Genomic DNA, 72,089 nt, shown 5'->3' on the forward strand with positions numbered 1-72,089 from the left:
TTTTAATAAAGTCTGGGATCTCTGGAATTCATTATCTAAGATTAATTTTGCTGGTTCATTTTCCTCCTCAGGTGAAGTACCCATAGATACACCCATATTCTTAGCTCTTGCAATAATATTAGCACATGTAAAAGATAACAATGATTCTTTGTTTGTAGTCGATGTACCAGGTGCATGCTAATCTGACCTATGCTGCATAGAGCTCATTGCCTGCTTCAGATGAGTATCATCTGCATTCGGTTGAGCTCCGATCCTAGCACTTGATCGAATCCCCCGTCCGCTTGTCTCCTTAATACCTCCAAACGCTATCACCTCATCACGAGAAAATTGTTTTTCCTCTTGAACACGAGGGTCTGAAATAATGTCAACATGAGGCGCATTTGAACCTTTCGTGGATAAATTTAAAATTTGTAGACCGCATACATCATATTTACAACCAGCGCCGATCGACGTACCTCTTTGCGCATGCATAGCGGGCTACCCATGCAAAATGGGCTTTGGGCTGCCGGGGACAAATATGTGCTTGGCGGACTGCACTTGTCCACCAGCAGCGTTAGGCGATCCGAAGCCCAGAACCGGCTCGCTGGCCATCACCGCATGCCGCTGTGCAACTTGATCCGCATGCAGCACCGTTCCTTGCAGAGATGGACGTGCTGCCGCGTCCGAAGACAAAATGGAAACAACAGCGTGACCAGCCAACAGGGCAACCTCAACCGCACCCCTTGGGGCAGTATCCGCGTCCATGATCACAGATGATACAGCGACATCCGCGACCAAAGAAGTAGCCTGCAGTGTGGAAAAATTCTCCGGGAAACGAACAGCGGGCACTTGCTGTTCGCTGTCCAAAGAAGCAGCAGATATAAATAACGGTTCTAACAACTTAGGACTAGGATAGGAATCAACAAAATTTGAAACCGAATACCTTGACTCATTTGAATTATTATCCGCTTTACTTGTCACTAGATAACCAGACCATGTTGTCTTTAATTTGTTCACATCAACCGAGCCAAGGTGTACTGGTGAAGTTGCTAATTTATTAGCATTAATATCCGACGCCATAAACTTATTGTTTGTGTTCTCATTGATTCCCTTGCTAGCACCACCCTTGGACCTCTTTGCATCACGATTCTTTGCATTATCCTCAGACTGACCAGACCCATCGCCATTGGGATCATCATCATTCCCCTCTATCGTGGTCATGGTAACATCCGGGGAGGTATTAGGCCGCTGCCCCTCCACCTCAAATCGAAGGCGATAGAAATCATTCTTGATCTTCAAGTCCCAAGTTGCTGGTATAAGTGTAGGATCAAGACAAGTTATAAACATACGCAACACATTATTAGCACGAGTGAATACAATGTCGATATCTTTAGTTTTTCCAAACACATCACCAAGTGCCCACATAGCCAGAAAATCATCAAGAGCAAATGGAGGTAACTGGTGTACTCGTACCCAAATATCTTCTGGAGATCAAACAGATTCAACTTCATTTTTCCAAAAGTCGAAGGACATGGATATAGCTTAATCTGGAATAAGAAAACGACCAAAATGCTGCACACGCACTAGGTCGATTTTACTGGGAAAATTCACTCTATAGACATTAGATTCCACTTCTTGCACCTCCCACTGATACTGATCCTCTGGTACAATCCATTGTAAATGAGAGATCACCTCTGCCACAGTTAAAGTACCCCCGGGGACAGTAAACCACCCAAGCCTAGTGTTCTCAATTCTGGGCTTAACCGAATCGGACAAGGGAAGCTCCCAAAAGAACAAATCAGCATGTCCCAATCCATACATAACCAACCGAGGTCTTGGAGCTTTCAAGAAGGGACAGTCAATAGTATTATGACCAGACCTCTGACAACAATCACATAATACAACCTCACATTCATTCAGACAATGACTGGGTTTTTCACACCTATAGCAAGTTGGCCCCTTTTTCTTCACACCTGTCACATTATCACCTGTGCTAGGAACAACTTCAGCAGGTGTTTGAGATGCTTGCTTGGTAATGCCGGCAACAGCCAAAAGAGCAGTTTCAGCATTCATATTTGAGCCCGAATTTTGCTGTGTAGTGACCTGAGAACGCTGCACCAAAGCTGCCCTAGGCACAGCATCATTTCCCTGGTATTCTGCATAGTATTGAGGTGCATTTGGCAACACAAGACCAGCTGCTGCCCCAACTGGAATTATCCGCCAATTGGCGTGCTAACGCCTCTGCAATATCCTTCACCAACTGTTGTTGAATCGCATTCAAACTACTGGAACTCAGAGGATTCCGATTAGTGCCATACCTCTCATTGAACGGAGCATTATTGAAGCGACGCTGATTGTATGCATTACCGCCAAAATACCGACGACCATCACCTCCATAATTGTTCCTCTGGTACCCCATGTTACGGTACCCACCACCATAGTCATTTGATCTACCATTGCCTGACAAGGTATCGACTTGTCAATGCCTACGGATTGTAGACTAGGGTTTTCATAGGAAGTAGAGGGCAAGTAGATCTCAAAAGTTCAGCCGGAAAAGTACTCGACTGCTAGAAAACTAGGGTTGTGTTGACAATGAAATCGATCCTCTCTTTCTTCCTCGACCCCCCCCCCCCCCCTTATATAGGAGGCGGAGCCGAGGGTTTTGTGATGTACAAATTACAAAGTCCGGGAGACTCTTTGAGTTCGTCCCGTAATAGTTACAAGTCATTATTCCTAGTACAACTCTACCTTTCCAAACTATCTTTTAATTGGGCTTCCGGGCTTCATAAACTTCGGGTTGTGGGCCTTCAGTAAACCCCGAGTACCATCTTCGGCAGGCCCATTGGGGATGCCTATGTCAGTAGCCCACGAGATTTTGCTTGAATCGAAGAATCAGGGAAAATCTCCATCATTACAATTAACACCTGAGTTCTTCGAGTTATCAAATGAATTTCATAAATCAATCATATTGTACAGGGATAACGGTAATTGGGGCTGGTTCATCTGACGGACCAGGTACCAGTTAACTGCTCGCGTGGCAATCCCACAAATACCTACTTCAAGATCAATTCTCTAGACATGATCTCGGTATACTGGCGTAGTTTCGACATGTGCCGCTTAAGGTCTTACCATATGCCGAACTCCAGTCGCGTTTTATCGGGTACCTAACACGTCTGTTAGGCTTTTTCTTCGCATATGTTGATACGGAAAAAATTAGCAGAGCGCATTCGGGTGCGATGCGACGCCGCGCAGGACAGATCCTGGGGTCTTACCTTCGCAAAGTATTGCGGCATTCAAAGATTAAATCGCGACTGATGCGCTCTGAGAATATATTGTCGAGTGCCTTTTTCGGCTGCTGGAATAGCACATTTCTTCGAGTCATACGATGACTTTTATATTTTTCACTTTGTCCTCCCGATGGGAGTATATGAAGAGTTATATCATAACTCGAAATATGATCGCCAAGTTTTCTTCAATTTCATGGGGTACGCGAACAGCGTTCCCGATGGGAGTAGCCCCCGAGGCTACAGCCAAGTGCTTTTACTTGGTTGTAGGCTCACCTTTTTAGTATCTTTGTCACTATATTGTCAACTTTTTCCAGTATTTCCATCTTTATCAGGTGCGCGACCAGCGCTCCCGATGGGAGTAGCCCCCGAGGCTACAGTCGAGTATTTATACTTGGCTGTAGGCTCAATGTTTTGTCTTTTTTGAATCATCTTCCTATCAAACTTCTTATAAAAGTATCCCCTGAGCATTTGAGCAAAAACTTGTATTTGATTAAAAGCTCCCGAAATTCCAAATAATATTTCTCTGTCGCCAAACCTCCAAGCACTGCAGCCGAAATTTTCTTTATTGTGACATCAGCACTAACGATAGCCACGATCGCTGTATTGGGAAGGTGTGGGTTCTGTCCTGTCACTGACCCGTGGGCCCTTATTACTGCGTTGCGTGACATATTACACAAGTGGGGACACACGTCCTCCGCTTTCTCTGGCATGCGCGCTGTAGCGCCTATCAAGTTACTTCGTAGTAAAATGTCCTTTTTACCCCTGGAGACACGTGTAAGGCGTTAGATCCATTTTTCTTCATCCAACGGCGCAGCGGTTCGATGGCTCGCTATAAGTAACCATCGTCTTCCTCAATAATCCCCTGCGCTGCGCCGCGCTCCTATCCTCTCTCTCTCCAAAAGCTTCCATTGCAATCAAACAAGCTAATGCGCCCGTGTTGTTCCTCAATCTCTCCAGCGCTTACGTTGATGCCACCGCGGGCGAGGCTCACAAGGCACACCACTCCAGAAACTAGCATGGCGATGGAGAATCTGGAAATCTCCGAGTGGGAGAGATCTAAGATCTCGAACCAGGACATGAACCTGCTGAAGAAGCTCAGGTTGACGAAGAAGGAAGAATCACTGATCTTTCCCAGTGAAGAAAGCTTCCCGACGCCCCGCATCGGATACCGGGTAACTTTCGTTGACCACCACATCCGCGGCCTTTCCACTCCTATCCACGAATTCCTTCATGGATTACTCTTTGTTTACGGGCTGCAGCTACATCGGCTAACTCCCAACTCCATCCTCCACATCTCCATCTTCGTAACCCTCTGCGAGTGCTTTCTCGGGACCCATCCGAATTGGGCCCTGTGGAAACGCATTTTCTACATTCGCCGCAACAGCTCCCACAACATCACCTACAATATAGGTGGTGTTGTTATCTGTGTCCGTCCTGACGTCGATTATTTCGACGTCAAATTCCCCGACTCCGTCCAAGGGTGGCGCAGGAGGTGGCTATATGTCCGCGAGGAGTATCTTGACTCGCAGGATTCCAACATTGCGCTCTTTGATGGTGGCGCAAAAATCCTTCGGCGCCGATCATGGGATGCAGAAGCTACCGAAGAAGAGAAGATGGCGACAGATGCGCTGATGATGCGCATCCATGAGCTTCAGAACACCCGCGGTAAGGAACTGTCGGGTGTTCAAATTACTGCGCATTTCCTTAGGATTAGGGTGCAGCCTCTTTAGGCTCGCAAAAGCCCTTTGTGGCTGTATGCTGGCGAGAAATATGTTGACCGCATATCCAATGATCTCCCTGTGAAGGATTTGGAGAAGCTTGTCCGACGTTTTTCGTCGCTAAGAAAAAATGATTCAGTTCCAACCTCCTGCCGCGTGGAGCCATACAACGGCACCAACGCTCTCCCCGAAGTAAGTAACTTGTCTCTCGAGTTTCTTGACTGCTATCTTGGTTAACTTGCTTTCTCGACTTTGATTAAATTTTTGACTGCTATCTTGCTATCTTACTGTCTTTCTATCGACCTCGGTCCTTCTTAACTGTCCCTTTCTGTTGATTTTTTTTGCAGAACCACCAAGTCATCTCTTCTCTGCCTCCCTTACCTGAAGGTGGGGAGGTCGACGAACGATCCGTCGTAGCCGACGATTCTCAGGGCACTTCTCGCCCTGAGAGTGAAGTCGCGGGATCTCACAAATCCGCGGCTTCCTCTGATAAAGAAATAGAATCGGAAGCTTCCGACTCTGCACGCTCACCTCCTTCCGCTGCTTCTCCAAAGAACAAAAGGAAGAGAGGTGAAGTTGAAGATTCCGGCACCTCCAAACCCAGCGGGTCACCTACCGAGGAAGCTTCCCCCGAGGAGGAGGGTGCCTTCAATCCTTACGAGGATGCCCTCATTAGCTCGTAAGCTATCTTGCCTTCTTTTTCTTTTTATATGTTGTTTGTGAATATTCTCATACTATATTTTGTGGACAGTGGCGAAGAAGAGGAAGAACCCGCTGCCAATGTGAATGCTCCAACGAGAACGTCGCAAACTTTGGTTCTTTCGGAAACTCGCCGTGCAACGGAGGAAGCCTCGCCTCCTCAGCAAGACTTGGAAATGTCGACTCCTGTCGCCACCCCCCGAGCCCCCTCGCCGAAGAGAGCGAGGATTGACCTTGGCGAGGAACAAGGCTTCTTGGACGGGAGTTCAACGACTCCTTCCTTGGATGATGTAAGGACCCTTACAGCTATTTTGTCTTCTGTCGAGTTTTTTCCCTCTTAACCTTTCTACAGCCTCTGATGAAGGAATTCATCCGTCTTGGTACTCAATTTATTGGGTACCGTGACACTATTGAAAGTTTGAAAGGTACACCTTTCTACCGTCTTTTTTATCGAGTAGACTATATTGCTATCTTTATCTTAACACCTGCCATGTTTCCTTCTGCTAGAGGCTCTCGCCAAAGCTAACAAGCGTGCCGATGATCTCTGATACGTCTCCAACGTATCGATAATTTCTTATGTTCCATGATACTTTATTGATGATACACACATGTTTTATACATACTTTATGTCATATTTATGCATTTTCCGGCACTAACCTATTAACGAGATGCCGAAGAGCCAGTTGCCGTTTTCTGCTGTTTTTGGTTTCAGAAATCCTAGTAAGGAAATATTATCGGAATTGGACGAAATCAACGCCCAGGGTCTTATTTTTCCACGAAGCTTCCAGAAGTCCGAAAGGGAAACGAAGTGGGGCGACGAGGCGGTGACACGCCAGGGCGGCGCGGCCCAGGCCCTGGCCGCGCAGCCCTAGTGTGTGGGCCCCTCGCATCGCCCCTGACCTACCCTTCCGCCTACATATAGCCTTCATCGAGAATATCCCAGTACCGAGAGCCACGATACGGAAAACCTTCCAGAGACGCCGCCGCCGCCAATCCCATCTCGGGGGATTCAGGAGATCGCCTCCGGCACCCTACCAGAGAGGGGAATCATCTCCCGAAGGACACTTCACCGCCATGGTCACCTCCGGAGTGATGTGTGAGTAGTTCACCCCTGGACTATGGGTCCATAGCAGTAGCTAGATGGTTGTCTTCTCCTCATGTGCTATCATTGTTTGATCTTGTGAGCTGCCTAACATCATCAAGATCATCTATTTGTAATGCTACATGTTGCGTTTGTTGGGATCCGATGAATATGGAATACTATGTTATGTTGATTATCAATCTATCATCTATGTGTTGTTTATGATCTTGCATGCTCTCCGTTATTAGTAGAGGCTCTGGCCAAGTCGTTACTTGTAACTCCAAGAGGGAGTATTTATGCTCGATAGTGGGTTCATGCCTCCATTAAATCTAGGACAGTGACAGAAAGTTCTAAGGTTGTGGATGTGCTGTTGCCACTAGGGATAAAACATCAATGCTATGTCTAAGGATATTTGTGTATATTACATTATGCACCATACTTAATGCAATTGTCTGTTGTTTGCAACTTAATACTGGAAGGGGTGCGGACGCTAACCCGAAGGTGGACTTTTTAGGCATAGATGCATGCTGGATAGCGGTCTATGTACTTTGTCGTAATGCCCAATTAAATCTCACACTACTCATCATAATATGTATGTGCATTGTCATGCCATCTTTATTTGTCAATTCCCAACTGTAATTTGTTCACCCAACATGCTATTTCTTATGGGAGAGACACCACTAGTGAACTGTGGACCCCGGTCCATTCTTTACATCGAATACAATCTACTGCAATACTTGTTCTACTGTTCTCTGCAAACATCATCTTCCACACTATACATCTAATCATTTGTTACAGCAAGCCGGTGAGATTGACAACCTCACTGTCACGTTGGGGCAAAGTATTTTGGTTGTGTTGTGCAGGTTCCACGTTGGCGCCGGAATCCCTGGTGTTGCGCCGCACTAGACTCTGCCACCATCAACCTTCAACGTGCTTCTTGGCTCCTACTGGTTCGATAAACCTTGGTTTCTTACTGAGGGAAACTTGCCGATGTACGCATCACACCTTCCTCTTGGGGTTCCCAACGGACGCGTGTTGTACGCGTATCAATCTCGCCATCAAGCTAGAGCGAAGTGAAAAAGCTCGCGAGAAGGCCGAACAAGACGCTACCTCTGTTGGAGATCTTCGAGGGAGACTCCACCAAGCTGAAAATGCTTTGAGGGAGAAGACAACTCAATAGATTGCTCGTGAAGAGGATGTCATTGGCCGCCTGGAATCGCAGAATCGGCGTTTTCTCAGTAAGTTCATTGATCACTTTGCTCGAGTTTCTTCCAAGATTAGCTCTCCTTATACTTGTTGATAACCCGAACTTTGTTTCAACAGGAAAAATGGGTTAGGATTTTGAACTTCAGGAGCCTGAAGGGGATCGTCTACTTGACGCCCTTTCCCTCCTTGAAATTCATGGGGATCTGGCGCGCCGCAGTATTGCTTATGCACGGACCACATTCACGCGCCTCTTCCCCTACTTCTTCCCGAAGAAAAACCAAACAGATACCTTATCTGATCTTGCCAAGAGCTTCATTCCTAAAGAGGATCTTGGATTGGCTTTCCAGCAGGAAAACTTGAAGATTGGCTTTGAAGGTACCATAGCTATGGTTGCCGAAAGCCAGCAGAGCATCGACTGAGCGAAAGCTGGTGAAACGAAGAGGATAAACAAGGAGAAGTGGCAGTCCTTGATTAAGGCTGCCAAGCCACACTCGAAGAAGATTCTTTCCTTCCTCGGATACAAGCCAGCTGCGTCCTCTAGTACCACCAACCCGGAGGTCAAGTAGACTATCCCACTCCTTCATTTTTCTCTTTCTTTTGGTAGACGTCGATATCCTTATGATATACGACTGCCCCTGCTGACTCACTAGGAGCCGATATTTTGTAATGGATCTTCCCCTGTGTAAATATTTCAACTTATGAATGGAAAGAGAGAAACTCTCGTTTAGTAATCGATGTCGACTTTTCCTTTCTTCCAGTTGGTGTTTGACAATTATTTTGAGACTGCTGGTCCACGATCTGCTTCCCCTGCTATGTCTCGGTTGAAACGGACCCCTGACGATGTTCTCTTGGACTATTCTTCATGTGTTTACCTGGATCAGTCAGAATTGATTGAACTACGACAACAGCTCCAAACCATGAAGAAACAATCCCTTATTGTGATGGAACAGTCCTGCAAATCTTCTGAGTGGGAAAAAAAGACTCTCCAGCAAGCTCAAGAGTCTTTAAAGTTGAAAGAGTCTGCGGTTGCCGAAGCCTTACAGGCTACTGCTCGAGAAAATTATATGCTTGACTTGCTGACTGACGCTAGTCAAGATATGGCGGGTAAGTTCCTTCTTTTGTGTTCTCCCTTTCTTTTTCCGTGTATAAATCATTCCATTCTCATTATAGTTCTTGCCATGGGTAGGCTCCTTCTTGGATGCTACTACCGAAGATCATCGTGTTGATGCAAAATCTGGAGTTCTTCTTCGCCTTGCTCGTGAAAACAACTCCAGCTTCTGGGCTTCTCCAGACCGGACCCGACAAATTGTCCGATTCCAAGATCAAGCTGGTCAGGTGCGGGAGTACCTTGAGTTTTGCGCCAGGACTCTGGCCAGAGTTTATAATGCCATGTTTCCTCGGAATCCTCAACCAAAAAAAACTTCCTGAACTGATGAATAAATTCAAAGATGTGGATCAAATCCATGGTTTTGTGAAGGCGCAATTGCTTGCTGGTGCTAGATTTGCCATGATCATGCGACAGATCTGCCACCCAAAGTTGGACATATCCAACACTATTGAGCTTTGTCATGCCAGATTGAAGAAGCGAAAGAGAAGCGTCGACAAGATCAACGACGAGGTGACACCTGTAGCCGAGAAAATGATTGCAGATCTTCTTCGTATGGATACTGAGTATTTCTCCGAGGGCCATTATGCTGATTCATTGGATGCACCTGCGGAAGGCGAAAGGGTATGAATAGATGATCTTATATGAGGTGAAATATCTTCTACCGATTTTCCTGTAACAAAAGCATATCTTATATATTGCGAGAAGTATGTATATTGCGAGAACTGTATGTATTTGTTTTTCTTCCTTCTTTAGCCCCCAAGTATTTTGATAGGCGTATGTACACTTATTACTCGATAGGTGTTGTAATCAAGGCAAATAATTGGTGTTTAATATATTGTCAGATCGAGTTTATGTTGTCTGTTTTTTGAATTATAAGCCTCCAAACTTGTCGAACAAAAAGATGTATATCACCAATATCTTTACTATATTGTAGCATTGCGAGCCCGCCTCATTAAAAACCTTTCAGCCCCACTCGGTGCCCTGAAAGGAAAAGAGTGCGTCTGAAAACTCGCGAGCTTTTCAGTACAATGTATGTTTACATGTATGTTTCTATTTTGACTTCTACGCGTAAAAACGCCGAAGGTGCGCCACGTTCCATGGATTTTTCTCTGCGACTCCTGTCTTCTTGTCCTTTATCCTGTACGCTCCTCCTGTGATCACTTATGTGACGATGTAGGGTCCTACCCATGGTGAATCGAACTTTTTATGGCTGTCTTGGGTAAGCCGATGAACTAAGTCGCCGACTTGAAAAGACCTTGGACGCAGACATCGACTATGGTAAATTTTCAAGTCTTGCTAGTACTTAGTGACTCTTGACAGCACCTCATCCCTAGCCTCATCAAGTGCATCGACATCGTCTTCTAGTGCTTTTCTCGATGTTTCTTCATCATATTCCGCCACTCTCGGAGAATTGTGTTCTATTTCTATCGGTAGTACTGCCTCGGCTCCATGGACCAGGAAAAACGGGGTTTCCTGTGTTGCTGTATTGGGTGTTGTTCGTATGCTCCATAAGACACTGGGTAACTCTTCTGGCCAAGTGTGTCGAGCTTTCTCCAGAGGTGTTATCAATCGTTTCTTGATACCATTGCAGATGATACAGTTTGCTTTCTCGACTTGACCATTGGTTTGCGGATGTGCCACCGACACAAAATGTAGTTTGATGCCTACTTCTGCACAATATGCCTTGAATTACTTGGAGGTGAAGTTGTTGCCGTTGTCCGTGACAATACTATGGGGGACACCGAATCGAAAAACGATACCTTTGACGAAGCTTACCACCGATGCTGCATCTGGCGAGTTTATTGGTTTTGCCTCAATCCACTTGGTAAACTTGTCGACAGCCACAAGCATATATTCGTATCCTCCTGGCCATGCCTTATGTAGTTTGCCTACCATATCAAGGCCCCACTGAGCGAAAGGCCACGATAAGGGTATTGGAATCAGCTCTGCTGCCGGAGAATGAGGTTTTGCCGCAATTCTTTGGCACGCATCGCAAGTGCGCACTACGTCCTTTGCATCTTCTATTGTTGTTAGCCAATGAAATCCTGCTCTGAAAACCTTGGCTGCTATTGCTCGGCTGCTTGCGTGGTGTCCGCACACCCCCTCGTGTACATATTTCAGAATAACTCTTCCTTCTTCGGGTGTAACACATCTCTGCAATACTCCCGATATACTTCGCTTATAGAGCTCTCCTTTTACCACAGTAAATTTTTTAGATCGTCTAATAAGTCGCCTTACTTCTACTAGGTTTTCAGGTAATTCTTTCCTTAGAATATATGCTACATAAGCCTGCATCCAAGGAATTTGCACCATCATTATCTCATGTGATTCCTCCTCATCTCCCAATGTGTTTGCCTCTGATTCTGCTAGAGCCCCCGAGTCTTTCTCAACCTTCTCCTTCTTCTTCTGCTGTTTCTTCACCTTGGTTGACCTTTTAGTTATCTCTTCCCAAAATACGCCGGGGGGTATTGCTAAACATTGCGACCCGATGTTTGCCAGAACATCGGCCTCATCATTGCCGAGTCTGCTAATATGATTTACTTCGCACCCGTCAAAAAGTTTCTCGAGTTCATTGTATACCTCTTTGTATGCTATCATACTGTCATTGACCGCATGGCACTGATTCATCACCTGTTGAGCCACCAGTTGCGAATCACCGAATTTTTTTAATCGGGTTGCTCCGCAGGCCTTCGCCATCTTCATCCCATGTATGAGTGCTTCATACTACGCATCATTATTGGATGCATTGGGAAACGTCATCCGTAGCACGTATTTCAACTTGTCTCCTTGAGGTGATACTAATATCACGCCTACTCCAGCTCCTTCTAGCCTCTTGGACCCGTCAAATTTCATGGTCCAGGTTCTCGACAAATCTGGGGGTCCCGTATTTTGTAGCTCCATCCACTCTGCAACGAAGTCTGGTAAGATCTGCGACTTTATTGCTTTTCTTTTCTCATATGTGATGTCCCGAGGGGAAAGCTCTAATCCCCAGAGGGAGACACGACCCGTAGCCTCTGGGTTGTTAATATATTGGATAAAGGCGCCTCGTTGACCACTATTATCGGATGCGCCGAAAAATAGTGTCGCAATTTTCTTGCGGTTGTAAACACTCCATATGCTAACTTCTGGTACTGCGGGTATCGCTGTTTTGAAGGTGATAAAACTTCACTGATGAAGTATACCGGCCGATGGACTCCATGGAGTTTTCCTTCTTCTCTTTCGACCACAAGTACTGTACTAACCACCTGAGGCGTGGCTGCGATATATAACAGGAGAGGTTCCTTTTCCTTGGGCGCCACCAGTATTGGTGGTGTCGAGATTGTGCGCTTGAGGTTCTCAAAAGCTCTATCTGCTTCTCCGTTCCACTCGAATTTTTCTCCTTGCTTGATCAAGGCGTAAAATGGCAACGCCTTTTCTCCCAGTCTGGCGACGAATCTGCTTAAAGCCGCGACTCGCCCAGTTAGCTGTTGTATTTCCTTTAGCTTGGTTGGCTTCTGCATTGTTACGATGGCTTGAATTTTCTGTGGATTAGCCTCGATTCCTCTTGCTGACACCAGAAACCCGAGAAGTTCTCCTGCAGGGACGCCAAAAGAGCACTTCGCCGGGTTCAGCTTGAGGCAGAATTTGTCGAGGTTGTCGAAAGTTTCCTTCAAATCCTCGATCAAGGTTGATCTCTGCTTTGTTGTTATGACGACATCGTCGATGTACACTTGAACGTTCTTGCCAATTTGTGTGGCAAGGCGCTTCTGCATCATCTGCTGATATGTTGCTCCCGCGTTTTTTAGCCCAAAAGGCATTGTTCTGTAACAAAACACGTCATATGGTGTTATGAAAGCTGTTTTGATCTCATCCTCTTCTTTTAGTCGAATCTGGTTGTAACCAGAGTACGCGTCCAGGAAGGAAAGATGTTCATAGCCTGTCGTGGAGTCGATAATTTGATTGATCCTTGGGAAGGGAAAGTGATCCTTTGGACAGTGTTTATTGAGACATGTGAAGTCGACGCACATGCGAAGGACCTCTGTGTTTTTCTTCGGGACCAGCAGGGTTTGCTACCCATGTGGCTTCTGTGTGTAACTCTTTGATAAACCCTACTTCTCTGAGTTGATTAATTTCTGACAGCATAGTTTTGAGGTTGGGTTCCGAAAAATGCCGCAAAGGTTGTTTGATTGGTCTAGCCATTGGATCCAAGTTAAGAGGGTGCTCGGCAAGTTCCCTGGGTACTCCTGGCATGTCTGCTGGACACCATGCGAAGATTTCCCAGCGCTCACGGAGGAACTCGATGAGCGCGCTTTCCTATGCGAGGTCCATGTTTGTTGCGATAGCTGTCGTCTTCTTGGGATCTGTCGGGTGAATCTGCACTTCCTTTGAGTTTTTGGTGGTATCAAATGTTGGCTCCTTGAGCGGCCTCCCTCCATCTGGAAACACGTCGTAATCAGTTGTTAGCCTTGACGCCATGTACTCTGCTTGCATCCCGAAAATTTCTGACAGCCGATGAAAATCCTTGTCGCACTTATCAGCTAGCGCAAAACTGCATTTCACTGTGATTGGGCCCTTGGGTCCAGGGAGTCTCCACAACAGATATGTGTAGTGTGGCACTGCCATAAACCTGGCATAGGCGGGTCGCCCTAATAAAGCATGATACTGTGACGGACAAAGCATGATACTATGACGGGAAATCCATGACTTCAAACTCCAACTTCTCTCTTCTGTAGTTTTCTCGGGTTACAAACTGAACGTCAAGATTGATCTTTCCTAATGGGTAACTCGGCTTCTCCGGTGTGATACCGTGGAAACGCGTGTCAGTTGGTAATAGGTTTGCCAAAGATATGTTCATCTTCCTCAATGTGTCTGCATACATGAGGTTTAAACTGCTGCCTCCATCCATGAACACCCGCGAAACGTCGAATCCCGCGATTACCGTTGGTAAGATCAAGGCAGATTGTCCTGGTTGTGGAACTTACTACGGGTGGTCAGCTATGGTGAAGCCGATGTCCTGCCCCGACCAGTTCAGGCACTCGATTGTTGGTGGAGGCATCTTCTCTGAAATAAAGACTTGTCGCGAGATTACTTTCTGAGTTCTGTTAGAGGGCCTGCCCTTCTGAATCATCGAGACCGCACCATTGGTGTCGATATAAGGACCATTGCTTGGAGGTGCCGCCAATTGCAAATGATGTCAATTTTCGTCTGTAATTGTGGGTGGAGGTGGAAGGTGAATCTCACTCCTTGGCCCATGGTGGTTTCTGTTTATTGCCTGCGTGCTGGTATGCCCTGCATATCTATGTAGTGCTAGGAAAGTTCGGCAATCTTTCTGCAGATGCCCTGACTGCATCTTCCCATTATTATCAAGGAAAAAGTTCATTTGGCATGGTCCGTTTAAGAGATCCTCGGGTGATACATATGGCCTCTGAAACCTAGGCCCATTATTTTGTCTATTTGGATGGGGACCGTCCCGTTGATCGCTCCGCTGCTCGTTACTTCTCTGGTAATCATCTCGATTGTTATTTCCGCCAGTTGCTCGGAAGCCAGCCGATACTTGGCCAGGACCGTCGTAGTCGGAAAACTATCGAGAGAACCGACGTCTATTTTGATTATTTCGAATGCGGTCGTCCTCAGGCGACCTATGTTGCTTGTTGTGAACATCATCTTCTCCATCTGCCCAGCGATTCGCTATCTCCATAATGCTGCTATTGTCTTCGGATTAGTCCTTCCTAAATCCTCGACTAAGTCCTTTCTTCAGATTCCAGCAACAAACGCATCTATTGCTCTTTCGTCAGATATGTTTTCTGCCGAGTTTTTGATGATGTTCCACCTCTGGATATACGTCCTCATTGGTTCATCATACTTTTGTCTGCAGGCCCTTAATTGCTCCAATGACGCAGGTTTCTTACACGAGGATAGGAAATTCTTCACAAATATATCCTCAAAATTTTCCTAGCTGTCGATGGAACCAGGCGGCAGCTTTTTTATCCATGACCGTGCTGCTCCATTCAAGTGCACCTGGATGCTTTGCATGGCCATTGCTTTAGTTCCACCCGTCATTTCACCGTCTCCAGGTAGTCGGCCGCCGATGATCCCGACGAAACCGGAATCTCGAGACGATGTGATCCCTCTTTTCCGACGCGGAAGTGGAACCTCCCGAACGTCATCTCCATAGGCTCCTCTAGATACGCATATGCACCCAAACGGGAGGGCGGGTGAGGAACAAAATCGACTAGACCAATTTCGATCTGTTTACCTCTGTCCATCGTGTTGCTTGCCACCGAAGATGTCGACGATGTTGAGCATGCCATCGAGATCAGCTCCTTTTCGCCTCTAATTCCCACAGACGGCGCCAATTGACAAGGTATCGACTTGTCAATGCCTACGGATTGTAGACCAGGGTTTTCGTAGGAAGTAGAGGGCAAGTAGATCTCGAAAGTTCACCCGGAAAAGTACTCGACTGCTAGAAAACTAGGGTTGTGTTGACAATGAAATCGATCCTCTCTTTCCCCCTCGACTCCCCCTTATATAGGAGGCAGAGCCGAGGGTTTCGTGATGTACAAGTTACAAAGTCCGGGAGACTCTTTGAGTTCGTCCCGTAATAGTTACAAGTCATTATTCCTAGTACAACTCTATCTTTCCAAACTATCTCTTAATTGGCCTTCCGGGCTTCATAAACTTCGGGTCGTGGGCCTTCAGTAAACCCCGGGTACCATCTTCGGCATGCCCATTGGTGATGCCTATGTCATTGCCTGCCCGAAACACGCCATCGGAAAAAACATTATGCCGATTATCCTGACCTTCCTGTGCATTGCCTTCCTCTCCCGCTGTTCCGCTCGGCCCTCCCTCGACGAATTTGCTGTGGCCGCCGTTGGGACCTTCCTATGCATTATGCAGATTTGCAACCATAAAATGTGTATATTTATTTTATTATCACCGCTGTATCAATCAGAAGTTCTCTTATTAAGAACTAAAATTAAACATTCATTGATTTCTTTATAGCTTGTGTTCTTGTTTCCTCAGTGTTGTCTTTCAATTTGTGCCGTGTCATTCCTCGCGCTGGTTATCTTTTTCATAATAATAATTAGGAATTTTTTTTTGTAGTTTTTGCTAGCGTGTGTATAGTAATAAGACGGGGAACATACTGCTTCATAAATAAGACATGCACATTGCTCGAGGAATTATCGATGTCACCAAAGGATTTTGCATGCGACAGATTATCACGTCTTAGCTCTTCAGCTAAATGCCTACTACATATTGGCCATCGCTATCTACGTGCTACATCTATCCCTAACTCTGAAGTGTGTTGTATAATATTGGGCAGCAGTTCAAAGACACACATATATATCAGCATCGGTCATCCATAAGTCCAAGTAAGTCATTGATGGTTTTACCGCTCAGACCAACCATGCTTATTCCTATCCGTACGAAATGGCTGATATGTTGCGACAGAAACAGCTGATTCATCGTTTAGGTGTTGATACTTGCATGGATAGACGTACAAACTAATTACACGCTTCTTGCTAGCATAGGCACCCGGCGCCGCTGATGCTTTGATCAACCGCACTGCCATAACCTCATGAGATGGTGTGGCCTCCCAACACCTTCCTTCTGCAGATTGATCATCTTGTCGTAGTGTCCCATTTTCTTGAGTTTATTGGTGGATCTGCCAGTGTGGATGGTGCATGATCTTGCCTAGAGCTGTCGAGGTGACGCGACATACGTGAATGGAGGCATGTGTGCAACAATAGCCATGACGAAACCTGCATTGTACTTAGACAATTCCAATTTATTCGCGGAGCTATTCCTGCAAGGCTATTATTCTCAAGGGTATAGTTAGCCTAGAGTCAGATGAAGTTATACTAATGAGGGTTGGCTCTTTGTTTCTCGAACACTAAATTCATGGTATAGCCAAGTGTTTGTGCTACTCCAGATGAATATTACTTGAGAATCTCTCATTTTTCAATCCGACAAGAACTCATATACGACATCAAATACACATGTAGTTGGTGAGGATATTACCTTAAGTTTGTCGGTGCTGATGCTATGCCTCTTTTGATCCGTTGGGTGTGATGACGCCGTGGCGTGTATTGGCTGTGATGATGTGGAGCCTTGGGTTAGCCCGGCGTTCAAGCGACCTGGGCTTGTACCATACACACCGCCTCCGTGTCGTTCCGCGTCCATCGGGCATGTACATGATGTATTTCTTGTTGTCAGACGTGTGGACCTCTGTAGGGATGTGGATTTCGCGCATCTTTTACGGTACACTTTACTAGTCCTATGGACTAGTAGTATTCTGGTTCATTTACATGGTAATAAAATCATGACGGAGATTTGAGTGCATTTGTTACCATCTAAGTGCAATTATGCTACCTCCCACGCATGCAGGTGACACGATTGAGCCATCATTATTTTCTTGTTCACTAGATTTTAGGTGCTAGGTTATTCCTCTACCACGCATGCTACCTAGCACGTGGAGTATATTTTAGGTGCAAGGTTATTCCTCTATTGAGCATCAGACATCTTCAACACGGCGACGCAAACAGATGCTTCACAACCGTTTGCGACCGCGCGGTTAAAAAATGGGTTCGGGACCAATTCTAGCGGCTCGACGCATAGTGACTGGACCGTCTGCGAAGACACAAACGCGGCACATATATGCGCCTCGGATGCGTCCCCGTGGACGTTGCGCGGTCGCGCCGAGTGTCCGCGTGGTTTTCCCACGGGCCCGCATGGCAGCGACCTTCTTCGAACGCATCACTCTCACGGCCGTTGCTTCGGCGGTCATTGCTTCCGCGTCTGCGCCGGAGCCTTCGACATCAATGACGGCGCTACCTCTTCCGCACCAGGTCTGGTGGACGGCGGATGGACTTCTGCGCTGACATCAATTGCATTGTCTCCCGCGCGCACCCGTACTGTAAAATGCAAAGGGCATTGTCCCTGCCATTTCCCATACCACCGACACGTCCGCTCACCACCGCCTGCCGCCACATCCAAAGAAAAAGCACGACTCCGAGGCGTCCGGCAGCAGCAACAAGAAGGACACACATGCGAACATGGTGTCGCTCCTCGTTGATATGGCACGGGTGCTGCACGCCAACTTTGTGACGTGCAATCACTAGAGGGATGTGCACCTTCCTGGCGGCGGTTGGCGGCTCAGCTACCGCCGGGTGCCTGTCCTGCCGATGCCTCGTCGCGAGATGGAGAGGAGCACCGAGATCCTGTGCAGGCGGGCTTACCTGCCGCCGGGCCTCCACGACGATCCAGCCTTCGCCATCATCTCAAATTAATGGTACACCTGGCGCCGTACCGAGACTTCCCATTCGCGCACCCGCCACTGCCTCGTCGCCGAACACGGCACCCTCCCGCGCCTCCACAGGACGACGACGAGGAAGAGGATGACGACGACAGCGACGACGCATACGTGCTGGCCACCAGAACGAGGAGGCGAAGGACAACAACGACAACTTCATCGCCTGCGTCTTCCACGACTAGCAGGCGGCTATGGTGGAGGGCCGGATGTTCGACTTCCCGCCGACCATGAATGACGAGGAGATCGAGAGGCTCGGCATCCTCGTAGGTGGACCGACTGGTGCAGCCGCCGCTGCCATGGTATGCCACCGACATCGTGCCGCCGCTGCCACGGTATGCCACCGACATCATGTCGCCTGGCCTCACGGAGGAACATGCCATACAACAGGCGCTGCAGAACTCGGCCCTGCACCCGCCGCCGCCTCCACCTCCGTCGTTCAATCCATGGGGTCCTCCACCTCCACCTCCACCACCGGCGACACCGGCGTACGTTCCGCCATTTGCAAACTGGCCGTGGCATGTACCAGATTTCGTCGTGCTCGACGACGAGGAGGAGGAGTAGGTTAGGGCTTTTAGTTTTTATATTTTATATATTTTGTATTTTCTTTTTATCACTATGTAAATTAAGTTTAAAGAATGCGAACCCCCAAAAAAATCGTCGTGCCATACAGGCCCCTACGCAAACTGACACGTGGTCAGTTTCGACCATTTCAACTGACGCAAATGGATGCGCACAGACAATTTAGACGCCTGTTTTGCATTATCCCGTTGGAGATGCCCTCAGCCAAAGATGTGCAAGCAATCTGCCATTACGTTTGATTTTTTCACATGAATTTACTAGTACTATTTTCACTAGGCTGCAACTGAATTATTAAGTATACTTTCTTTGAAAATTCGAGCAAATTTCATGTAATTTTTTTAAAATTGACCAAGTTCTTGGTCGATATTTTGGCACTCTATTCCTACTTTCTCTATTTCCGCTGGCGATATGTATTTTTCTCTATATGAAATGTAATTAGATTCAAATTCTCTAGTACATGCATGGATTGTTTGTAAAGGAATAAAATAAAGAAGATATCATAAACTTCCCTAAAAACAAAATCTATTATAAGAAATGCTAAGCAAAGGAAAGTTTTTTTTTTGATTGATGTGCGCCTACCAAATTAGTGGGCCCTTAGTATCTTCCGCCACACAAATCTCGTTATTGACACATGGGCCTCAACCCATCCCAGTGGAATACCTGAGCTGGTGATTGATGATATCTAAGAAGTTGCCGGTGATAGTGATTAGATATGGTATCACAGTCTACCGACTAGGTTAGCACGCTTACATAAATATCGCAACGTGAACTTCATGACTTGATCATGTTGGAGTACTTATATTTGCGAATGTCCATCAGGTTGCAGTACCCAATCATCGATTGACTTCAATGAACTAGTTTGCGAATGCTCGCTAGGGACCCTTGGTTTATTTACAATACCACATGTGCATCGTCAATGTTTCCAATGCTGTTATAACATGACACAAAACTATTATAAACTATTGGTATATAATAATAATACTCTTTATTTCTTTTCCTCTAGGGCACTGTATCCAACACTCTGTTTCTGCTTGGGAGGTATGTTGGTTACGTCAGTTTCAGCGCCGCGTCCTTCCAAAAACACTCTTCGCCTTCATCGATGGGTTTAACTTTTCTGCCTAGTGTTTAGTTCTAGTTAGTATAGCTTGCTCCCCTTTTATCTGATGTTGTTCACTTTTGTTGTAATCGTTAGCTGGTAACCCCAATCAGTCCCGTAAGTGTCGTTCTACTGGTGTCCTCTTTGAGCTTCATCAATTTGAAGCTGCGCTCTTCGAGCCTTATGTTTAAAAGTGGATCACGACACGGAAGTCGGGTTGGCTTGGTCATGCGTGTGGTCCTTTTTTTTATAGCGACAGCGTACTCTTGGTTTGTCGAAGGAGCGCAGCTACACTCACAAGATTAGGGAAACAAATATTACTTGCCACGAAATCCAGGCGACGGTTTCCATAATAGAAGAAAGAGTATAACACATGCATTAAGTAGCAACATCTTGTATAGGAAGAGTAAAACATCAACGGAATACGTCCAACCCATCAACTTCCAGAGCATAATAATCCAGATAGTAGCCATGTACAAGAAATTTTTTGCTGTGAAAGATTTAAACCCTTTGAAAGGCCTCCTGAATTTTCCAATGATACTGTTTTTGAAGACTGCCGAGTTTGATTTCAAGTGTTAACAGTGACTTCTTTACTTCTTCTCTTCTCAATGATTGATTAGATATATATTTTCATTTGCCAATCGCATCATAAACAGTAGCCTCACCCTCACACGCAACCTCCAAGTTATACTAGGTCAAAAGTCCTTGTACATCTTGGCGTGTTCATCCGTGTGAGCAGGAAATAGTAAGGCAGAAAGTGCAATAGAAACGAGAGTAGCCAAGCCCGTAGGGACATGTAGTAGAAACAGACGTCGCAGGTTTTCAATTTTGGTGCCCTCACGTTGTTTAGACCAACCTTGGCGCTAGATTAGATGCTAGCAATTTTACTTGGTCTCGACTAGAGAAATGAGAGGCAGTTCAATCGGTACGCTGTACGGTGAGGAAGGTTGTTGTCAATTACACTAGTTCAATCATAATCACCTTAAATCTTCCTAACCATTTATTGATTTGAGATAAGTTCTATATGAAAAAGATGCGCCTTGACGTTGTGATTTAATTTCCATGATCGGTTCGTCATTTCGTTCAGTGTTTCAAACTCGGTTTCGTGCTCCTTTTCGAGTCCGTTTTGGACAAATTTAGTCAACTTTTCGCACACGTTCAACCATTTCAAATTTCCTTCGGGGAGTAGATTCATCTCACAAATTTCAAAAAAAGATGTAGATGTACTCGTATACTAATGTTGAAATGGAAGACTATGAACATAAATGTCATGCGCGATGGTATGATGAAGCTACTCCTCGAAGAAATTTTGACACACACAAGCGGATGCGAAAATCTTGACTAAATTTGGCCAAAAAGAAACTTCAGAGGAAATATCCAATCCATTCAAGTAGTCGACGAAATCGAGAACCGTACATGGAAATTGATTTGTAACATCAATACACATCTTTTTCGTATACAATATATTTCAAACCGGTCCAACTTTTTATAGATCGGGGAGAATTAAAATTATATAGATTAGTGGAAGGTTACATATACATGTTCTTATCGTATGCTTCCAACTATGAAAGGCCCACTTTTTCGAAAAAGGAAGGGCCCACTTTTGTGCTAGCTGACTGACTGGAAACGGTCAAAACGAGTGTTTCTCTTGGGCCATGTTTTGGATGCATCTTGCCTGCATTACGAAACGTTCTGTATGAGAAATCTTTTTTGTTGTAACCTGCCAAAAGTCTATTTTTCTGGCCCAACCTCTGGGAGAAAATTCCTAGCTGAAAAAGCCAAACGCACGCGGGCGGACTGTGGCGACTAATTCCTACCCGCGATATTTGTAGAGCAATCCAAAGAGGCATGATTGGCCGTCGTTACTGCTCTCTATATATGCAGGAGTACATGCGTTCACGACGGGCAAGTCGAAATGGAGATGACAAGCAGTAGCAGCACGATGCTGAAGCCGTTCTACTCCACGCCGCACCCTCTCGCCGGCGAGATGGTTCCGCTGACACTCTTCGACCTCTCCATCCACGACATCTTCGTTCCCATCATGCTTGTATATCCCGCCCCCACTCCGTCCAACGAGGAGCTGAAGGAGGGCCTGCGTCGGGCCGTCGCGCTGTACCCTCACCTGGCAGGACGCTTCGCCGTCGACCACCAGGGCAGGCGTTGCATCCACATCAACAACGAGGGCGTGCTTGTCGTGGAGGCGACCGTCGCCGTCGATCTGTCAACCAGCAGTTACCCTGACCGGCCGCTACCGGAGGTAAGTAACGTAGCGTAGTGTAACGTACGTAATGCTACTAATTTTCTACCGTACCATGCATCGGGTTGATCTATATCTATATGTCTGCACTTCATGCGCGTGATATGCTGTATAGGAGCACGACGCCGGTGTGGCCCTGCTGCAGATCAAGCTGAACCGGTACAAGTGCGGCGGCCTGGCTATTGGCCTCGCCAGCCACCACTTCGTTGCCGACGGCCATTCCATGAGCACCTTCCTCACCACCTGGGCGAGCGCGGTTCAACAAGCTAGGGACTTCAGCCCCCCGTCTCCATTCCTCGACCGCGGGATCACCGCCGTGACACGGTGCGTGCCCACACCGGCAGTGTTCGCCCGCCAAGATCCCTATTATGCCCCCCTGTCCCTGTCCCCGTCCAGGTTTAACAACATCACGGTGCGCTTCACGGCCGAGTTCATCGCCGAGCTCAAGGGCCGCGTAGGCGTCCGCAGCAGCACGTTCCAGTGCCTACTGGCACACCTGTGGAAGAGGATCACGGCGGCGCGCCGCCTCAAGCCCGAGGAGTTCACGCAGGTGAGGGTGGCCGTGAACTGCCGGGGCAAGGCTGACCCTCCCATACCCTTACAATTCTTTGGCAACATGGTGCTCGGGGCGTTCCCGAGGCTCCAGGTCCAGGACGTCCTCAGCTGGAGCTACGACCGCGTCGTCGGCGCCATTCGTGACGCTGTGGCACGCATCGACGGCGACTACGTGCGGTCGTTCCTGAACTTCGGGGCCGCGCATGGGGAGGAGCTCACGGGCAAAGGCGGCACCATGTGCTGCCCCAACCTGGAGGCCGATAGTTGGCTAGGGTTCAGGTTCCACGACCTTGACTTCGGCGGCGGGCCGCCCGCCATGTTCCAGGTACCCGACTTGCCTGTCGAGGGGCTGATGGTATTCATGCCCTCGAGTGTGGCCAGGGGCGGGGTCGATGTCTACATGTCGGTCGCGGAGGACCACGTCACGGCTTTCCAGCAGATATGCCACTCCTTGGATTGATTAAAGCTAGTATATAACTATATATCCACTAAACAGATATTACCTCCGTCTATGCGTGTCAGTAGTATGTTTTTCTCTTCTATTTATTGTGTCTTCTGTTCACATGAAATATAAAATATATGTATTATTAGTTTGTTACTTGAACAAATAAAGTTGAAATAAGGGTGTGACGTACTTATTCTCAGTTGATTTCACCGAATATCAGTTGCGATACATGTTGCCACTCATCACTAGCATGAATTACGAAGCAAATATAACGATGTGAAGATATTTTTATACTTGCAACTTCACTTGCAAGTGATTTTTTTTTAGTTTCAACCCAACTTGAAAAAGTCCAATCAGGCATTCGTACTTGAGTTAGTGGACAACTCCCGATCAAAAAACATCTGAACCACGTACTTGACTTGCTCCCGGAGGGGGACACGATTATGACGCCTATGCCTGCTCCCTCATACGAGTATGATCCATCAAAGTATATTATCCAACTGCTCGAATCGTTGCCTCCAGGGAGACTAGCCATGGCCTCTCGTTCTTCAAAAGGGGAGTTGGTCCATTCCAGCAATAATTCGGACAGGGCGGAATACTTGATGGCTTCGGATTGCACGAAATGGAGGCTGAACTCCGACAAGTCCAATGCCCACTCCGCGATACACCCAGTAGCCTTCCGATTACGCAAAGCGCGCTCGAGGAGATATAGAGTTACCATGGTCACGCAATCCGCCTGGAAATAGTGACACAGTTTCCGAGAGGCCGGGAGGATCACGAGGAGCAGCATCTGCACCCAGGGGTACGTTTCCCGCGCATCCCTCAGAACGATGCTGACGAAGTACACCGGTCGTTGAACTAGGCGCTTCAGGGGAGGTCTCCCCATAGGTTTTGGGCCACCCAAGAGCTCGCCTGCTCCCGGGGGTGGGCCCTACCCCGCGGGGGGCACTGAGGTCCTGCCGGAATTTCTTGGCTCCCTAGAGCCCGCATGCTCCAGCGGGCGGTCCTTGCTCCACCATCGCTGAGCCTCCCCCCCGGGACCGCCGAGGGGATTGCGGCGTTCCTGCAATAGTTTCTTCTCACTCTACTACTAGCACAACGCTAACCGCCTGATTGGTAGCGGCGACGCACAACAGTGGAGGTTCCCCTCGCTTGGGCGCAACCAGCACCGGTGTGGAGTCTAGGTAATTCTTTAACTCTCGCAACGACCGCTCCGCCTCAGGTGTCCACTCCACGGGCCCCTTAGACTTCAACAATTTGAAGAAAGGGAGGGCCCACTCCCCGAGACGTGATATGAACCTTCCTAGAGAGGTGATGCAACCATTAAGACGTTGAATGTCCTTGATCCTCCGAGAGATCTGCATGTCCTCGATGGCCTTGATCTTGTCCGGGTTAGCCTCGATTCCTCGGTGTGAAACCAAGAAACCCAGCACCTTTCCCGAAGGCACACCAAAGGAGCACTTCTCTGGATTGAGCTTCAGTTGTATCTACCTAAGGTTGTTGAAAGTCTCCCGTGGGTCGTTGATGATGCTAGCTTTGTGCTTTGTCTTGATGACAATGTCATCAATGTAAGCCTTAGCGTTTCTCCCCATCTGCGTGCCCAAGCACTCTCGCATCACCCTCTGAAAGGTGGCCCCTGCATTTTTCAACCCAAAGGGCGTCCGCGTATACCAGAAACATCCCAATGGGGTGATGAACGCGGTCTTTTCCTCGTCTTCTTCCGCAATCCGTACCTGATGGTATCCTGAAAAGGCGTCCAAGAAACACAACAAGTCACAACCAGCAGTGGATTCAATGATCTAATCTATGCGAGGCAAAGGAAATGGGTCCTTGGACGGGCATGATTCAGATCTGTGAAGTCCACACACATCCACTTCTTCAGGTTTGTCTTGGGCAGCATGACCGGGTTCACCATCCAGGTCGGATGCAGGATCCAGCACACCACCCTGACAACCTCCAGCTTGAGGACCTCATCAATGATGAAGTCCTCTTGGTCGTGGGCTTGACGCCGCACTTTCTGCTTGATGGGCTGGGCTACCGGATCTGCAGACACCTTATGCTCGATCTCGTCCCGGGGTATCCCGGGCAGACCACATGGGTCCCAGGCAAAGACGTTGGCATTTTCCCGAAGGAAAACAACAAATTCTTTCTCCTGCTTCGTAGATAGGTGCGAGCCTATGGTGACAGAGCGAGTTGTATCCCCAAAGAGAGGAACCTTCTTGGTGAGATTATTGTCGATCTTGATATGTGCCTTGTGCAGGAGTGGCCCCCCAACTAGCCCGTTGTAAGGACCTTATTCCCTCCCAAAGCCCCCGATGTGCTCACCTCACCCTCGAGGAGGTAGGATGCCCGGAGGGCTCCAAGGGAGGGAACTTCCGCTCCGCCAGCCCCTTCACGCAAGAGGCCGGCGCATTGAGTTCAAAGGGCCGGAACGCACCCCCGGCAGGCTGTATCCTCAGCCGCGGGGTGCCTAAGGGGTGGCTCCAACACTTATCGCTCCACATCAGCGAGGAGTTGATCCACGTTGGTTTTTTCACTCGGCAAAGTTCAGATCACCCCGAGCTAGGGGGAATCAAACATGCCTCGCATTGTTGCCAAGACCTCCTTTCGGGTATGTGGTGGGCCACTCGGGCCCGATGCAGTGATTGCAGGGTCTGCGATGCCATGCCCGCTCCACGCGCCCTCTCCTCATGGTTCCTCGCATGGCTGCCACACTTGACGGGGATGCTCCGCCGAGACTTCCATCCCTAGATCTTCGTATGGTTCAGCGGACACAACCCCGACAGGAGAGGCAGCTTGCGAGATAATGCGCCATTCACTTGGGGCACTCAGGTCAAGAGCTTACCGATTTCCCTGAATGTACCCAACGTGCCAGATGTCGCGTCCATGGGAGGGAGGACACCGAGAGGCTGCACCCCATTTTTGTTCGGCTAGAGGGCACTCGGCGCTGCAAAGAGGATCGAGCACAACACAAACACGCAAGTTTTTACCCAGGTTTAGGGCACAAAATACGAAAGCCCTACATTCTTGATTGATGAACAAATTACACAGGGAGCTGAGACTCCCTCTCCCTTCTGCTCCGATACAACTTTTTTTCTCCTCCTTCCTCCAAGCCTCTAGCCTAAACGTTCTTGCTATCTTGCCTTGTATGTGGTATCATCTATCCTCTTTTCTACTGAATCTTGATCCTCCTTTTATACTACAAGGTGATAGTACAAACGAGAAAAGCTTGCATGTGCCACAGGTGGTAGCCAACGAGGCCACCGGCAGGGAGGGCGAATGGCCACCACTAAAGCGACGCCATTGATCTGTCTTGTCGACCTGCACCGTCCTCCTCTAGTGTAGAGGCTGATGCTCTTCCACTGTAGCAGCACTGGCATGCGGCGAAGGGTGGCACGACAGGTGGCTTCCATGCACTCCCGGGATGAGACTGTTTGTAGCTTCCGGGAGCTCCCGACAGGTGATCCACCGGGAACGCTTTCTTCCGAGGAGGCCCCGCCTAGGTTGTCTTGGGCATGCAGGGTAGTTGTCCTGGGTGAGTTCCTCGAAGATGCCATAGGGTTCACACCAATGACATCTTCGAGAAACTCCGCGACGGAAGAATTCCCAGCCCTCTTCTCTAGCCATGGAGGTGGGACTACCCGTCTTCTCGACTTGCCTGGTGTGTAGCGGCTGATTCTCTTTTATAGGCGCGGTGTCGCTTCTTCCTTCGTCTGTTCCTCTGGAAGAGCATCGTGCGCTACATGCCATATCTCAATGAGCAGTGCGCCCACCCACGCGTCCAGCGGTATGGGGACCCTGGTTCTTATCTTGTCGACAATCTATTAATCCTAGAATCTAGCTCTTTTATATCACTTAGTCATATGATCATGAATCTGAAGTCCAAGATTAAGTGGCATTGAACTTCTAAGATTGTGTGTCTCTTCCAAAGAGTTCATATGCACACTTTGATTCATACTAGCATGTCTATACTTAACTAGCTTAAGGTTGTTTATGACTAGATCAAATTCACTACACCAATATCACCCTTATATTAATTGTCAATCATAGGTGACTTAAGAATGATCATTGTAATTCTTTGATAATATTGACTTAAGTTCTATTTGGTCAATCATGGTTCTTGTGTAACAAGTGGTTAACTTGTTCTACCTTTAATCTCATATTAGGTCCATTTGACTAAGCGAACACTTCATTAGGTATTTCTACTTGTCTTTGGTATAACCTCACTTCAAGATTACACTCCTAATAAAATTAGGATAGGTTCTACATTTTCCAACTTCTGAATGGCTCTTTATCCTAGGTTTAAGGATAGAGGTAGACTAACTAAACCTCTTCTCTCGAAAGATTATGATTGATACTTTTGAAATAGAAAGATCTCAGGTAATGGTTTAAGATGATCAAGGTTTGGAAAGTCAATATTTACGTCATATACTTTAATGATTTACTTTATAATTGACAATTATCATACCCAAATAATGATAGATAATATGATGATCAAGATAAGGTGTGATGTGATAGAATAATATAAGAATAGAAATGACATTGTTTTGTTGGATTGATCATGATCTTGAGAATTGTTCATCACATGTGTTAAATGATGATTAGATAAAATGAGATAAGCATCAAGTTAGTATTTTTCACTTAAGGATATGTTATATGTTTATTCACTTTTATATACAAGTCTTAGTTCTACCCTACTAAGATATAAATTTTCCCAGAGGCTATTTAAATTTTTAACACTAAGCTTGATGAACTAGTCCTAAATCATCAGCTTGGGTGAAACTTAAATTACTTTGACAAGTTCTATTTAAAAAATTATGTTTTGCCGAATTTTACATTCATGACTGAAATGCGCACATCTATTTTCCTTGTATTTTGTAGCCCTTAAACATGTGATATTAAGCGCATGCAGCTGGCTTCCCCCATCTTGCCGATTGTTTCTTGTCACAGGGACAACCTAGCATGGATTCCCAGCCGGGGTAAGTGCCCGGGGCGGCACGACCACCACGCAGTGGAGGGATGCCCCCATAAGGTTTGGCGGGGGCTCGAAGGGGGCTACAGGGGCCAGCAGAGCTACGGAATCGACTACAGGATGGGCGGCCCGGGTCAAGTCGGACCCATCCATGGCCTTGGCGATGGCCGGAAGCAAAAGGCGGTAAGGCATGTGGGGGAGGACGGAAGCGTATGATTCAGATGTGCAGTTGACCTCTTGCGCTGTGCCCTATTTTGGGATACATCACCAGGGAGGTGATTTATATTTACATCACTTGGCCCAAAATCATACATCACCTCTTAAAAATTTACTTCGCTGGATCATCATCTGTTTGGAGAGGCAATTTTGGGCCTATGTGTCATATAAGTTAGTTTTTACTACCTTAGTTTCAAAATATGTGTCTCGGCTTTGTGTAAATATGGATGTATCTAGATACATTTTAGTGTGTAGATCCATCGTATCTAGAAAAAAAGTTGCAACAGTTATTTTAAACGGAGGGATTGTACCAAGCTCATTATACATCATTTCTCGCACCCTCGCTCTTGCTCTCCTTTTCTCCATGCAACCGAATTCCCTTCCACCACCGACCTATCACAGTATTGCCATGTCTTTCCGTCTGGTCACATCCCTATCTCAGTCACGCCAGGCCCGCGCGCCGCCATCCTTACTCCCCTCATGTCTCATCGGCGAGCTCATCTCACCCATGTGGGCACCTCACCGTCATGCCCCCTCCCCTCTTGTCGTGTCGTCTACCCCATCTCTGGTTGTCTATACCATCATTGATCTCCAACACATGTTACTTGTAGGTGCCCTTGCCAACCTCTGCCTCTTCCCGCAGTTCACGCCAGCGGGATGTCGAGCCTTGAGAGCTTCATCCTCCTCCATCTGTGACACCCACACCTCACCCCTTTGGACTCTTCGTTGGATATTCCTACGGTGAGAGCCCCTTATTGCAAATCAGTAAGGGTACGTTTGGTAGGCCGGGCTCCCCTTGGCTCGCATCAGTCCAGTAAAAAAAAAGGCTCGTTTGGTTTTCTGGGCTCACATGCGCGTTGTTGCATGAACTGAATATTAAAGCACCCTCGGGCCAAGTTCTGGAGGAACGCTTAGATCGGCCGTTTCCAGCGGTGCTGGCATGTTATTTTCACTCCTCGGCTCGATGCAACCTCTGCAAGTGGACTTGCTTACGCTCACTCTCCCTTACACTACTCCATACACCCTCTCTTCAAATCAACACAGACATATTCCAAATAAAAATAAGATGTACATGAAAAAGATGCGTGTCAATGATATAAATCAATTCCGATAATCGGTTTCGAGTTTTTTCAGTCATAAATCGTCAATTTCGTGTATGAAGTTTTGAGATAATTTAGCCAAATTCTTCGCACACGCTCTACCGTTTGAAATTTCCTTTGAGGAGTAGGTTCACCTCACTATTCCGCATGAATTTCATGATGACAGGTTTTTGTTTTGGTACGAATAGATAAATGACTCGCTAGCATACTGTACTCTATAGGTATGTGTGAGTATAGTTTGGAATACTCTTGCTCAACTTCTCGCTTGCCATCTTCATGGACGGCGACGTGGTGATGATAGATGAGAAGTGAGAGGTGATAATCCATGGTGGTGGAGGCATGGTGATGTTCGTCTTCGTGGTCGGCGACGTGGTGATGCTTGTGACCGGCGTGATCGGCGGTGTCATGGTGGTATTCAGCTTCGTGGTCGGCTTCATGGTGATGCCTGTGACAGGCGTGAATGGCGATGTCATGGTGGTGTTCGTCTTCGTGGTCGGCGACGTGGTGATGCTTGTGACCGGCGTGACCGGCGGTGTCATGGTGGTGTTCGTATTCGTGGTCGACAACATGGTGATGCTTGTGACGGGCGTGAACATCGGTGTCATGGTGGTGTTCGTCTTCGTGGTCGATGACATGATGATGCTTGTGAAAACGGGCGTGAACAACGGTATCATGGTGGTGTTTGTCTTCGTGGTCGGTGATGTGGTGATGCTCGTGACCGACGTGACTGGCGGTGTTATGGTGGTCTTCATCTTCATGGTCGGCGACGTGCTGATGCTTGTGACCGACGTGAACAGCGGTGCCATTGTGGTGTTCGTCTTCGTTGTCGGCGACGTAGTGATGCTTGTGACCGGCGTGACCGGCGGTGCCATGGTGGTCTTCATCTTCGTGGTCAGTGACGCGGTGATGCTTGTGACCGGCGTGACCGGCGGTGTCATGGTTGTTTTCATCTTCGTGGTCGGAGACGTGGTGATGCTTGTGACCGGCGTGATCGGTGGTGCCATGGTGGTTGCTTGCTTCGTGGTCGGCGATGTGCTCATGCTTGTGATGGGTGAGGTAAGGTCACCATGTTTTCATATAGGTGAAGCTAGGAAAAGCATGCGAGGAACTAAACAATGGGGCTCGCTTTCCTATCTGGTGCAGAAATGAGCGACCTATGCGACCAAACAACATGGCTTTTCCGACTCATGGCCCGTCTCGAATGCGTGTAAGTTGTTTCTTTCCACTGGCGCAGTGGTGCAAGATATTGGTCCAAGGGTGGGCCCGCGCCATGGCATGGTGTGGCCCCCCAGGCATCCACCGACCTCGCCCTTCCGCCTGTAAATTCCCTTCGACACAAAAAACCTTAAATACAACACCCTCCATCCATGAAAAGTTTAGTCGCCACTGCCATCTTCCAGACAAGTTTCGGGTGTCAGAAGTTCCTGTTCCAGCACCCTGCCGGGACAGGGATTGACCCCCGGAGCCATCTCCATCAACTCCACCGCCTCCACTTCGACTCCGTGATGGTTCGCGAGTAGTTCCCCCTTGGACTACGGGTTCTCGGTTGTAGCTAGTTGGTACTCTCTCTCCCATGTACTTCAATATACAATGATCTCATGAGCTGCATTAAATGATTGAGATCTATCTTATCTTATATTTACTAATTGGAGGCACCGTAAAAGGCTCCACGTTAATCCACATCATCAAAATAATTATGACAATTAGATCTAAAATTTATGGTTAGGATTAATCGAGAAAATCGTGATTTATAATGTACCACAAAAGGTTACATAGACACGATACATGTCAGATTTAGCCGGTTAATCCTTGAGGAAAAGTGTACAAATTACGTTACCATGAAAAGTTTTGTGGTGCGCGTATAAGAGCGCATCGGGCAGATTTATTTCCGTACGAAGATTTTTAAAGAGGAGATTTCCGTTTCTGTTAAGAGCTGGCAGATTTATTTCCGTGCCACACTTTTAAAGAGGAGATTCCTTTTCCTGTTAAGAGCCCCAAGACTGCACGTGACAATGGTGTAAATCAATAAGCAATATGTCCTACACGTATCTATCATAGCTTGCCAATTCCAATCCAGCGACCGCACTGGAAAACATCATAGCAATCTCTTGGCGCAGCTGTGGCCGCCGCCATCCTCATCTTCCTCACCTCAAGAACGTGTGGCGCCTCTGGGAAGCCAGCTCTGGATCGGCATTGCTGATGGTGTGAGCATGGCTGCCTTTTTCTCTCTCTCTCTCTCCCTAATTGAGGATTACTTCTTACTTCTACTGGTCTCATGTTGCCTCTGTCCTACCGCTTTTGAGGTTTGCGCACCACGAGCCTATCAATGGCGGCAACTGCGGAGCTACCGGCTTCAGAAATTAGACTATCACCACAGAAACCATGTCGATCCGCTATTGTCGCTTAATGGATGCTTTCACATTGGTCTTGCAGGCTGAAGTTTCTTGCGGCTTTGATGGAAGAGATCGGCAGTTGTTTGCGCTATTGTTGGCGGTAAGTTCGCATCCACTACAGCTAGGATTGCCAGCGTCGTTTACTCGGGTCTGAAACCAGTATCTTGGTCTTAGTCAAGCGATATATGCTTGCTCCGTTTGATCTAGAAAAGGATATATTGTAGGACCATTAGTAATCCAACATTTGGGAGGTATCTTCGAATGAAATTTTCTTATCCGAATTTTATTTATAATTGGCATGGCTTCAACATCAGATGATTACGTTACATTAATCATTTTCATAAGGATTAATTCCTTTCATGCTGCTGGACTCCTAATCCATGACTTACTTCATGCATCTATGAATCGTTCTCGGGTTATTATATGAGTTTATGACATGGTGTTATGTAATCAAGTTTTGTTCTTATTTTTCTGCTAGGTGCTCCATGAAATTTCAACCAGAGCAATTTCGTTCGTCCGTTGTACAAGAGATGCAGGGTGTATTTAGATGAGAAATTTAAGCACATGCCTTGCATCGATAACCTTGCACATACATATGTGAAGTGAAGTGATACCAATTTGAAACGACTAAGTTGTACCATTAAAAAAATGGTGAATAATTTTTTCAGAAAGCGAGTAAATAACACATATATGGTAATTAACTTATATAAATTCGAATGGTATCTTATACTGGAAAATGCAACTTCCCAGGCATAACTGAAATTATGAAGACATGCAGGATGGAAAGTTTAAATTTTCAACTAATTATAATTTTTATCTTAATTTATTCTACTTCGTGCGATCCATATTACTTGAGGATAAAGTGGATGTATCTCCAACTAAAATGTCTCTAGATACATCTATATTAGCATAGTAATATGAATTGGAGGGAGTACAAATATTTTGACAAATGGAGAGCCACAAGGTAAAACTGAAATTATTATGATTTATAGGTTCAATGGTGTTATATTGGATTTGTGAGGTAGTCTCTAGCCCGTGCAGTAGCAGCACGCCTAGCCTAGCGACTTCCACCCGCGGCGTAACTCTTCGCCCTTGCTACGGAGGAAAAGAAATACCTAACCATAGCCTTAACATACGTTTCCGGCGAAAGTTCGATTCCACGGCCATAGCGCCTCCCTGGTGCGATCCTCTGATTTCCCGCATCGGATAGCAAGATAGCAACGCAGGACCTTGCAGCGATTGATTCTTTTTTGTTGTACTCAACCTTGCAGCAATTGATTGATTTTGCTCGACTACCCTTCACGGATATCAGATCTGATGTAGAACTTGAATTGATCCTCTCTCTACCACGTGTCTCCTCGCGCTAACCTTGCAGCCTCAAACAGATCGATGAAACGGCCGCTGCTGGTGTTAACCGCCGGCTGCCGGTGTTGTTGCCAGCAGGCGAGCCAGAAAAACTAACACTGCAGGTTTACAGATGCAGCAGATGGACACTGGTGCCTCTGGTGCCTCGATCAAACTCACATTTGTGCAAAGTAACCCACACAAAGGGTCAGTACAATGAGTTTGGAACAGACGTGGGCAGGCCCTATATACAGTGGGTACCAAAGTTTATTTCATGTTCATCCTACATAAGGTAAATCCAGAAGCTATACTGGTCATTTTGTGTTTCACTTCCTAATTAAGTTGGATAGCATGATAATCACGTTTTCCACTGATTGGTTAACTGTGCAAAGTGGTGTTGGTCTGATTGCTTCAATTTTTCTCTCATCTTCCAAGCATCGGCAAGATACAACATGTCCAGAGATCTATTCAGTTTCAGGTAACTCAGAGGATTGTAGGAACAATGGAAAAACGTGAATCCATCTACAAAAAAGGTATACGTACAATCCCAGCATCTTCAAGTCTCCCTAATCCTCTTCTTCTAAATTCTGAATCCACTCGGCTTCCAGATTCTGGTCACATTATTGGTCAGACTGCAAATGCACATGCTATTGTAGTATTGTAGATGCTATTTGAGTCACGACTTTATGTATGGAGTTGATTTGCCTCTCCATAGGTTTCTGGCTCACTGAATTTTTGTTTTTGCTTCCCCAACGAGTTACATATTATTTCTGCCAAATCAATGTAGAAGTCCATGGTTCCTCCATACAAATGCACATGCTTTTATATATGTTTTTGGATTGTTTCTTTCACTGTTTTCTTACTATATAGGATAAATAGAGTATTATAATTTGAAATTATGCAGACTTTCGGACGGCATTCACTTGCATGGATAGTTAAATCAATGTATGTTGGAGATAGATATTAAGACATATATTGTGGGTCATGTCTCATAAGAAGATCAAGCCACCTGAACTTAGCTTGAGATCAATGAATTAGTATTACTGAATTTGTAGTAAACTGTGACGACGTAACTATGTTGTAACAATATATTTCTGATTGCCTAACTCAACAGGAAACTTACATGTTAATCCGACTATTTTATATGCACCATCGGATAATGCCGACATTATATTTTATCCAAATTCTGTGTGCATGTTTGCAGTTCAAACAATCACTGAAAATGGTAAGTAGGCTGTAGCACGAGTAGAAATTCTGGGTTACTACTTCTGATTCGTATCCGCTCTAAATATTCGACTTTGCCACTGTTTTGGTATGTGTACTTGGCATGTATGCACATGTTATAAAAACACGCGGTGTATGTTTTAAAATTACTTATCTTGAAGAGCATTTATTTTCTTATGAATCAAGAAGCTCTTATTTTTTAGGGAGACTGTTAAAGTTTTACTATTGACAACAGGAAGACTATTGGCGGAGTTCTTTTCAAGGAAGGATGTTTAGGTGATGAAGTCACATAATACCGGGCGAGCGCGCATCATCCTGTGGCTGTAGACTAACTAATTAGCAAATAGTGTGCATTTCTTAAAGTATATACCAATAGCAATCAAAATCATTGTTCAACCTTCTAGATAAACTAGCAATCACGTGTTTGCTTACCAATAATTGCTTCAATTTGTATCCTTGAGACAATCTCCAGTTTTTGTAAAATGGTTGATAATAGTATTATTACCATAAAGATTCATCTGATTGTAATTTGTTAGTTATTCTTTACTCAAGTACTTTAATTATAGTGCGATTTTCTGACTATGCAGGTGAAAACAAATCGGCAAAACATCGGCTGGGTATATTTGTCTATATAAAGATCCTGTGTTGAGCAAGGTTGTTTTGACTGTAAAAAATGCACAGTGGGCCATGAAATTTTTAACTCGGTTCGCATGTGTTATTATCATACCGTCGAGTCCCACCTAAGAAACTAAACAAATATTTGAAACAATATTTAGAGTACTAATCTAAAATCAAAGATACGATAGTGAAACAAGGAAATATGTAGCTGAACCTGCACAATGAAACATGTATACATACATGCATTTGTGGAAAAAGAAACATAAATACACTCAATTATAATAGTGAACGGAGGGAGTAGTTATCAAAATTCGAGCCCGTGCGGAGGCACGGGTTGATGACTAGTATAATGTAATCGGTGTTGTGTTTGTTGGGATCCAATAAATTGTGGAATTGTGATCAGATTGTTCACCATATTATCATACTACTGTTATTTAATATCTTGTATGCTCTAAGGTACTTGTAGTTACCCTGATCAAGTAGTTGCCTGTATCTCCAAGAGGGAGTATTTATGCTCGATAGTGGGTTCATGCCTCTAGTAATCTCGAAGAGTGACAATAACTTCTAAGATTGTAGATGTGTTGTTGCTACTAGGGAGAAAATAACAATGTTTTGTATAAGGATAATTCTATTGTTTACTTTACACACATTGCTTAATGCGATAATCTGTTGCTTGCAACTTAATACTGGAACGGGTTCGGATGATAACCTGAAGGTGGATTATTAGTCATAGACGCAGTTGGATTACAGTCTATGTATTATGTTGTAATGCCAAATTAAATAGTACAATAACCTTTATCTTATCATAGCATGCATTGTGATTCCCTCACAATTATCAATTGCCCAACTGTAATTTATTCACCCAACACATGCTATTTGGAGAGTTACCATAGTGTAGATAGCTGGAAACCCCGGTCCTTCTGTCATCATCATTGCTCTAGAGTCAACTCCGCACTGGAATACTTTCTGGTGCCGTCACCTCTGTGTTACTGCTACTGATATTGTGTTACTATTGCGATTGCTCTCATATTACTGCTGCTTTCACATCACCCCTGTTACTAGTGATTTTCCAGGTGCAACTGAACTGACAACTCCGTTGTTAAGGCTTATAAGTATTCTTCATCTCCCCTTGTGTCGAATCAATAAATTTGGGTTTTACTTCCCTCGAAGACTGTTGCGATCCCCTATACTTGTGGGTCATCACATTACTTTTACCATAAGATAACTTATCCTATTTGCCAACCGGGCGTACTTTCCCGTCCACACTTCCTTGGTGTGACGCCTAGTATAAGAACCAAGCCAATCACTGCCTTCTCCACGACCCCGCATACCCACCCTTTTGTATTCAGAGGGCCCTCGATCGCTTACTTATCTAGAGCGCTTGATCCTCGGCCATGATACAATCCTTTATAGACCCTATTGCACAAGACGTCCACCTGGGACCGGACAGCTTAATGGCCTCTCAACCTTACTATGGGACCAATAGCACTCCACAACTACGACAAATAGGCATCCGTTGATACGCGAAATGAAGAAGATATAACTGACTTCACCAGAGCCACTATAGATCTTATGGTTAACACGAAATGTACGACGCTAGAATCACTAGACGGCTTTGGTGATTAGTCCTAGATGAGTAGAAACGTTGCAATGTAACCTGTACCATCAATACATACCATGGTTCCATTGCCCACCACATAGTCATATTCATAATTGGAAAAGTAACTTTTGCATTTTCAATGCAGGAGTGATAATTATATTGCTTCGTGAGTAAATTGATAGAAAAATAATCAATATGACATGAGAAAGAGTGAACTTGCCTGGAAACTGCGAGATACTGCACTTCGAGGTTTTGGATGGAACCTGGACCTCGGGTTCTGAAAAGAAACATCATTGTCCGATAAGGACAATATTATAAAATTCAAATGATGTATGCATGGTGGATTTATTTTTGGTTGAATCCCTTTCCCCGGAGTATTTCTTAAGATTTGTGTAATTAAAGCTTTATTGGAATATTAATTCCCTTAAATAATAGTTTATAATACATTAATATTATTTTAATGAGGATTTACTCAAAAGGAAAAGATTTGGAGTATGAGAATTTCCCTTTTTTAAATATTTTTTTAACAAATATTTAAAGTTATTTGGAATTTTCCTTGATTTCTATATCCAAGGAAATATTTCATATTTTAAATTCCAACTTGGAATTTATTTTAAAATTTCCTGAATTTAAATTTGTATTGTTTATTTTAGTTCATATTTTATTTTGATTACGGAACAATTTTAATGAATTATTCCTATTTTCTTGAATTTTTGGAGTTATTCTGGAGTTATTTGCAGTTTCTAAAGTGAAAAGGTTTAAATCCAATAGTGAAATGACTAAACTACCCATGGTCCCACTGGTCAGCCCACCAGTGGTTGAACCAGACTGGATCGGCCCAAACCGATCGAGTCGGTCCATTATACTCCTTTCTCTCTCACGCGAACCCTAACCCTAACTCTCTCTCGCGACTCACTGGTGATTCGCGTCGCCGCCGGAGTCGCCGCCACGCTCCGACCAACTCCGGCCACCCCTGGCCTCGCCGTTGGTCGCAATTGCTTCCCCTTGCGACGCTCTACAATCCTATCCACATCGATTTGACGCGCAACGCCTCCCTCTCTGGATCGCCTCCCCTCTGCATCTAGGGTTCTAACCCCCTGTGGTGTTCTTCATTGATCCATGCCTCCAGATGTAGTGATGTCGTTGTCGTGAACGTGCTGGCTACCTAGAGCTTGGCTCGGTGCTGGTGGTGTTGTGGCACCACTTGTGCTGCCGTCTCCAGGCCTGATGGTGCCTGTGTTGGTGATCGAGCTCGCCGATGTAACGCCGGCGTCTTCCCTGGGCTTGCATTAGTTGTGGCCGCACGAGCACTACCTCGCCATGCCGTAGCTTCTGCTCCCAGGTACACGGTAAGTTCTTCATTCCCCTCTCCTCTCACCTCTCTACTTTTTCCTGTCATTTACCTTGCTCCTCTGCTTCTCCTTCATCCTGATGATCAAAAGATCATGCAAGAATGCTCTCCTTGCAATGCTGCTTCGAATTCCCTCTCTGGCTAGCCTAGTTGCTATGGATTGCTTGCAGTACCAAGCTATGTTGGTATTTCTAGTGTTCTAGAGATGGTTTGAGCTTGCTCAAATGTGCATCACCATTAGTAGTTTGGTTGGTTGCTCTGTATCTCCTCTCTGCAGCCATGTGAAGCTATCTACTTTAATTGTCTTGCTATGGTTACTAAATCCTTGCAATTGCTTGGTTCTGAGCATTCGGTGATTCAATCCTCACCTGTGCCATGTTGCAATTGATGTCTAATCCAGTATTAATTGACTGCTAATCAATTGTATGTGCTCTGAGAATGAAGTATAATCCTATTGGTTGTAGTTATTGTTGCCTGACAATCACTGCATGATAGCCTTGTTTGCTTTACTAAAGCTTTGGTATCATGTGCAGGTTATGCTGTTGTTGTTTGATAAATTGGTGTTATGCTTGTTACTGGTGGAGCTATAATTGCTTGTCTTAGGATATAGCCATTGGTTATGCCTCTCTGTACTTGCTTATCACTAACTAGTGAGCTAGTGATGCTTACTGGAATGTGCTATACATATATATGTGCCTGGTGGTTTATTGCACTTGTTATTGATGAACCATGTGTTGGTAGTGATTCAATTGGATTAAATGATATTCATTTGATTTCCATGTTATATTGGAAATATAATAATGTCTGAACATGTACAAGGTTATGATGGCTTGCTTGCATGTGTTGCTTGCTTGCTTATGTTGCTTGCTTTCTTGTATTGTGACCTCAGTAGCCTGCTACTGTCACTGGTTGCATATCCAAGTAGGCTATCTGGTTGGTTTTTATTAAAATAGTGATATCCACAGTAGGGAATCATGTAAATGAATGCCCTGTGGTATCCTTTGAAGAAAAGGATGGTTTCTGATGGTTTTGAAAGCTAGGTGATGCTAGGTGATTTAGTTGGTCACTAAGACTAGTTTCGTCTGGATACATTGGATAGGCTAGGTATATTGGTTTACTTATGCATCTCCATTTGCTGGATTATCTAGTGTTGTTTTGGCCACTCTCGTGCCAGCATCACTTGGTCTATACAAAGTGATGATAAATCCCTGTGGAGCATCTGCTCCACACCATGTGTTTGTATGAGCATCCTTATGATGGATTGGATCTTCTGGATCCTTTCCAGGTATTAGTTCTACCTTGCTCCAGGTAGTAGATGAAATGTTTGGTTGATGAAGAAGCTTTGTTGGTTGATTTGATCAACTGGCCTTTCACCTCCTAGCTCCTGGATGTTCTTAATTTAAGTCACCATGATTTCTTGCTGGTTTGGTTTGCTTTGGGATGAATGAACTGGATGACTATGAGGTTGCTGTTGTGTTCTTGCTGATGAATTGATGTTCCTAGATGATTCATCCATATCTATTGTTTACTGTGCAATTTATAGCATGCATGCCAACATGGCCTGCTTGGTCGATAGCACAAGCTTGGTTGTGTGATGTGGTGTCCTCTCCTTGTTTCTCCATGGTGGTGAGTCATGGGAAAGATCTTTGCATGCCTTGGCTCTGGTTGGGACTTGATCCCCATGCCTGAGCTTATCTCTCTAATTTCCCTTATTTTTACTTCCAAGGGGCATTGCCACTTGTTCCTGGACAATCTTGTTTCTTTCCTTATGAATTTTGCTGGTTTCAATTGGATCAAGAGTGGAGGATAATCAAGTGAAGATTTTTAGAAGAACTTAGTCTAGGAAAACAATTCATGTTGTAATCTTTATTATTTCTTTACTCATTTCTTATTTGTATTTGATCCTATTTATTGTAATATCAATGAATTGTGTAATAACAATGTATCATGTGTGATTTATCAATGAACCTCAAGTTTTCTTATGAGCTATGTGTAATATATTTATAATGCATTTCTTTGAATACATTGTATGAATCTTTGAATTGTTGGAGTTATTGAATATGTATTCATTTAAATTATAGTTTACTTATATTCCTATATAATTTGAAATTCAAATTTGAAATGCAAATTCAAAATCCTCTCAAAACCCTAATTTGAAAAGAGGTCATGTCGAAATTCATAGCACTCTTATCACCCTAACCCTTTATCAACGAGAGAGAAACCTCGATCACTCTTGAGTGTTATGCAATTAAGCGTGAAAATTCCCCCCGTTTTGCGATGCAATGCACAACCCTTTCCTAAATCTATCCCACGTTTATCCTAAGTTCTGGGATGTTACAACCTCTCCCCTTAATAGAAAATTTGTCCCGAAGTTGTGGTTGAGGTACCTCAACAGCTCGGGGTAGGACTTTCTGAGATCTTCCTCCCTTTCCCAAGTTGCTTGTCGCTCTGGATGATGCTTCCATTGCACCTTACAATATTTGATTGCTTAGTTCCTTAACTTCTTCCAGTTTTCTTCGAGTATTTTAGCTGGTCTTTCTAGATATGTCAGATCTGATTGCAGCTCTAACTCTTCATGTGATAGTGGGTCATCTGGTGCCTTCAAACAGTTCCGGAGTTGAGATACGTGGAAAACTTATGAATCTAACTCAATATTTCCGGTAATTCTAGCTTAAAAGATGTCTCTCGATTTTGACTGAGTATCTTGAATGGTCCAATATACCTAGACCTTAATTTCCCCTTAACTCTGAACCTTTTCAGTCCTTTCATCGGACTAACCTTCAGGTAAACCATGTCTCCAATCGTAGGTTCACACAACCACTTTTTCTGATCGGCATAACTCTTCTGCCGACTCTGAGCTATTTTCAAACGATCTCAGATAATTTCTATGACTCCTTGTTTTTCTTTGATGTAATCTAGTGCAAACTCCTTATTTTCACCTGTTTCATACCAACAGATTGGTGATCTACACTTCCTACCATAGAGTGCCTCATATATATTGCCGACTCATATAGATTGGTGATAAATGTTGTTGTATGAGAACTCTCTGAGTGGTAAATGGTTTTCCCATGAACCTACGAAGTCTAGACTGCAAGCTCTGAGCATATCTTCAAGTATTTGATTGGTTCTCTCCGTCTGACCTCCGTTTGTGGATGGTACGCCGTGCTTAAATCCAATTTGGATCCTAGTGCTTCTTGGAGTTGTTTCCAAAATACTGAAGTGAAAATTGAACCTCTATCTGAGACTATTTTATTTGGAACTCCATGTTTGCTAACTATTTCTTTGACATGGATATCCACAAGCTTTTCTGAAGTATCCTTCTGGTTCACATCTAAGAAATGTGCACTCTTTGTGAGTCTGTCAATGATCACCCATATCATATTCTGTCTTTTACTGGTCATTGGTAGACCGGTAAGAAAGTCCATTCTAATCTCATCATATTTCCATTCCGGAATGTCCAAAGGTTTAATTAGTCCAGCGGGACATTTATGTTCTGCCTTCACCCTTCGGCATGTATGACATTCCAAAACATACTTGGCTATATCCCTTTTCATGTTATTCCATCAGAACTTCTCCTTCAGATCCATGTACATCTTGGTACTTCCCGGATGTATAGAATAAGGTGTCTCATGAGCTTCCTCGAGTATTATTGCCTTAACTTTTGGATCATCAGGTACACACATTCTCTTTTGAAAGTACAACGAATCAAAATCTCCCACTTGAAATTCAGATGGTTTTCCTTCTTCTATCCTCTTGATTTCTTCTTGGATGAATAGGTCATCCGCTTGCTTCTGAATGATCTCATACTTCAGATCAGAATACATATCATCCATAATCCTCAGGGTTGTAATAATTCCTACTGCCTCTCCCTAGATTAACAGAATTTAGCTTGTTCCAATTCCTTCCTGTGCTCCTTTGGAATCTCCCATTCCATAGATTGACTTTCCGTACTCTTTCTACTCAAGGCATCTGCTACCACATTGGCCTTGCCTGGTGTGTAGTTGATTGCCAATTCATAATCTTTAATCAATTCTAGCCATCTCTCCTGCCTCATGTTTAGTTCTTTCAGAGTAAAGAAGTATTTTAGGCTTTTGTGATCTGTGTATAGCTCACACTTGGATCCATAAAGAAAATGTCTCCAACTCTTCAAAGCATAAACTACTGCTGCCAACTCCAAGTCATGTATTGGGTAGTTCTGTTCATGTGGCTTCAGTTGTCTTGATCCATAAGCTATAACTTTACAGTCCCGCATTAGAACAGATCCAAGTCCATTCTTGCAAGCGTCACAGTACACCGTGTAATCCTTTCCTAGTTATGGAACTGCTAACACCGGTGCTGTGGTTAGCTTCTCCTCGAGCTTCTAAAAATTCGCTTCACAGTCATCAGACCAGACAAATGGGTTTTTTTATTCAATATCTTGGTAATTGGTCCTACAATATTCAAAAATCCTTCAATGAATCTTCGATAATATCCTGCCATACCAAGGAATCCTAGTATCTCCTTAGCATTCTTGGGTGATTTCCATTGCATAACTGACTGAACCTTACTCGGGTTAATAGCTATACCCTCCTTACTTATGACATGTCCAAGAAATTCAACGATGTTCAACCAAAATTTGCACTTGCTGAACTTATCATAAAGCTAATGTTCTCGTAAAATCTGCAAAAACTACCTTCAAATGCTTGGCATGTTCTTCCTTGTTTTTGGAATATATCAAAATATCATTAATGAACACTATCACAAACTTGTCCAAGTACTTCATGAAGATCTTTTTCATCAAATTCATGAAGATTGCTAGTGCATTAGTCAATCCAAATGGTACAACCAAATACTCATGGTGTCCATACCTGGAAACAAAGGCTGTTTTCGGAACATCTTCCTTCTTAATCTTGATCTGATGGTATCCTGAATTTAAATCTATCTTCAAAAATACTCTTGTTCCTTGAACTTGATCGAACATGTCTTGAATTATGGGTAACAGGTTTCTTGATGGTCACATTGTTGAGATTTCTATAATCTCCACACATTCTCTTGCATCCATCTCTTTTATCCACAAAAATAATTGGGGTTCCCCATGGTGATACACTTTCTTGTATGAATCCTTTATGTTCTAGCTCATCTATTTGTGCTTTCAGCTCCACTAACTCCTTTGGACCCATCTTATATGGTGGTTGAGCAATTGGTGATGTGCCTGGAATCAGATCGATAGTGAATTCTGTCTCCCTATCGGGTGGCATCCCCGGTAATTCCTTGGGAAACACATCCTGAAACTCATTGACAACTGGAATCTCCTCGATCTTAACCTCTTTCAAGCTATTCGACTCCAATCCTATTTCCAATTGGCTATATTTATCTCCTTGGAATACTATTTGTCCTCCCATGGAATTGCGGAGTGATATTGTTTTCTCTCCATAGTTTATCGCTGCTCCATTCTCTGTCAACCAGTCCATCCCTCGGATGACTTATATATACTTCATGGGAGTGGTGAAAAGATCCGCGAAATACACACAATCACATATGGTACTGACATGTGCCTCTTTCACGTGGGTTACTAAAATCGTTTCCCCCACGGATAATACTGTTATGGGATATTCTAATTTCGAGCATCTAATTCCCTATTTATCAACAAATTCTCGTGAAAGGAATGAAGTAGTTGCTCCAGTTGACAAGGTATCGACTTGTCAATGCCTACAAGTTCTAGACCAGGGTTTCGTGGAAAGTAGAGGGAAAGTAGATCTCAAGGGTTTCAGCCGGAAAAGTATCGACTGCTAGAATACTAAGGTTGTGTTGACAATGAAATCGATCCTTTATTTCTCCCTCGACTCCCCCTTATATAGGAGGTGGAGTCGAGGGTTTCGTGATGTAAAAGTTACAAATAACGGGAGACTCTCTGAGTTCATCTCGTATAGTTACAAGTCTTTATTCCTAATACAACTCTATCTTCCATATCGACACCCTGTTTGGGCTTCCAGGCTCTGTATTCTTTGGATCATGGGCCTTCAGTAAACCCCAGGTACCTTCTTTGGTGGGCCCATTGGGGATGCTTATATCAGTAGCCCCCGAGATTTTGCTTGAATCGGAGAATCGAGTAAAATCTCCATCATTACAATTAACACATGATTTCTTTGAGTCACTAAATAATTTACATAAAATAATCATATATTGCATAGGGATAATGGTAGATGGGGCTGGTTCATCTGACGGATCAGGTACCAGTTAACTGCTCTCGTGGCAATCCCGCAAAAACCTACTTCTAGGTCAAGTCCCTGGACTCGACCCCGGTATACTGGCGTAATTCGACATGTGTCGCTTAAGGTCTTACCATATGCCGAACTCCAGTCATATTTTATCGGGTACCTAACGCATCCGTTAGGATTTTTCTTTGCATCTGTTGATACGGAAAAAAGTAGCAGAGCGCATTCATGTGCGATACCATGCCACGCAGGACGGATCCCGGGGTCTTACCTTCATAAAGTATTACGGCATTCAGATATTTATTCGCGACGGACGCGCTCTGAGAATATATTGTCGAGTGCCTTTTTCGGCTGATGGAATGTCATATTTACTCGAGTTATATGATGAATTGCTATCTCGACCTCCCGATGGGAGTATATGAAGAGTTATGTTTTAGCTCGAATATATTCAATTTGACTCCTTATAATTTGACCAGTGTTCCCTATGGGAGTAGCCCCCGAGGCTACAGCCAAGTTCTTGTACTTGGTTCTAGGCTCACCTTTTTACTGCCTTGCCGCTATATTGTCAGCTTCTCATATTTTTCATTGTTATCGGGTGCGCGACCAGCGCTCCCGATGGAAGTAGCCCCCGAGGCTACAGTCGAGTATTTTAATACTTGGCTGTAGGCTCAACTATGATCTTCTCTGAAACGACCCTGCATTGTTACCTTTATACTATTTCTCTTATCATAAGTTCGAGTAACGCTTCTGATAAGAGTAGCCCCCGACCATTTTGAACAAATACTTGCATTTGATCAAAGGATCCTGAAGTTATTTTGTCTGCACCATCAATACCCTCTGTCGCTAATTTTCGAAGAGTTGCAGTCGAAATATCCCTTATAGTGACATCAGCGCTGACGATTGCCCCGAACGTTGCATTGGGAAGGTGCGGGTTCTGTCATGTCACTGACCTGTGGGTCCCAAATACTGCGTCGCTTGACATGTTACATAAGTGAGGACACACGTCCTCTGCTTTTTCCAGCACACACGCTGTAACGCATGTCTAGTTATTTCACAGTAAAAAGACCTGTGTGCCCTTGTGGACACGTGTAAAGCATCGAATCCATTTCCTTTCCATATGACGGTGCGACGGATCAATTCTTTCCTATAAATCATCTCCTTCTCCCTTACTCTCTCGCCTTCGCTGTGCCGTTCAAATCTCTTCTCTCTCCTCCTTCGCCATTGCCATCCTCAAGCTCTGTACGCTCGCGCCGCCAAGCACTCTTCTCCGCCACCAAAGCTTGCTTCATGCCTCCACGCACGAGGCTAACCAAACACGCCGCTCCAAGAACCGACGCTGCCATGGAGGATGTGGAGATCTCCGGATGGGAGAGATCCAAACTCAGCAACCAGGACAAGAGGGGCCTCAAGAAACTTGGCATGTTGAAGAAGGAGGACTCCCTCATCTTCCCCGGCGATGAGAGCGCTCCGAAGCCACGAATCGGATATCGGGTAACCTTCATCCACCATCTCGGTCTTTCCACCCCCGTCCATGAATTTCTTCGTGGACTTCTGTTTGTTTATGGGATTCAGCTGCACCAGATGACCCCAAACTCCATCCTTCATATCTCTCTTTTTATCACTCTCTGCGAATTCTTCCTCGGGACCCATCCCCATTGGGGCCTGTGGAAGCGTATTTTCTATCTCCGGTGCAACAACTCCCACAGCATCGTCTACAATGTGGGCGGCGCTTGCATTTGTGTCCGACCAGGAGTACGACATTGCTCCTTTCGATGGTGCCGCAAAAATCATCAGACGCCGGTCCTGGGACACTGAAGCTTCTGCCCAAGAAAAAGCGGCTACCGACGCTCTGATGAAGCGCATCTACCAGCTCCAGAACACCCACGGTTAAGAACTGTCGGGTATCCTTATTTCCTTAGGATCAGGTGCAGCCTCTGCAGGCTTGCAAAAACCCCGTTTGGATGTGCACCCAAGGACATGGAAAAGCTTATTCGACGCTTTTCTTCACTAAGCAAGAAAGACGAGGTTCCAACCTCTTGTCGCGTGAAACCATACAGCGGCAGCCACCCCCTTCCCGAGGTAAGTGAATTTTCCTTCGAGTTGTGCTTTTCTTTTTCGACTGCTCTATTTTTTATATTTTGCATATTTATCTATAAACTTGTCTCTGCAGAACCACCAAGTCCTGACTTATCTTCCTGCCCTTCCCGAACGCGGAGAGGTAGAGGAACAAGCCGTTGTCCATGACGACCCGCAAGAGTCTGCTCATCTCAAGAGTGAAGTCTCCGCATCAAACAAATCCGCGGCTTCCTCCGAGAAAGGGAGTGATTAAGAACCTTCCGCGTCTGGCCGCTCTACCTCTCCTCCTCCCGCCGTTTCTCCGCGGAGCAAGAGGAAGAGAGGTGACTTCGAAGATTCTGGCACCTCAAAACCAGCCGAGTCACCTGCCGAAGAAACTTCGCCTGAAGAAGAAGACGCCTTCGATCCTTATGAGGGCGCTGGCTCTGTCAGCTCGTAAGCTTCCTTTACTTTTATCGTATGCACAACTTTTTTTTTGTTATGCTTATTTTCATATCTGTGCAGTTATGAAGAGGGGGAGAAAGAAGGACCCACAGTTCTTGGTACTGCTCCCACGAGCACTGATACGTCTCAAACGTATCTATAATTTCTTATGTTCCATGCTAGTTTTATGACAATACTCACATGTTTTATATACACTTTATATCATTTTGATGCATTTTCTGGCACTAACCTATTAACAAGATGCCGAAGCGCCAGTTCCTGTTTTCTGCTGTTTTTGTTTTCAGAAATCCTACACAGGAAATATTCTCGGAATTGGACGAAACAAAAGCCCACGGTCTTATTTTCCACGGAGCCTTCCAGAAGTCCGAAGAGGAGACGAAGAGGGGCGACGAGGCGGCCACACCCTAGGGGGGCGTGGCCCCACCCTGGCCGCGCCGCCTTATGGTGTGGGCCCCTCGAGTGTCCTCTGACTCTGCCCCTTCGCCTACATATTCTCTCCGTCGCGAAAACCCTAGTACCGAGAGCCACGATACGAGAAAATTTCCAGAGATGCCGCCGCCGTCAATCCCATCTCGGGAACTGAAGATCGCCTCCGGCACCCTGCCGGAGAGGGGAATCATCACCGGAGGGCTCTACATCACCATGCCCGCCTCCGGACTGATGCGTGAGTAGTTCATCCTTGGACTATGGGTCCATAGCAGTAGCTAGATGGTTGTCTTCTCCTCTTGTGCTATCATGTTTAGATCTTGTGAGCTGCCTATCATGATCAAGATCATCTTATTGTAATGCTACATGTTGTGTTTGTTGGGATCCGATGAATATGGAATACTATGTCAAGTTGATTATTGATCTATCATATATGTGTTGTTGATGATCTTGCATGCTCTCTGTTGCTAGTAGAGGCTCTGGCCAAGTTTATACTTGTGACTCCAAGAGGGAGTATTTATGCTCGATAGTGGGTTCATGCCTCCATTGAATCTGGGACAGTGACAGAAAGTTATAAGGTTATGGATGTGCTGTTGCCACTAGGGATAAAACATCAATGCTTTGTCTAAGGATATTTGTATTGTTTACATTACGCACAGTACTTAATGCAATTGTCTGTTGTTTGCAACTTAATACTGGAAGGGGTGCGGATGCTAACCCGAAGGTGGACTTTTTAGGCATAGATGCATGCTGGATAGCGGTCTATGTTCTTTGTCATAATGCCCTAAGTAAATCTCATATTAGTCATCATGATATGTATGTGCATTGCTATGCCCTCTCTATTTGTCAATTGCCCAACTGTAATTTGTTCACCCAACATGCTATTTATCTTATTGGAGAGACACCACTAGTGAACTGTGGACCCCGGTCCATTCTTTTACATCTGAAATACAATCTACTGCAATCATTGTTCTCTGCTGTTCTTTGCAAACAAACATCATTCTCCACACCATACGTTTAATCCTTTGTTTACAGCAAGCCGGTGAGATTGACAACCTCACTGTTAAGTTGGGGCAAAGTATTTTGATTGTGTTGTGCAGGTTCCACGTTGGCGCCGGAAACCCTGGTGTTGCGCCGCACTACACTCCTCCACCAACAACCTTCACGTGGCTTTCATCTCCTACTGGTTCGATAACCTTGGTTTCTTACTGAGGGAAAACTTGCTGCTGTACGCATCACACCTTCCTCTTGGGGTTCCCAACGGACGTGTGCTTTACCGTCACAAGCAACTCTTTTTCTGGCGCCGTTGCCGGGGAGATCACGCTTCAAGGGGAGTCTCTCACATCCAATCTCTTTACTTAGTTTATTGTCTTGCTTTACTTTATTTTATTTTCTGTTTTGTTTGCTTTCTTTATATCAAAAACACAAAATTAGTTACTTGCATTTACTTTATTTACCTTTTGTTTATTTCATCATGCTTCCCCCTAAGTTCACTTTGAAAGATATATCAGTAGGGCGTGGGTCTATCATTGGAAGAGATAATATAGAAGAATTTTTCACTCATGTTAGTACAGTTAAAGACTTTGAAGATAGATCCTTGGTAGAACTTGCTCCTACTTATGAAATTGCTACCGCCTCTTTAGTGCACATGTTGGAAGCTAGATTTGTTAATCTTAATCCTATAATGCAACATATGTTTGTTACACTCACTGATATGGAAGAAGGAGAAAAGAAAGATTTTGTTTTAGAAACCCTTCTTAAAGAATTTAGTGATGTAGCTAGAGAAGCCAGGAAAGTCTTTATTCAACATAAGATGCTTGGCTTTTATACCAATTTTGCAAATACCCTTGAAAATATGGAAAAAGATAGACTAAAGTACACTAATAAAGTCAATTGTGAGGGGGAGACTAAAGTACCAATACCTTATAAGCTCATAGGAGTGCATGAGGCACTAGAAAAGAGATTTGATTGGATTGTTCCTGAAAATTTATTTGAGGAGGATAGTAAGCCTAAAAGTAATGAAAGAGGAGCCTCTGAAACTTACATAGATAAGATACAATGCATCGTTAAGAAAACCCCCAAATCTGATAATGATGCTTCTTCTTTTGATAATACTTGATTTACACTTTCTGCGCCTAGCTGAAAGGCGTTAAAGAAAAGCGCTTATGGGAGACAATCCATTATTTTATTTCAGCAATGTTTGTTTTATATTTGAGTCAAGGTGCTTGTTACTACTGTAGCAATACCTTTGTATCTTTACTTTATTGCATTGTTGTGCCAAGTAAAGTGTTTGATGGATAGTTGATACTAGATTTGGATTTCTGCGCTGAAACAGATTTTTAGCTGTCACGAATTTGAGCTGTTCTCTCTGTAGGAGAATCTAAAAATTCTGTAACATTTCATGAGTAATCCCCAGATATGTACGCAACTTTCATTCAATTTGAGCTTCTTCATCTGAGCACGTTAAGTGCCTCGAAAAAATTCATCTTTACGGACTGTTCTATTTTGACAGATTCTGCCTTTTATTGCACATTGCCTCCTTTACTGTGTTTGAGTGGATTTCTTTGCTCCATTAAATTTCAGTAGCCTTGGGTATTGTCTAGAAGTGTTGGGAATGATTGTGTCCTCGCTGAACATGTGAATTTTTGATTATGCACTAACCCTCTAATGAGATTGTTTTGAGTCTGGTGTGAAGGAAGTTTTCAAAGATCAAGAGAGGAGGATGATATAATATGATCAAGAAGAATGAAAAGTCTAAGTTTGGGGATGCCCCCGTGGTTCATCCCTGCATATTTCAAGAAGACTCAAGCATCTAAGCTTGGGGATGCCCAAGGCATCCCCTTCTTCATCAACCACTTATCAGGTCACCTCTAGTGAAACTATATTTTTATTCGGTCACATCTTATGTGCTTTACTTGGAGCGTCTGTGTGCTTTTATTTTTGTTTATGTTTGAATAAATTCGGATACTAGCATTTCTTGTGTGGGAGAAAGACACGCTCCGCTGTTTCATATAAACACTGGTGTTCTTCGTTTTACTTTTAATGTCCATGGCAAAAGTTGAAAGCTGCTGCATTTATTGCTATTTGGTTGGAAACAGAAAATGCTTCATGTGGTAATTGGTATATTATCTTGAATAATTTGATACTTGGCAATTGTTTTGTGCTCTCAAGTAGATCATGTTTAAGCTCTTGCATCATGTGGTTTAAACCTATTAGTGGAGAACTACCGTAGAGCTTGTTGAAATTTGGTTTGCATGATTGGTCTCTCTAAAGTCTAGATATTTTCTGGTAAAAGTGTTTGAGCTACAAGGAAGACAGTGTAGAGTCTTATAATGCTTGCACTATGTTTGTAACATCCCAAATTTCAATAAAAAGAAAGTTAGAAGAATCCCAGAGAGCAAAATTCCAAACCAACAAAAACTTTTATTTGCATATAGTGCCATGCATAGGACTTGTGCATTTTAGTGATATGCCATGATGATTGTTATTATGTTTTTGTGCTAAACCCTAAAACCCTAATGTGATCAAGTGAAGATCACAAACCAAATAAATCAAAAAGAGAAAGAAATCAAATAAGAATAAAACCCTAAAACCCTCACATATGGTTTATGCCATTTTTGCAAATCTTTACCCTAGACCATTTTGGTCTTCACCATTAGTTGTATTATGTTATTAAACACTTATTGCAACTTTTGGAATCAAAGAAACACAAAACAAATAAAATTCAAACTCAAAATGGGATCACATATGATAATGGTCAAATCTGCCATTTATAGTCTGATCCCTACTTTGTGCCCTTGCAATTCATATTTTTCTAACTAAACTTTCCCAATTCTTTGCACCTCATCCAAGAGCACATCAAGGTGAACAACTTTGGTAAAGACCACCATGCCAAATTCATCTTGGATCAAATTCTATGCTCATGTAAAGTTGGGACTTTTTAATATGTGGAACAATCTCCAACTTTGCAAATTTGCAATTCTTTGATTTTGAAAATTCCACCACCACCTCTAGTTGTCTCTGGTCAATTACAACTCAACCAAATACACCATTTTCAAATTTTGCAACCATATGAACTCAACCAAATTTGAGCAAATTTTGCAAATTGCAATTATGGCACACCTCAAACACTATTTGAAATAGTGATCTAGCCCAAACCCTACTGCCCAATTTCACTCCAATTGGTCCCCTGGTTCCCTCTCCCACCACTACCAGCATAGGAACCCTAGGAGGGGAGCCTAGCAAGCATGTGCATGGCCATGTCGGCCATGTCGCCACCTTGCCGCACCCCACCTTCTCTCCTTCCTTCCCTGCCCTGGCCCTGGTGCCCAAGCTCACCACCTTGCTCTACTACACCACCTAGAAACGGTCATTGTCGAGGAGGAGCACTGGAAGTGCCAGACCAGCTCGCGCCCATAGCGGCTAGCATGCCGCTCGCGTCGCACGTGCGCACGCCACGGACACGCACTGGCCACACGCCACCCCACCAGCACACGCTCGCTCTGGCCCCTCCCTCAACACGTTGAGCACCGTCGTAAAACCGCGGATGCGCCAGACACGCCCACGACACAACCCTGGACCGCCGCCGCCGGAGACGATGAACACGATCCCGCCATTGCCGCGGCAAACACGGAAGCAATGCGTCTCCATCCGACGCCGCCCGACCGTGCTGTCGCCGCCAATAGCTTCGCCTGTACACGCTGAACAGATCTCAGCCATCGCCTATCTCCCTAGCTCGCCGGAACGGCCGCGCCATTGTCGACCCTAACCCTGCCCCGCAGCACCCTCTCCTCTCTATAAATAGCGAGTTCCCTGGACACCATTGAGCACACCACCTCGCTCCCCACCCTCCACTGCCTCTACTCAACCCATTAGCTACCTCGATCATCGCCGGAGACGCCGCAATCGCAAGATCGGAGCCGCGGAAGCCCTGGAGAAATCACTGTTGATCCAGGCCGCCTCGAGCTCCGCCACTGCTACAGGCTGCTTCGCCGTCGTCCACCACTTCCTCGCGCATACTGCCAGCCATCGCCGGACCCCTGGTTAGCTCTCTGACCCCCTAGGTTCGCCGCCAGAGCATCGGGCTCTCGCCGGAGAAGACGACGCACCAGCACCGTCCGATCTTGTTTTAATCCAACGCACCTCGTTAGTTCATACCGTTTCGGGTTTTAAGAGCCACTGACATGCGGGACCCACCTTGTCAGCCAGACCACTCGCACGAGATGCGCTGCTAGGCTGGATTTCTCTGTTTGAACCATTTCGGCCCACTTCGTTTTCCCGCCGGCCCGTTTAATTCAAATCTCGTTTAATAAATACAATTCAAATTCAATAGTGGCTCCAACTTTGAAATTTAATAGAATCTGTTTGGCTTGGCCAAATTTAGCAAATTTTATGTTGTTGGAAAGCTACTGAAAAGTTCTACAACTTGCCACTGGTCTCACCTTGAGATCTGTTGTAGAAATAAATTGATAAAAACATGAAGGCAGGGACTTTTACACATTCAAATAAATCTTAAAAATCAACCAAAAGTGATATTTAGTTAATTCCAACCCCAATAGCTCACCTTTAACTTACACTAATTGTTTCTGCAATAAAATGGTGTGGTCACTTTGTATGATCATTCCCTAGTTTAAATAAAGGACAATATGGCTAGTTTACTTAAGTGATATTGTCCAAAACTATTATGCAAATCATATGAAGTATTTTACTTCATTTAAATATCATCCCAAGTACTTTCATATGAAGTTTGAACCCCTGGTCAAATACTCTCACATGAAATACTTGGAGATTTTAAATCATAATAGGCATTATTAAATGGTATGAGGTGGTCTACCTCATTTAAATCATTTTCTCAAATAATGATGATGAATGGTTGACTTAGGTCAACATGATTTCATGTATGATTGTTTGAGAAATTAAATCTTAAGAAGATTCAATGAGAGGAAATTATTTCTCAAGAACTATATGGAAACTATCAATTACATATGTAATGAGAGGAAATTATTTTTCCTCAAGCAACACAACCAATGCACCCTAATTGTATTAAGTTTGTGCTTATAATAGTTTGTGTGAATATATGTGATGTTTAGAATAGCCAATGAATTGGTTGAGAGATCATACCTCGTATTTAAATTTAGACGCTAGCACCGGAGAATACCCGGAGGAAGAAGGTTGCTACCAAGAGGAGGAGGAGGAGAACTTTGAGAACTACCAAGGCAAGCTAATATTCTTGCAAAGTGCAAAGCCCTTTGAGGCAAGGCACCATTAGTCTTACCTTTCTTACCATAAGCCTATCCCAAGTTTCTACCTTGCAAGTTTTTACTTGTTTACTCAAAGAGTTACTTTTGTAGTTAACTTTGGTCAAAGTAAAAGAAGGTTACTAGAGTAGTAAAGTTAGTCTCAAGATAGCCAAGCAAGATAGCACCCCTCATGATTAGTGCTAGTGCTAAATACTAAAACTTGACTACTCTAGATGGGAACATGTGACCTGAACTGAATTTTGAAACCTTGGAATGATGAGTCATTCCATTGAATGAATGTGTGAAGGTGAATATGACCAAGAGAAGATGGTGATTTTTGTTAAAAATGATATTGGTTTGAATGCGATACCTTTCCAATATTGAGTACCCCCACAATACCTGATTATGGGTAGGGCTTAACTGGAAATTTATGCATCTTAGTATGGGTTCCCTCTGAACACACATCATAGGGGTTATGCCGAGGCTGCCTCCGTTGTTGAGAAATGATGTGAATTGAGGTGAATTGTACGGCAAAGCCCTGTGCAGTTCCCAGGTTGACAGTTGGTCTTCACTGGGAGGCCAAGCTCATGGGTAGAGGTGCTCATACTAGGGTTTGTAAGTGAAAGGTTATGGTTGATGATCCGCGTACTGTGTTACGATGATTCGGGGTAATCCCGACGGATGAAATCAAATGTTGTGGCACAAGTGTGCAACCTCTACAGAGTTTAAATCTATTTGAATAGCCGTGTCCACGGTTACGGACGGTTGGAAAGGCCATACAGTTTCCGGTGTCAGATTCTTAAAAATGTTGGTGAACTGAATGGTGAATTGGTGACTTGACTTTGAATCACAACAATGTTGTGGGAATAACACTAATGTTCCCACTTGAGTTAGTTAGCACATGAATAAGTATTTTCTCAAATACTTGTGAACTAAAATTGGCTTTATGCAAATAAACTAGAGCTTAGCACCCTTACTATAGAATTGTCTAGCACTTACACTAGTATTAGTTTGCGAGTACTTGAAGTACTCACGGCTTTGTCCCTGGCTATTCAAATGGCCAGGGTATGAAGATGAACAGAACTATCAAGGAGATGACCAACAGGACGCCTACGACAACTAGGGGTCTTCCGACGTCAAGCGTTGGCCTGTGGACTAGAGAGTCCTTTTATCTTTACGCTTCCGCTATGAACTTGTGTTTGTTCGTTGATCGATAGATCAACTATTCGTGTAATATGGATCATGTGATTCAAGTTGTAAGACAATATGGTTTGTAATGAATGATGACTATGATACTTAACTATTATGCCTCGCAACAACAATTCCTGGGATTGCGATGTATGACATAATAGGCATCCGGACTTAAAAATCCGGGTGTTGACAAGTTGGTATCAGAGCCATTGTTTGACCTTAGAAGACCCTAGTTAGAATGGACGTTTTGAAAAACTTAACTTTGAAATCAAATGAAGAAAATATTTGTGAAAATTTACTTACACTCTTGTCTTTGAGACTTTTTCAAAATTTGATGAATCATGTTCTTTCTTATTTGAATCTACTTAAAATTTTGCCACACTTGTTCACTCTCTAACTTACTCATCCATTTCGCTTTCGGATGGAGCCGAATGAACCCATCAACACCAAGTTCTACCAGCTTGGGAATGGGGGAAGCTTGATCTTCGAGCACGACCTCAACGCCGTCTCGGACTTCCTTCGCCGCCCACACCCCGAGTTCCACGGGATTCAGTTGGATGACACGCCTGGAGGAGAGTTGCAGTGGGTGATCACTGCCGACTTGAGGGGCAAGATGGAGCCTCCCACCTCGGAGAGGATCCTCTTCTCCTTCCGCGAGAGCAACTGGCTCGACGGACTCGCACGTGGCCTTCAGGAGGCACTTGCGCGTCTCTGTGGACAGAACGTGGTGCGCCTCCTCGCTTCTCGCTTCGCGCATCTCGTGAGGCGTGATGCCATGGGAGTGCCCATGGAGCTGCAGCCGCACCGGGAGTTGAGGCACCATGATGAGCACCTTGACTTCATGCTCTACCAGACTCAGAAGGACCTGGACGCCTCCCGCGTTTACGCGAACCAGACCCATGCTCACATCATCGAGAAGGGTGAGGCGATCAAGCTACTCGCCAACGACCGCAAGACCCTTCGCCAGCAGCATGCCAAGAAGGACGCTACGATTGTGCGCCTTCGCGCCAAGATAGCATCTCTTGAGGCCATTGTCAAGGCCCAGGAGGATCAGCTGAGAGAGATGGAGGAGGACGACGGAGGTATCGAACTTCAGGGAGGAGGAGCCTTCCTGAGCGACAACGACGACTTTGAGGAGGACGAGTTCACCGAGGAGGAGGACTACGAGTTCCTGGAGGCAGAACCTGACGACTACGTCCCGATCGATGTCGACGATGAGGAGTAGTTGCACTAGATCACTTATGTAGGTGTGAGTTGTATCCCGCTCGTTGTATCGTAGCATGAGATAATGGTTCTTAAAACCATTGGAAGTGTTAAGTGTTAGCTTGTAATGTGTGTTGAACGAATAAATGAATGTTGTGTTTGTCATGAAAAGACTTCAAGTTTCAAATTTTACGAAGTTACTCAAAATAAACCATAGAAATTTCCCTCTTATCTCATTATCTTCTCTATGTTCAGATGGCCCCTCCCAATCGCAACAACGATGTCATGATGCAACTGCTGCAAACCCTGATAGCTGACAGGGAGACTGGAAGAGCTGAACGCCAAGACAACATCGCAGCACTACAAAACCTTGCCAACCAAGGCCATGGAAATCATGACCACCCCGGATCCAAACTCAAGAACTTTCAGAACACCAATCCTCCGGTGTTTAGCAAGACTGAAGAACCACTCGACGTCGACGACTGGCTCCAGACTATGGAGAACAACCTGGAAGTAGCCGGAGAAGAAGCCAACGAGATGATCTTGTTTGCAACCCATTATCTCGCCGGACCAGCCCGAGCCTGGTGGACAAGCACCCGTGCCATGAACGGAGGTCAATTCATGACTTGGGCAGACTTCAAGCTCAAGTTCAGCAAGTACCATGTGCCCCCGGGTCTTATCAAGAAGATGAGGGATGAGTTTCGTGAACTGAAGCAAGGTCGCATGACGGTGGTAGAATACCGCGACAGGTTCCTTACACTGTCAAGGTACACCCCCGACGAGACCGACACCACCGAGAAGAGGCAGGAGAGATTCCTGAACGGACTGCATGATGAGATGCAGACAGTCCTCGTCAACATCCCCTTCGCCGACCTTGAAGCCTTAGTGGATTCCGCCATCCAGATGGAGGGCAAGCTGAACCAAGCCAATGAGAACCGCAAGCGCCGCATGATGCACCAGAGTGGGCCTAGCAACGCCCCGAAGTATCGCCCCAGCTCAAGCGGAGGTTTCACTCCGAGAAACAACAACAAGTCCCAGATGCAGAATTCGCGCCCCGGTTATCAAAACCGGAGTGGAGGAAACTCCAGGCCAGGAGGCCACAACAACAACAGCAACTACAACAACAACAACTACTACTACAACCGCGCTCCGCCCAGAGACCCCAACAAAAACAACAACAACAACACCAACACCGCCCCCAGAACCGGAAGCAACGCCATCCCCGTTGCAACCAAGGACAAGGCCACCATCACTTGTTATGAGTGTGGTGTAGTGGGACACTACTCCAACGAGTGTCCCAAGAGGCTCGCCAAGCTCGCAGGCAACACCGCTGCACCTGCTCAGCAACAACGCCGTGTCTCCACCGGCAAGAAGTTCGCCCCCAACAACCCCAATAACCGCAACAGCCGTCTCTTCCACATGAACGCCGAGGAAGCCCAGGAAGCACCAGATGCTGTACTCGGTATGTTTTCTGTCAACCACATCCCCGCCAGAGTGTTGTTTGATTCCGGAGCATCTCATTCTTTTGTCACCGAAGACTTTGCATCAACAAGTAAAATTCAACCTATCAGTTTGAAGCATTGATACGTCTCCGACGTATCGATAATTTCTTATGATTCCATGCCACATTATTGATGTTATCTACATGTTTTATGCACACTTTATGTCATATTCGTGCATTTTCTGGAACTAACCTATTAACAAGATGCCGAAGTGCCAGTTGCTGTTTTCTGCTATTTTTGGTTTCAGAAATCCTAGTAAGGAAATATTCTCGAAATTGGACAAAATCAAAGCCCAGGGGCCTATTTTTCCACGAAGCTTCCAGAAGTCCGAAGACGAAACGAAGAGGGGCCACGGGGTGGCCAAACCCTAGGGCGGCGCGGCCCCACCCCTGGCCGCGCCGGCCTATGGTGTGGGCCCCCCGTGCCGCCTCCTGACTTGCCCTTCCGCCTACTTAAAGCCTCCGTGACGAAACCCCCAGTACCGAGAGCCACGATACGGAAAACCTTCCAGAGACGCCGCCAACGCCGATCCCATCTCGGGGGATCCAGGAGATCGCCTCCGGCACCCTGCCGGAGAGGGGAATCATCTCCCGGAGGACTCTACGCCGCCATGGTCGCCTCCGGTGTGATGTGTGAGTAGTCTACCCCTGGACTATGGGTCCATAGCAGTAGCTAGATGGTTGTCTTCTCCCCATTGTGCTATCATTGTCGGATCTTGTGAGCTGCCTAACATGATCAAGATCATCTATCTGTAATTCTATATGTTGCGTTTGTTGGGATCCGATGAATAGAGAATACTTGTTATGTTGATTATCAAAGTTATATCTACGTGTTATTTATGATCTTGCATGCTTTCCGTTACTAGTAGATGCTCTGGCCAAGTAGATGCTTGTAACTCCAAGAGGGAGTACTTATGCTCGATATTGGGTTCATGCCTGCATTGACACCTGGGACAGTGACAGAAAGTTCTAAGGTTGTGTTGTGCTGTTGCCACTAGGGATAAAACATTGATGCTATGTCTAAGGATGTAGTTGTTGATTACATTACGCACCATACTTAATGCAATTGTCTGTTGCTTTGCAACTTAATACTGGAGGGGGTTCGGATGATAACCTGAAGGTGGACTTTTTAGGCATAGATGCAGTTGGATGGCGGTCTATGTACTTTGTCGTAATGCCCAATTAAATCTCACTATACTCATCATGATATGTATGTGCATGGTCATGCTCTCTTTATTTGTCAATTGCCCAACTGTAATTTGTTCACCCAACATGCTGTTTGTCTTATGGGAGAGACACCTCTAGTGAACTGTGGACCCCGGTCCAATTCTCTTTACTGAAATACAATCTACTGCAATACTTGTTCTACTGTTTTCTGCAAACAATCATCTTCCACACAATACGGTTAATCCTTTGTTACAGCAAGCCGGTGAGATTGACAACCTCACTGTTTCGTTGGGGCAAAGTACTTTGGTTGTGTTGTGCAGGTTCCACGTTGGCGCCGGAATCCCTGGTGTTGCGCCGCACTACATCCCACCGCCATCAACCTTCAACATGCTTCTTGGCTCCTCCTGGTTCGATAAACCTTGGTTTCTTTCTGAGGGAAAACTTGCTGCTGTGCGCATCATACCTTCCTCTTGGGGTTCCCAACGAACGTGTGAGTTACACGCCATCAAGCATAATTTCTGGCGCCGTTGCCGGGGAGATCAAGACACGCTGCAAGGGGAGTCTCCACTTCTCAATCTCTTTACTTTGTTTTTGTCTTGCTTAGTTTTATTTACTACTTTGTTTGCTGCACTAAATCAAAATACAAAAAAATTAGTTGCTAGTTTTACTTTATTTGCTATCTTGTTTGCTATATCAAAAACACAAAAAAATTAGTTTACTTGCATTTACTTTATCTAGTTTGCTTTATTTACTGTTGCTAAAATGGCCAACCCTGAAAATACTAAGTTGTGTGACTTCACAACCACAAATAATAATGATTTCTTATGCACACCTATTGCTCCACCTGCTACTACAGCAGAATTCTTTGAAATTAAACCTGCTTTACTAAATCTTGTTATGCGAGAGCAATTTTCTGGTGTTAGTTCTGATGATGCTGCTGCCCATCTTAATAATTTTGTTGAACTATGTGAAATGCAAAAATATAAAGATGTAGATGGTGATATTATTAAACTAAAATTGTTCCCTTTCTCATTAAGAGGAAGAGCTAAAGATTGGTTGCTATCTCTGCCTAAGAATAGTATTGATTCATGGACTAAATGCAAGGATGCTTTTATTGGTAGATATTATCCCCTGCTAAAATTATATCTTTGAGGAGTAGCATAATGAATTTTAAACAATTAGATACTGAACATGTTGCTCAAGCTTGGGAAAGAATGAAATCTTTGGTTAAAAATTGCCCAACCCATGGACTGACTACTTGGATGATCATCCAAACCTTCTATGCAGGACTAAATTTTTCTTCACGGAATTTATTGGATTCATCTGCTGGAGGTACCTTTATGTCCATCACTCTTGGTGAAGCAACAAAGCTTCTTGATAATATGATGATCAACTACTCTGAATGGCACACGGAAAGAGCTCCACAAGGTAAGAAGGTAAATTCTGTCGAAGAAACCTCTTCCTTGAGTGATAAGATTGATGCTATTATGTCTATGCTTGTGAATGATAGGACTAATATTGATCCTAATAATGTTCCATTAGCTTCATTGGTTGCACAAGAAGGACATGTTGATGTAAACTTCATTAAAAATAATAATTTCAACAACAATGCTTACCGGAACAATTCTAGTAACAACTATAGGCCATATCCTTATAATAATGGCAACGGCTATGCTAATTCTTATGGGAATTCTTACAACAATAATAGGAGTTCACCCTCTGGACTTGAAGCCATGCTTAAAGAATTTATTAGTACACAAACTGCTTTTAACAAATCTGTTGAAGAAAAGCTTGGGAAAATTGATATACTTGCTTCTAAAGTCGATAGTCTTGCTGCTGATGTTGATCTTTTGAAATCAAAAGTTTTGCCTAATGAGAATCATCATAATAAAATTACTACTACAGCAAATGCCATCCAAGTTAGAATTAATGAGAATATAAGATTAATGGCTGAACTGCGTGCTAGGTGGGATAGAGAAGAAAATGAAAAATTAGCTAAAGAGAAGAATATAGCTAAAGTTTGGACTATTACCACCGCTAGTAATGCTAATGCTACACATGTTGCTGCACCTCCTACTAATACTAATAAAAGAATTGGTGTTAGCAATGTTTCCACTTCTAATGCAAAGCGCGAAAAAGCACTGAAAGCTGCTAAAACTGCTGAAACTGCTTGTGATAAAGCTGCTGAAATTTTTTCCAACATTCGGGATGATGATCCCATTGCTTTAGATTATAATGGTTTGAATTTTGATGATTGCCACATCTCTGAAGTTATAAAGTTCTTGCAAAAACTTGCTAAAAGTCCTAATGCTAGTGCTATAAATTTGGCTTTTACACATCATATTACAAATGCTCTCATAAAAGCTAGAGAAGAGAAACTAGAGCGCGAAGCCTCTATTCCTAAAAAGCTATAGGATGGTTGGGAGCCCATCATTAAGATGAAGGTTAAAGATTTTGATTGTAATGCTTTATGTGATCTTGGTGCAAGTATTTCTGTTATGCCTAAGAAAATTTATGATATGCTTGACTTGCCACCGCTGAAAAATTGTTATTTGGATGTTAATCTTGCTGATCATTCTACAAAGAAACCTTTGGGGAAAGTTGATAATGTTCGCATTACCGTTAACAATAACCTTGTTCCCGTTGATTTTGTTGTCTTGGATATTGAATGCAATGCATCTTGTCCCATTATATTGGGAAGACCTTTTCTTCGAACTGTTGGTGCTATCATTGATATGAAGGAAGGTAATATAAAATATTAATTTCCTCTCAAGAAAGGTATGGAACACTTCCCTAGAAAGGGAATGAAGTTACCTTTTGATTCTATTATGAGAACAAATTATGATGTTGACACTTCGTCTCTTGATAATACTTGATGCACACTTTCTGCGCCTAGCTGAAAGGCGTTAAAGAAAAGCGCTTATGGGAGACAACACATGTTTTACCTACAGTACTTTGTTTTTATTTTGTGTCTTGGAAGTTGTTTACTACTGTAGCAACCTCTCCTTATCTTAGTTTTGTGTTTTGTTGTGCCAAGTTAAGCCGTTGATAGAAAAGTAAGTACTAGATTTGGATTACTGCGTAGTTCCAGATTTCTTTGCTGTCACGAATCTGGGTCCACCTCCCTGTAGGTAGCTCAGAAAATTAAGACAATTTACGTGCATGATCCTCAGATATGTACGCAACTTTCATTCAATTTGAGCATTTTCATTTGAGCAAGTCTGGTGCCATTTTAAAATTCGTCAATACGAACTGTTCTGTTTTGACAGATTCTGCCTTTTATTTCACATTGCCTCTTTTGCTATGTTGGATGAATTTCTTTGATCCACTAATGTCCAGTAGCATTATGCAATGTCCAGAAGTGTTAAGAATGATTGTGTCACCTCTGAATATGTTAATTTATATTGTGCACTAACCCTCTAATGAGTTGTTTCGAGTTTGGTGTGGAGGAAGTTTTCAAGGATCAAGAGAGGAGTATGATGCAACATGATCAAGGAGAGTGAAAGCTCTAAGCTTGGGGATGCCCCGGTGGTTCACCCCTGCATATATTAAGAAGACTCAAGCGTCTAAGCTTGGGGATGCCCAAGGCATCCCCTTCTTCATCGACAACATTATCAGGTTCCTCCCCTGAAACTATATTTTTATTCCATCACATCTTATGTGCTTTTGCTTGGAGCGTCGGTTTGTTTTTGTTTTTTGTTTTGTTTGAATAAAATGGATCCTAGCATTCACTTTATGGGAGAGAGACACGCTCCACTGTAGCATATGGACAAGTATGTCCTTGGTTTCTACTCATAGTATTCATGGCGAAGTTTCTCCTTCGTTAAATTGTTATATGGTTGGAATTGGAAAATGATACATGTAGTAATTGCTATAAATGTCTTGGGTAATGTGATACTTGGCAATTGTTGTGCTCATGATTAAGCTCTTGCATCATATGCTTTGCACCCATTAATGAAGAAATACATAGAGCATGCTAAAATTTGGTTTGCATATTTGGTTTCTCTAAGGTCTAGATAATTTCTAGTATTGAGTTTGAACAACAAGGAAGACGGTGTAGAGTCTTATAATGTTTTCAATATATCTTTTATGTGAGTTTTGCTGCACCGGTTCATCCTTGTGTTTGATTCAAATAAGCCTTGCTAGCCTAAACCTCGTATCGAGAGGGAATACTTCTCATGCATCCAAAATACTTGAGCCAACCACTATGCCATTTGTGTCCACCATACCTACCTACTACATGGTATTTTCCGCCATTCCAAAGTAAATTGCTTGAGTGCTACCTTTAAAATTCCATCATTCACCTTTGCAATATATAGCTCATGGGACAAATAGCTTAAAAACTATTGTGGTATTGAATATGTAATTATGCACTTTATCTCTTATTAAGTTGCTTGTTGTGCGATAACCATGTTCACTGGGGACGCCATCAACTACTCTTTGTTGAATTTCATGTGAGTTGCTATGCATGTCCGTCTTGTCTGAAGTAAGAGAGATCTACCACCTTATGGTTAAGCATGCATATGTTAGAGAAGAACATTGGGCCGCTAACTAAAGCCATGATCCATGGTGGAAGTTTCAGTTTTGGACATATATCCTCAATCTCAAATGAGAAAATTATTAATTGTTGTTACATGCTTATGCATAAAAGAGGAGTCCATTATCTGTTGTCTATGTTGTCCCGGTATGGATGTCTAAGTTGAAGAATAATCAATAGCGAGAAATCCAATGCGAGCTTTCTCCTTAGACCTTTGTACAGGCGGCATAGAGGTACCCCTTTGTGACACTTGGTTAAAACAGTGCATTGTGATGATCCGGTAGTCCAAGCTAATTAGGACAAGGTGCGGGCACTATTAGTACACTATGCATGAGGCTTGCAACTTATAAGATATAATTTACATGATGCATATGCTTTATTACTACCGTTGACAAAATTGTTTCATGTTTTCAAAATCAAAGCTCTAGCACAAATATAGCAATCGATGCTTTTCCTCTATGGAGGACCATTCTTTTACTTTCAATGTTGAGTCAGTTCACCTATTTCTCTCCACCTCAAGAAGCAAACACTTGTGTGAACTATGCATTGATTCCTACATACTTGCTTATTGCACTTATTATATTACTCTATGTTGACAATATCCATGAGATATACATGTTACAAGTTGAAAGCAACCGCTGAAACTTAATCTTCTTTTGTGTTGCTTCAACGCTTTTACTTTGAATTATTGCTTTATGAGTTAACTCTTATGCAAGACTCATTGATGCTTGTCTTGAAGTGCTATTCATGAAAAGTCTTTGCTTTATGATTCACTTGTTTACTCATGTCATATACATTGTTTTGATCGCTGCATTCACTACATATGCTTTACAAATAGTATGATCAAGATTATGATGGCATGTCACTCCAGAAATTATCTGTGTTATCGTTTTACCTGCTCGGGACGAGCAGAACTAAGCTTGGGGATGCTGATACGTCTCCGACGTATCGATAATTTCTTATGATTCCATGCCACATTATTGATGTTATCTACATGTTTTATGCACACTTTATGTCATATTCGTGCATTTTCTGGAACTAACCTATTAACAAGATGCCGAAGTGCCGATTCTTTGTTTTACGCTGTTTTTGGTTTCAGAAATCCTAGTAAGGAAATATTCTCGGAATTGGACGAAATCAAAGCCCAGGGGCCTATTTTTCCACGAAGCTTCCAGAAGTCCGAAGACGAAACGAAGAGGGGCCACGGGGTGGCCAAACCCTAGGGTGGCGCGGCCCCACCCCTGGCCGCGCCGGCCTATGGTGTGGGCCCCCCGTGCCGCCTCCTGACTTGCCCTTCCGCCTACTTAAAGCCTCCGTGACGAAACCCCCAGTACCGAGAGCCACGATACGGAAAACCTTCCAGAGACGCCGCCAACACCGATCCCATCTCGGGGGATCCAGGAGATCGCCTCCGGCACCCTGCCGGAGAGGGGAATCATCTCCCGGAGGACTCTACGCCGCCATGGTCGCCTCCGGTGTGATGTGTGAGTAGTCTACCCCTGGACTATGGGTCCATAGCAGTAGCTAGATGGTTGTCTTCTCCCCATTGTGCTATCATTGTCGGATCTTGTGAGCTGCCTAACATGATCAAGATCATCTATCTGTAATTCTATATGTTGCGTTTGTTGGGATCCGATGAATAGAGAATACTTGTTATGTTGATTATCAAAGTTATATCTACGTGTTATTTATGATCTTGCATGCTTTCCGTTACTAGTAGATGCTCTGGCCAAGTAGATGCTTGTAACTCCAAGAGGGAGTACTTATGCTCGATAGTGGGTTCATGCCCTGCATTGACACAGGGACGATGTGAGAAAGTTCTAAGGTTGTGTTGTGCTGTTGCCACTAGGGATAAAACATTGATGCTATGTCTAAGGATGTAGTTGTTGATTACATTACGCACCATACTTAATGCAATTGTCTGTTGCTTTGCAACTTAATACTGGAGGGGGTTCGGATGATAACCTGAAGGTGGACTTTTTAGGCATAGATGCAGTTGGATGGCGGTCTATGTACTTTGTCGTAATGCCCAATTAAATCTCACTATACTCATCATGATATGTATGTGCATGGTCATGCTCTCTTTATTTGTCAATTGCCCAACTGTAATTTGTTCACCCAACATGCTGTTTGTCTTATGGGAGAGACACCTCTAGTGAACTGTGGACCCCGGTCCAATTCTCTTTACTGAAATACAATCTACTGCAATACTTGTTCTACTGTTTTCTGCAAACAATCATCTTCCACACAATACGGTTAATCCTTTGTTACAGCAAGCCGGTGAGATTGACAACCTCACTGTTTCGTTGGGGCAAAGTACTTTGGTTGTGTTGTGCAGGTTCCACGTTGGCGCCGGAATCCCTGGTGTTGCGCCGCACTACATCCCACCGCCATCAACCTTCAACGTGCTTCTTGGCTCCTCCTGGTTCGACAAACCTTGGTTTCTTTCTGAGGGAAAACTTGCTGCTGTGCGCATCATACCTTCCTCTTGGGGTTCCCAACGAACGTGTGAGTTACATGCCATCAAGCATGTTATGATAGTTCAAATTCCGGGATCAACCACCAAAGCCAGAAAATTTTGCAAAAATGTACCCATCAGAATACATGAAGTAGATTTCTATGCCAATCTAATCATTCTGGGAACCAAAGGTTTGGAAGTCGTACTAGGAATGGACTGGATGTCAAAACACCATGGATTGATTGACTGTGCCAAGAAAGCCATCACCATGACTAGCAGCACCGGTATCCTAGTAGAACTTGTCTCTGAAAGACTACCCAGAAAATTCACCTTCAACCAAAGTGTAGCCAAGCCAACTCTGGATCAAATCAGGGTCGTTTGTCGATACCCTGATGTGTTTCCGGATGACCTACCCGGTATGCCCACGGATCGGGATATCGAGTTTATCATCGAGTTAATCCCCGAAACTGGACCTATAGCGCAGAGAGCCTATAGCATGAACCCAACAGAGCTTATGGAGCTGAAGAAGCAGATAGATGATATGTTAGCCAAAGGTCTGATTCGACCTAGTGCATCCCCCTGGAGATCACATGTTTTGTTTGTGGACAAGTAGGATGGTGCCACTCATTTATGTACGGACTACCGTAAGCTTAACGATGTCACCATCAAGAACAAATACCCCCTACCCAAGATAGAAGACCTGTTTGATCAGTTGACATGAGCCAAAGTTTTCTCCAAGATAGACCTTAGAACTGGTTACTGATGTCTACTCACGCTTCTTTTCCTGTAGACAGTGTTGGGCCTCCAAGAGCAGAGGTTTGTAGAACAGTAGCAAGTTTTCCCTTAAGTGGATCACCCAAGGTTTATCGAACTCAGGGAGGAAGAGGTCAATGATATCCCTCTCAAGCAACCCTGCAACCACAAAGCAAGAAGTCTCTTGTGTCCCCAACACACCTAATACACTTGTCAGATGTATAGGTGCACTAGTTCGGTGAAGAGATAGTGAAATACAGGTGGTATGAATATATATGAGCAGTAGTAACGGCACCAGAAAATAGCTTGATGCTACAACTGGCGTGTGGTTGATGGTGGTAATATTGCAGGCAGTACAGATGCAGTAGAACAGTAAACAAGCGATCATTGCAGTATTTGGAAACAAGGCCTAGGGATCGTACTTTCACTAGTGGACACTCTCAACATTGATCACATAACAGAATAAATAGATAAATGCTATACTCTACACTCTCTTGTTGGATGATGAACACCACTAATTGTGTAGGGATACAAGAACCCTCAATGCCGGAGTTAACAAGCTCCACAATATTCGATATTCATGTTTAAATAACCTTAGAGTGCATGATAGATCAACACAACTATACCAAGTACTAACATAGCATGCACACTGTCACCTTCATACTATGAAAGGAGGAATAGATCACATTAATACCATCATAGTAATAGTTAACTTCATAATCTACAAGAGATCATAATCATAAACTACGCCAAGTACTACATGATGCACACACTGTCACCATTACATCGTGAAGGAGGAATAGAGTACTTTAATAACATCACTAGAGTAGCACATAGATGAATTGTGATACAAAACACATTGCAATCATAAAGGGATATAAATAAGCACTTCACTATGCGATTCATAACAGTGAATAAGTATTATGTGAAATATAGCCTAAGAGACCCACACGGTGCACACACTGTCACCTTTACACACGTGGGACAAGGAGTCTCCGGAGATCACATAAGTAAAATTCACTTGAATAGCATAACGACATCTAGATTACAAGCATCATCATATGGATATCAATCATGTAAGGGAGCTCATGAGATCATTGTATTGATGTACATAGGGAGAGAGATGAACCACATAGCTACCGGTACAACCCTTAGCCTCGATGGAGAACTACTCCCTCCTCATGGGAGACATCAGCGTTGATGAAGATGGAGGTGGTGTCGATGGAGATGCCTTCAGGGGGCACTTCCCCGTCCCGGCGGCGTGCCGGGACAGAGAGTTCTGTCCCCCAGATCTTGGCTTCGCGATGGCGGCGGCTCTGGAAGGTTTCTCGTACCGTGGCTTTTTCGTATCGAAGATTTAGGTCAGGGACCTTTAAATAGGCGAAGAGGCGGAGTCGGAGGGCTGACGAGGCGGTGACACCATAGGGGGGCGCGCCCCCCCTTGGGCCGCGCCGCCCTGTCATCTGGTGGCCCTATGGCCCCCCTCTGGTTCCTCTCGGGTGTTCTGGAAGCTTCGTGGAATTTTAAGACTCTGGGCGTTGATTTCGTCCAATTCCGAGAATATTTCCTTACTAGGATTTCTGAAACCAAAAACAGCAGAAAACAGGAACTGGCACTTCGGCATCTCGTCAATAGGTTAGTTCCGGAAAATGCATAAAATCATCATAAAGTGTGAACAAAACATGTAGGTATTGTCATAAAACAAGCATGGAACATAAGAAATTATCGATACGTTGGAGACGTATCAGCATCCCCAAGCTTAGTTCCTACTCGTCCCCGAGTAGGTAAACGATAACAAAGATAATTTCTGAAGTGACATGCTACCAACATGATCTTAATCATACTATTGTAAAGAATATGAGATGAATGCAGCGATTCAAGCAATGGTAAAGACAATGATTAAACAACTGAATCATATAGCGAAGACTTTTCATGAATATTACTTTCAAGACAAGCATCGATAAGTCTTGCATAAGAGTTAACTCATAAAGCAATAAATTCAAAGTAAAGGCATTGAAGCAACACAAAGGAAGATTAAGTTTCAGCGGTTGCTTTCAGCTTATAACATGTATATCTCATGGATATTGTCAACATAAAGTAATATAACAAGTGCAATAAGCAAATATGTTGGAATCAATGCACAGTTAACACAAGTGTTTGCTTCTAGGATGGAAGGAAATAGGTAAACTGACTCAACATAAAAGTAGAAGAATGGCCCTTCGCAGAGGGAAGCATTGATTGCTATATTTGTGCTAGAGCTTTTATTTTGAAATCATAAAGAGAGCATAAAAGTAGAGTTTTGAGAGGTGTTTGTTGTTGTCAACGAATGGTAATGGGCACTCTAACCCCCTTGCCAGACAAACCTTCAAAGAGCGGCTCCCATGAAACATTTTTATTTTTGGGTGGCACTCCTTCCAACCTTTACTTTCACAAACCATGGCTAACCGAATCCTCGGGTGCCTGCCAACAATCTCATACCATGAAGGAGTGCCTTTTAGTTTAGTTTTATTTAGATGACACTCCTCCCCACCTTTGCTTTCTCAAGCCATGGCTAACCGAATCCTCGGGTGCCGTCCAACAATCACATACCATGGAGGAGTGTCTATTAAGGTTAATTAATTTGGGACTGGGAATCCCATTGCCAGCTCTTTTTGCAAAATTATTGGATAGCGGATGAAGCCACTAGTCCATTGGTGAAAGTTGGCCAACAAGATTGAAAGATAAACACCACATACTTCCTCATGAGCTATAAAACATTAACACAAATAAGAGGTAATAACTTTTGAAGTGTTTAAAGATAGCACTCAAGCAATTTACTTTGGAATGGTGGAGAAATACCATGTAGTAGGTAGGTATGGTGGACACAAATGGCATAGTGTTTGGCTCAAGGATTTTGGATGCATGAGAAGTATTCCCTCTCAATACAAGGCTTAGGCTAGCAAGGTTGTTTGAAGCAAACACAAGTATGAACCGGTACAGCAAAACTCACATAAAAGACATATTGCAAGCATTATAAGACTCTACACTGTCTTCCTTGTTGCTCAAACACCTTTACCAGAAAATATCTAGACCTTAGAGAGACCAATCATGCAAACTAAATTTTAACCAGCTCTATGTAGTTCTTCATTAATGGGTGCAAAGTACATGATGCAAGAGCTTAAACATGATCTATATGAGCACAACAATTGCCAAGTATCAAGTTATTCAAGACATCATACCAATTACCACATGTAGCATTTTCTGTTTCCAACCATATAACAATTAACGAAGCAGTTTCAACCTTCGCCATGAACATTAAAAGCTAAGAACACATGTATTCATATGAACCAGCGGAGCATGTCTCTCTCCCACACAAGCATTTATTCAAACAAAAACAAAAACAAAAACAAACAGACGCTCCAAGTAAAGTACATAAGATGTGACCGAATAAAAATATAGTTTCAAGAGAAGTGACCTGATAATTTTGTCGATGAAGAAGGGGATGCCTTGGGCATCCCCAAGCTTAGATGCTTGAGTCTTCTTGAAATATGCAGGGATGAACCACCGGGGCATCCCCAAGCTTAGAGCTTTCACTCTCCTTGATCATATTGTATCATCCTTCTCTCTTGATCCTTGAAAACTTCCTCCACACCAAACTCGAAACAAACTCATTAGAGGGTTAGTGCATAATTAAAAATTCACATGTTCAGAGATGACACAATCATTTTTAACACTTCTCGACATTGCTCAAATCTTCTGAAAGTTAATGGAACAAAGAAATCCATTCAACATAGCAAAAGAGGCAATGCGAAATAAAAGGCAGAATCTGTCAAAACAGAACAGTCCGTAAAGACGAATTTCTAAGAGGCACCAGACTTGCTCAAATGAAAATGCTCAAATTGAATGAAAGTTGCGTACATATCTGAGGATCACACACGTAAATTTGCAGATTTTTCTGAGTTACCTACAGAGAACCCTGCCCAAATTCGTGACAGACAGAAATCTGTTTCTGCGCAGTAATCCAAATCTAGTATGAACCTTACTATCAAAGACTTTACTTGGAACAACAATGCAATAAAGTAACATAAGGAGAGGTTTCTACAGTAGTAACAACTTCCAAGACTCAAATATAAAATAAAAGTACTATAGTAAAATAAACACATGGGTTATCTCCCAAGAAGTGCTTTCTTTATAGCGATTAAGATGGGCTCAGCAGTTTTAATGATGCACGCGTAAGAATGAAGAGTTGAAGCAAAAGAGAGCATCAAAAAGCAAATTCAAAACACATTTAAGTCTAACCCACTTCCTATGAAAAGGAATCTTGTAAATAAACAAGTTCATGAAGAGCAAAGTAACAAGCATATGAAGATAGAACAAGTGTAGCTTCAAAAATTTCAGCACATAGAGAGGTGTTTTAGTAACATGAAAATTTCTACAACCATATTTTCCTCTCTCATAATAATGTCCAGTAGCATCATGAGCAAATTCAACAATATAACTATCAAATGAAACATTCTTATCATGAGCTTTATGCATAAAATTATTACTCTCCACATAAGCATAATCAATTTTAGTAGTTGTAGTGGGAGCAAATTCAACAAAGTAGCTATCATTATTATTCTCATCATCAAATATAGGAGGCATATTGTAATCATAATCAAATTTATCCTCCATAACAGGTGGCACCAAAAGACCACTATCATTATAATCATCATAAATAGGAGGCAAAGTATCATCAAAGTAAATTTTCTCCTCAATGCTTGGGGGACTAAAAAGGTCATGCTCATCAAAACCAGCTTCCCCAAGCTTAGAATTTTCCATATCATTAGCAACAATGGTGTTCAAAGTGTTCATACTAATATGTTCCATGGGTTTTTTAATTTTTGCATCAAACCATCCATGTCTTAACTCGGGAAAAAGAATAAAAAGCTCCATGTTGCTTTCTATTATGCCAAACTAGTGTAAAACAAGAAACAAAAAGATGCAATTGCAGGATCTAAAGGAAATAGCTTCGAGCACTTACAACGGCGCCGGAAAATAGCTTAGTAGCCGAGATCCGGAGTGTGAGTACCTTTTACCTTTCCTCCCCGGCAACGGCGCTAGAAAATATGCTTGATGTCTACTCACGCTTCTTTTCCTGTAGACAGTGTTGGGCATCCAAGAGCAGAGGTTTGTAGAACAGCAGCAAGTTTTCCCTTAAGTGGATCACCCAAGGTTTATCGAACTCAGGGAGGAAGAGGTCAAAGATATCCCTCTCAAGCAACCCTGCAACCACAAAGCAAGAAGTCTCTTGTGTCCCCAACACACCTAATACACTTGTCAGATGTATAGGTGCACTAGTTCGGCGAAGAGATAGTGAAATACAGGTGGTATGAATATATATGAGCAGTAGTAACGGCACCAGAAAATAGCTTGATGCTACAACTGGCGTGTGGTTGATGGTGGTAATATTGCAGGCAGTACAGATGCAGTAGAATAGTAAACATGCGATGATTGCAGTATTTGGAAACAAGGCCTAGGGATCGTACTTTCACTAGTGGACACTCTCAACATTGATCACATAACAGAATAAATAGATAAATGCTATACTCTACACTCTCTTGTTGGATGATGAACACCACTAATTGTGTAGGGCTACAAGAACCCTCAATGCCGGAGTTAACAAGCTCCACAATATTCAATATTCATGTTTAAATAACCTTAGAGTGCATGATAGATCAACACAACTATACCAAGTACTAACATAGCATGCACACTGTCACCTTCATACTATGAAAGGAGGAATAGATCACATTAATACC

The 72,089-nt window shown here is 44.1% G+C and overlaps 1 protein-coding gene and 1 long non-coding RNA gene across 2 annotated transcripts; both read left to right on the plus strand.

Moving 5' to 3' along the window:
• The first annotated feature begins 21,958 nt into the window (after positions 1 to 21,958).
• LOC127299889 (tryptamine benzoyltransferase 1) lies at positions 21,959 to 23,501 on the plus strand. The gene is made up of 2 exons (XM_051329930.2): positions 21,959 to 22,302; positions 22,418 to 23,501. Exons 1-2 carry the CDS (start codon positions 21,961 to 21,963, stop codon positions 23,315 to 23,317), a joined length of 1,242 nt encoding a protein of 413 aa, XP_051185890.1. The 5' UTR covers positions 21,959 to 21,960; the 3' UTR covers positions 23,318 to 23,501.
• Positions 23,502 to 31,735: 8,234 nt separating this feature from the next.
• LOC127348975 (uncharacterized) lies at positions 31,736 to 35,016 on the plus strand. Its single transcript, XR_011744883.1, has 3 exons — positions 31,736 to 33,619; positions 33,763 to 33,860; positions 34,787 to 35,016. It is a non-coding gene; the product is annotated as an uncharacterized lncRNA (long non-coding RNA).
• The last annotated feature ends 37,073 nt before the right edge of the window (positions 35,017 to 72,089 follow it).

This window comes from Lolium perenne, chromosome 1 (genome assembly GCF_019359855.2).
Source record: "Lolium perenne isolate Kyuss_39 chromosome 1, Kyuss_2.0, whole genome shotgun sequence".
NCBI lineage: Eukaryota > Viridiplantae > Streptophyta > Magnoliopsida > Poales > Poaceae > Lolium > Lolium perenne.

What these genes read in the sequence shown, in the direction of transcription:
- LOC127299889 (XM_051329930.2), top strand. Translation starts at nt 21,961, where the DNA reads ATGGAGATGACAAGCAGTAGCAGCACGATGCTGAAGCCGTTCTACTCC. An exon ending in CTGACCGGCCGCTACCGGAG is followed by an intron (nt 22,303 to 22,417) that starts GTAAGTAACGTA and finishes TATGCTGTATAG; the next exon opens with GAGCACGACGCCGGTGTGGC.